Source organism: Mya arenaria, chromosome 17 (assembly GCF_026914265.1).
Source record: "Mya arenaria isolate MELC-2E11 chromosome 17, ASM2691426v1".
Lineage (NCBI taxonomy): Eukaryota > Metazoa > Mollusca > Bivalvia > Myida > Myidae > Mya > Mya arenaria.
The window spans coordinates 9,475,474-9,547,562 of record NC_069138.1 but is presented as its reverse complement, the minus strand read 5'-3'; the positions used below and the strand labels follow the sequence as shown (position 1 = coordinate 9,547,562).

Here is a 72,089-nt window from a genome sequence, read left to right as displayed (position 1 = left end):
AATAAAGTTAAGTCAGCAACCGTCTATCGGACTGCAAGATTCATCTCTTCCAAAGGATGTCATACCTTTCCAGGTGGGGCAGGTGGGTGTGTATTGATTGATTAATTGACTGATTGATTGATTGATTGAGGTTGTGTAAGTGAAGTGTGAGACCATAACTCAATGACTGTTAGGCTGTAAAGGTGTGTGAGTGTGTGCATGCTTCACATATTCTCCGTCCTGGTTGTCATACAGGACCGTTATCAGACATTCTGCCATGAATGTGAGAGAGTTTAAAGCCAGTTTTTATTTCCCTGTGTTACTTTATTGATGTTTGATTAAATTTACGCTGCCGTTATACTGAGTAACACTTTGAAATTGGGCCTAAATCATCAAGCTAGAGCTTGGCATAATCTTTTACAAACTTCTGCGAGATTTCTGCCCTTGAAAATATTTGTCGCAGCCCGCCTCAAAGTTATGCTTTGTTCAGTATTTGAAAGCTTTCTGATACACTTTTTGTTAATTTAAGATCTTAATGAGGCTACTTCTAAGTAACGAGATACTCTGGGTGTTCACTGGGTGACAGAGGCTACCCAGTAATAGTTGTTTCTTTTTTCTGAAAAGATATTTCTAGTTAATTGGCCAGTTGCAGTGGTTTTGACGTCACAGAACCAGCACAGCCCCATGACAGATATACATGTTTCCTCATCGATGTCAGTACTGCTGTATTAGAGGCATCACAATTGCCCAGTTACAGTGGTTTTGACGTCACAGAACCAGCACAGCTCCATGACAGATAAACATGTTTCCTCATTGATGTCAGTACTGCTGTATTAGAGGCCTCACAATTTCTGTGTGAAAATGACATCTGATACACTCATGACTGCCTGTGTACCAAGGCGTATTTCTAGAATAGCTTTCATAAGTGCATGGCCATTCTCTGTCATTTTCAGATAAGCTGTGTTGTGTGTGAATAAGAAATGCAGAGTGGTACCACCAGTTACCTAAGCCACCATTCACCTAACAGACAAAAGGCTCATTGGGACTGTCCCTGCAGTTTACAGCAAAGCTCTCAATTGTTGCCCTACGAACTTCAGGTAAGCGATAAATCTGGTCTTCAAGATATCTATGTACTCGATTTAAGTTCATACTTGATTTGAACAAAACTCACAATTTCAGCATCAACATCCAGGTTTAGATCCCAGACCGAACCTTGTCTCTTTCAAAAAACTTAAGTTCAGATGTTCTATAAGCCACATACATGTTCACTACTTATGATTGATAAGAATTTTCTCAAATTGAGTATAAATGCGTTTTTCCAGATTTACACCCTCCTCTTGCAGATACTGCCGAGGGCGTAGCTTGGGTGCACTGGGCCGGTTTTCAGCCATGTGGAATCAACATATCCAGCTGAATTGGGGCCGGGAATTATATAAGACTCCTCAGCAGTACGGTGAGCTTTTGTGTATTTTTTCAGGTTGGTATACCCGGCCAGACTTCCTGCGTTTAAGCTTTCCTTTCGTCATTTTTTTCAAAAAAGTACCTCAAGTCTTTCAATAAAATCACAATTGTGACACCTTTGGAGACTAGATACAAATTAAGGAACCATTATGTGTAGAAAGCCTTTTGGGTGATTTAAAATCAGATAAGTAAACAGGATTCTCATAGTTTATAAGAGGCCTTGTGGACCTTTCATTCTTTACTTGGGTAAGAGCATATTAAGTATGTAAGAAAGGGGGATACAAATGAGAGAGTAGACAGTGTTTTATTAGGTATATTTGTTTTTATTTTGAAGCTTATTATTATATATCTACAATAAGGTAAAAATAGTTCAATTTTCATAACTTTTGCATTTTTTTCATGATTCAAATTTGGAAATGCATGATTTTTTAGTGAAAGTTTTTTCTATCATAAAGCTCTCAAAATCACATTTTAAATGGTGTGAAGGAACAAAATCAGGGATAAGTAACAAGTTTAGCACAAACATTGTAACATGCTCTTTATTTCAAGAAAATCTTTAAATTATCTCTGGAGAATTTAGTCTGATCTCCATTTCTCAGAAAATGTAGCTGTCTGAGGGCCTATTCCATCAATGAGTATCACTATCTTTAAATTTTTGTTGCGGTACAGTTTTAAATAGCAAAAGTTTTATAGCCCTGCTTGTTTGCAACTCCTCATTCATTTTTGTACAGCGATAAAAAGTAAGGGAATTCTAGAGATTTACTAGAATTATGGATTGTTTTTCATGAGTTACACAGTATATAAGTACACAACTCCTCATTTTTTCGTATGTTGTTTGCAGACTTTATGAACAGAAAATTCCTGTTTATTATTTATACATGTAACATAGAGGTGTACAATACTAACATTAGAAACATTACATAAAAGAGACCACTATGATTTATTTTCTCAAAAAAAGATATTTTTACCGTTAAAGTTAGAACTTTTACTGCATAGTAAGTAATGTTTTCTGCTCATCTTTATGACATCATTACATGGAATGATGTTAATTTCCCAAGACACATTTTCACATGGCGCAGCTCATTTATTTATTTTGTTGATGGATTGTTTAGAATGGGTCAGTTTTAATTGGACAGAATGTTTTAATCGCCATTTTACAGAGTGCCAGCCAGTCGTTGCCATTCTTTACATTGCTGAGGAGGACAGTCCTGCCACCATAACAGTTCATTCAATAACAGGTACAAGAAAGACCATTGATGCAAAGCATCAAAGGGCGCCGTTTAATAGTTTATGCACTTGTTATATGTTGAAAAACAAGGAATGTCAAGGCCAACAAGCATATTATGGTGCATTGAACCGCATCTATGAAATTCTCAAAATGTTTGTAGTTTTCTGCATGACAACATAGGCAAAAGCATTGAAATTGAAGATGTTCAAGTTGAACATTTCATTAGGGGTGGGGTACATTAATGAACACGACAGAATTAGGGTGCTTGTGCACTGTACTTTTTGTCATTGCCACATACCCACATACCAAGTTTTATTTCAATACCATAAGTAGTTTTAAAGTAATGCTCTGGTCAAGAAAAAGCGGCAAAGGGCAATAATTATGTAATTAGCTTAAAAACAGCTATAGTCATTGTGCACTGCACTTCCTCTCGTTGTGCTAAATACCATTGAATGATGTTTAATGAAATTCCAAAAAAAGTAGTTTTCTAGTTATGCTCCGGACAGGAAAAGATACAAAGGGAATAACTCTTGCAATACGCTGAAATAGAGTTATTGTTCATGTACACTGCAGTTCTAATCATATAGGGGGAGGGAGCAACGTCACCATGCTGGAATGACAACTTGTAGGGAAGAATAAGTTACCTCATTCATCATGAAGAAGTGATATGAAATAACAATTTAACAATTTGTGTAGTACTTTAATAAACATTATCATTTCGTCCGAAAGTTGCAAACATAAATAGAACATAATTATTGAACTGTAAAGTTGCAAACATAAATAGAACATAATCATTGAACTGTTATTTAAAAAGTGAACATTGTTTACTAGATGAAATGCATTTATAACATAACATGCCTTGTTTTTAGCTGTTTAATAATACTAATGTTAACTTCTTCATTTAAATAGTAAAGAAGAGTAGAAAATGGATGTTTTAGTTGATATTAACACAAAAACAGCATGTGTCTTATTGGACAATGGCATTTTTTTCAAATATGATAAAAATAACGCATTCAAACTGAATATGTATCAGACTATGTATGAAAGAAATAATACTGTTTCTATTTTTCACAAAGGTTTTGAAAAACAACAATGCACATATAAGCATAAGTAGGCCAAATATGCAAAAAAATAATATTAAACAATGTGTGAAAGTGATACTGAACACTTAAAATAATTTCTTTGTGCATTAAATGAATATATACCATAAAAGCAATACTAAATCAAGTCCAAAATGTTTAATAACATGAAGAACACCCCTTTATGAATATCTTCAAAACAAATCAGAGTACATGTAAACAATAATCATTTATATCATTAGTATCAAATGTGTCCAGTTTAAAGTGTGTTTTCATTTGCATTAAATTACATTGTAATATATACCAGAAAAGCAATTATAAAAATCCTTAAATGTATAAGAAACTGAAGACAATAAAGAATAACACCCATTTATGAATATCTCCAAAACAAATCGGTGGTCACCTATATATAAAACAACAATCATTCGTATAATTAGTATCAAATGTGTCTAGTTTTTGTGTGTCTGTTCATTATCTTTAAATGAGCATCTTTAAAGTGAAACTCTTATTTGAAATCAATACATATAATTGTATATATAACACACATCAAATTGAATGAAAAAGCAATAACTACTTACTAAATAATGCATTTACTGAAATATCGTTTACTGATAACAAGCTTGTCACCCTGTTTATAATAGCAGAATGCATGACAAATATTAAATGATCAATTTGTGATTGCTAAAAGATTTACTGTGGTCTACTATAGTATCACAAGGCAGAAATACCATGTTTTAAGTTCATTCTTATTAGCAAATTGAACTCAAGATCCTTCATTAGAAACATTGTTGTTGACATCTATCAACCCATTTTGAAAAATGAAAACAATAATATTAATTATCATAAGTCTTATTGGGGAGTAAGAGTGCATCTTTAAAAATAGTGTGTGTGTTTTTTTCACTTAAATATGTAACAATTCAATTTGACAAATGAGACAAAAGTTAGGAAATAGAAGTAGTAATTGTACATAAAACAAAACATCAACACAAATTGACAAAGCTCAATATAACAGGAAATCTATATTATGAAAACACAAATCCTTAAAGGCCATAATTATTTGAACTGAATTAAGGTATAAGTAATACACACTTTTATAACGCTTTTACGGACAACATAGTTATTATCATGGTACACTATGGGACTTTTATCCAAATATTGAAGATTTTTTACTGTTAATTAAAAATATTTTGTCTTTATTTGATTTTTTTTCACATTATCAGAGATTATGAAATAAACACAACAGTTTCTGGTAAAATAAACTTCAGTTAACAGAAAAATTACGTTCAACCGAACATATTATTGATACACATGGAAAAAAATCATTTTGATTGATCTTGTGAGTCTTCGAAACGGAGCAGTATTTCGATGTTTGAAAATATATAGCAGTTTTATAAATTCATAAAAAATAGTTAATAATAAGACAACCTGCTGAAATCATTTAAATATTTTCTATGATGTCTAATGAACAATTCAAAAGACAATTTATGATTGTTTACCGTTCTGAGTGTTCAGTTTTGAAGAAAATATACATAATGTCATGTAACTATACATTTTTATAACTAATAAAATGCTTAAAAATCAACCTTTTTCTTGTAGAAAACTCAATTGGACTTATTCATAAAATGTAATCATTCAAATAAATGTATTGTACTTATGATACTAACTCAGAATTCAGATTTAAAAACAATGAATGTACTTTTAAATTAAAATATGTAAAGAAACAAGAACACTAAGTAGGCGGTAATGCCCCTCCAAAAATGTCAGAGTGAAAGTTCTCAACTAATGTCTTTTTAATATTATAACATGTAAACAGTCTCTGTTGGTAATCGATGTCTATTTGTTTTATTTAGTCAATGGCATTCTAACATTTAGAACTTTTCACAATAATTCTTCACTCTTCAACATTTGAAGTTTGGTTTGTTCCCATGCGTTTGTACTTGTAGTGTCTGCACAGATGAAAATTACTCAATGCTGAGTCAATGCTGATTTAACAGGTCTTTACCCATCTAGAATGTTTAGTGCTGTAAAAGAAAAAAAAGTACTTTCTAACTAATTTGTATAGATAATAATACTGCCATACATATACAATATAAAATATAAACAGTTTAATATTTCTCAACATTATTTAAAAACAACAACAATAAGCTGATACATACATGTATATAATATAAAGAAAATTACTAAACTTATCAATAAAATTCATCATCACCACCACCATCACCACCACCACAACCACTGGATTATTGAAAACAGTGAGTTTATAAAACAACAAACACCAACTCAAATATGTTTTATATGAAATACTCACATCATCTCTATCAGATGTGGATAGACATGGATGTCAAATCTGTCTCAATGATCCAACAAAGTATTTAATGCAGGCTGGAATTCTTCATATAATAGTAATATTCAGTCCTTTTCCTGCCTGAAAGAAATTAGACTTCTGATTATCAACCAACAGAAACTACAACCGTAAAATACAAATGCACATGTATTAATTATACATTCTGCACTAATATCCGTTTTAGCCAAGAGTAAGGGTTGGTAGGCACAAATGTGTAGATGTTGTGCATATGGTTGATAATGATTCACAACAGTATGGCGTTCAACGAGACCTACACCAAGCAAATGAATGTCGCTTGTGTCCAAGCTGTTGTGGCTTCCAGCCCGAAACCATGTACATCTTTTAATACAGGTTTATTTTGAAAATATGCAGTTTGTAAACAAATAATGGGTATTTTTAAGTCTAATATTTTGCTAAGATAAAACAATCAAATAAAAGATTACATACTCATATCGTATACATAAATGATGTACATAAGTACATTTAAAAATATGTAACATGTACATAATGCACCAGTCAATTGTAACCACGGCCCTCCAGGTCTGGGGATATGCCGGGGAAATGGGCTGTGTTTTTAACTTTCAGGTGGCCTCGCAGTGCCGGGTGAATACGGTGGTTTTGTCTTTGAGCCAGATATAGCAGGGAATATGCCTTACCTAGGCTCCCTGGGGTAAGGGGCATATGGCGAGGATTTGACCATCAGTTCGTCCCCGCAGGACGAGGATTTTACCCGGGGTTGGCTGGACAGAAAGTCAAAGTCCCAGCTATTCCTCGGACCTGGTGGGGCTTTGGTTACAATTGACTGGTGCATTATAAGTAGATGTAAAGTATGTAACATGTATATTTATAGTACATGTAGAAATATTAAAACGCTGTCTTAACGTTTAGCAAATAAAAATGATTTAAGAATTCCAAAGAAATTAAAAAACAAACATTTTTGAACACATAAACTTACACAACTACTCAAGGATACTTACATGAATAGCCCTTTGATACGGGGGCAGGATTTTTCAACCCCAAGACTTTTCAACCCCTTCTCAAAACGAAGATTTTTCAACCCTTAGACTTTTCAACCCCTATTTTAAAGACTTTTCAACCCCTACCTGTTTGGACTTTTCAACCCCTAAATCAAAGACTTTTCAACCCCTAGTTGAAATATTTTGATAGCCATATTGAAGACTTTTCAACCCCTATATCAAAGACTTTTCAACCCCTATTATTTTTGTCAGCCAGGTGTTGTCTTTTTCATTGTTTTTGCAACAAACTTAACCAATTGTTATTGAAATACAATTAAAGATTTGTTTGGCTTATTTGTTACACTTTTCTCCAAAGTATTGGATGAAATTTACAAAGGCTTTGCCTTGATTTATTAAGCACTTGATGGTTAGTGTTTTTCAAAATAATATTTCGAACATTAACAATGGTACGGTAAAGTAAGATTTTGATGCCTGGTTACCCCGAACATGCAATTGTTGTATTATTCTAAAGGATATAAAATATTTCAGCAAATGCACATATATTATATACAAAGTTATTACCATAATTTTGTTCTTTAAATAACAAATTTGAATAATTGCAAAAGAAAATGAATGCAAAGAAGAATTTATAGAACATTCTCCTTTTTGTGCCTGTAGAATGCCAATAAAAACCTGAACTTGAACATTTATAAAACTTTCATTGCTTTTAAAAAAGGTCAACAGTGGAAACTTTTTTTGTAGTACCATATTGCTATTTCAGTACAGTTTGATTATAGTTCTTGATAATGTATTATCTAAAAATTCAGAGTTTGTGGGTATAATTAAATAAAATATAATTTTTGTTTGGTTTTAAATCCTGAAAATCATACACAAAATGTATAAAGCTGCCCATAGTTCAGAATGATGGCCATGATATTAGAACCTTAATTAACTGTCACTTTCAAGTTACTATAACCTCAATTAAAGGTGTTATGAAGCCCCTTAATCCCTTAGGAATTTATGACCATGTCACGCGTGTTGCCCATTAATGAATGTGCGACCTTCATTCCATTCTTTAATTGCATATATATAAAGACAATACAATACAAGATCAACTCATTTTATTGTCTTTTTTATTGATGACAAAATGTTTTTAAAAAAAATAGTTTAAAAAAACTAAAAGAAAAACAAACGCTGTTTCAATTAATTTATGGAGCAGTACCATGCACATAATATATTGTGTGAGGATTTCCTCAGGGAGATGGGAAGATTTATGGCTAAGTGACTAAATAACTAAATGGACAGTCGAGCATTTTTTTTTTTATTTCAATGTAAATATTTAATGAATTATAGTATTATTATGTGTTTCAAGTATGTATATGTATGTATTACATATGTTTTGTCTGTTATATTTTCAGTCTTAATATATTCTTGATTTTTAAAATAAATTTCAAAATAAATTGTTTACTGTTGTAGTTATTTTCTTAAAAAGGTGATAAATTAAGGGGTTGAAAAGTCTTCGTTTATTAGGGGTTGAAAAGTCTTTGTTTAAGGTGGGGTTGAAAAGTCTTAGCACTTTTAGGGGTTGAAATGACAAAAGGGTTGAAAAGTCTTTGATTTCACAAATGTCAAAGGGGTTGAAAAGTCTTGGAGTTGAAAAGTCTGACAGCCTTTGATACGAATATCCCAATTCCATGCTGATTGTTGACATTAGTTTTTTCGACAGAAAATCTTCTCTTACGCGTATAATTCACTTATAATCCATGTTTTACTGTAATGACTCAAATTGTTAGATGTATCGTAATCAACTGTCAGTGTGCACTTTTAGTGTTTACTTATTTTAATCGTATATTCATGACGAAACCGAGTTTCCAACTATTAATCGACGATGTAGAAATTCCATTATTGACCTATGAATAGCGGGGAAATACCTTCTGGTTCTAAAATTAGCAACATCCGGATATGTGTAGTGTTTTAAAAATAAAACAACTCGGGGGCAATCGTAATACAATTTTACTAATGTCACCTTCAACACATTAAAAAATAAAGTTAGGTGAACATTTAATCCAATATCGATTAAATTAAAGAAAACAGCTTACCTCATTGTTTATTAATGCAGTAAACATAACAAAACAACATAAAACATAATTACCGGTCCACACATTTTACATTTTATTCGGAACTCCTCCGAATATTTACATTTCCGGCACATGATATTACAGTTAAACAGTCGGAAAACGTAAACGAAACGGGAACAGTTATTAAACTTATTTGTCGTTCTTCAAATATAATGTTTTGAAGATAAATTGAAGACAATCTATTCAACCACAAATAGCATTTTTAACACCCATGCAATCGCCATCCATTTGCATTTTTTAATCATAATAAAATAACAGTAAAACCCAACTGTCAATCAACTTAAAAACCGCTCCTACCACTAACTAAAATAAATTCCCATTCCATAATAGGCGCGCTCTCCAGAGCGGCGCCAAAAAAAACTTGTCTTGTTTGCATTTTTGATTGCTAACAGAATTATGTGTGCACAGTTTGAGATTATTAAACTTATTATACTTGACATCTATTCAACATATAGTAAAAACTCCTGGACAATATTTTCAACTATCACTTAACATTATCACCCACTGTCAGATTATATAATCTTAAATAATGATAACTCCTTTCTTCACAATTGTTGTTAAACAATGTATATAATGTTTAAACTAACAATAAAATGGAAATTATGCTCTTTAAACTCTGACAGAACAATTATTAACTGTCAGATGCTACTGGTAAATGAACTGGTCTTGATGTACTTTTTGTGAGATCATAACTATTTGCATATTACTACTATTGTACATTCAATAGAACATCGTCTTGTTTGTATGGTTAAATGGCTTTATTATGTTCCCCCAGTGTTAAGACTACCAGTGATATATCGAGATATCAGTGTAATAAAATGATAGTTGACTGTTTCATATCCATGAAATATTTTTGGGTTTTTGGTTGAGAAGAAGTATGATAATCCTGTTAGTAGTATAACAGGATTCTTGATCATTAGCCATTCACATATAATCATATAATAGGTTAGAACAAATATAGTCAAATTATGACATTAGTGATGCCTTTCTTGTTCAAATTTATTTTTGTATTTTAAGGTAAAGAACGGATCGATGATTTTCTGGATATGGACAAGACCCACTCCCTGCAGGGATTAAGCAGAATAGAGCAGTATTGAAAACAAGAACAATACTTTTTAATGAAAACAAAACACATTCATTAGAAAGCACAGAAGAAAAAATCAGCCATGACGATACACTGAAGTGATTGGAGTTTCACCACGATATGATACCATAAAGAAAGTCATCAAGTCGGTCGGTTTAGCAGGTGGTCTGTGCAAAAGTGCAAAAAAATTGTGACGCAAACCAAAATACTTAGACTTAGTTTTCAAGATACTGTCTTTGAACTTTAAACATATGTTCGCATGAAGTGAAGATGTATTTGAAATATTTATGATATGGATCAGTCCAATATTTGTTAGAGGGGGGTGGGGGAGGATTCGTAAAAAATTCAAGATGCAAACAATTAATCATTTTCAAGACAATAATGAATTATAAATATTTAGAAGATAACATACTGTGGAAGAACTTTTTATACATACTTAATCACATTAGTTCAGAAAAATCTGGACTCAGTTTGATCTGTATCAAGCAAGCTATAATATGCAAATAAAGTAACTTTATTATTCATATAAATTTAGTATGATGCCTTGATTAACAGGTGTGAAATAAATAGCACAAAAGCTACCTATTTTAGTTTGACTGACCACTGTGCACACACTGTGATATATAGCCATGGATATTAAAGTGACCTTTGCTGCACTCTCACAAATTGACAGTTTTTACCCTTCTTTTTTTGTCTCAGAATCTATATAATCATATAATGATAACACAACTTAGGTCTTTCCAGGATTAGTGTGTCACTTTGTAGGTAAATACACATGCAAGTATAAAATAACTGGAAATTTTGGATATTTGCTCAGTAACCACAACATTATGTCATACTTGTATTCATCAAAAGCTAATGTAGCTTAAATTTGTGTACAATTTTCTACCATTCTGTCAACTGCATGCTGCATTGTTGCTACAGTTATACTTATAGTGAATTTTCTATAAAAATTGAGATTGAGTTTCAAAGAGACAATTCATAAATCAGTCAACAATTCATTAAATGGAGATTTTTTGCATTGATGAGATATTGTTGCACCCAGATCTAGAATATTGGAGCCTTAGGCCATAATAATACAAAAACCTTGTCATATATACACAACAATCATTCAATATAATTATTTTTAAGAGATTAACATGAGTGCTTAATTATAACATTGGTCAAAGTTTGTTCTTTGGATGTTCAGTAAATATTTCTAAATAAATATTTATTCTTATTCTTTTCTCAAACCAAAATAGGTTTTTGACTGGCATGGACAGGCATTAGTCTGGTTCCCTGCTTACTGATATTCCATACAGTACGTCAGGCAAAGGCCAATAATGGCGGCGCCCAGTTATTGAGCAGAAACCAGTTTTCAGCATTAGGTCACCGCCAACATATCGATGACCACCTGAAGGTCCACCCGACCTTGATCTTTGACCTACTGATCTCAAAACCAATAGGTCATGTACTGGTCATGACCAACTTGCAAACCGAAGTAAGTATGAAGTTCCTGGACCCAAAGGGTCTTCAGTTATTAAGCGAGTTTTTTTCACCTCAACGTCACCTTGACCTATGACCTTCTGATCTCAACATCAATACTGGTCATGATGAACCTGCATACCAAGTTTGAAGTTTCTCAAGTTATTAAGCGGAGACGAAGTGTGACGTACGGAATGACGGTCTTACTGACGGACATGGCAAAAACAATATCCCCCATTAATTGGGGGGGTGTGGACATAACACACAACACACATTATTCTCTTGCTATCACCAAGACGGTAATGGTAGTCGTTGTCTTGCGAGGTCAAAGGTGACAGAAACCTATTACTTTCTATAAGAGTTCTATGTGGTCAGTACATAAAATACTTTCCTAAAAAATATTTTTCATAAAATGAAAGATTAGAATTTTTGTATATTAGTTATATATAACATATACATTCACATGACCAGATATTTATGATCAACATTGGCTGAACTGTTCTTTAGCCATGCCAGGAACCTTAAAGAACTTGCGAGATGAGACGGGACGGGAAGAGAACAACACTGGAGCTCCATGGAAGTATTTTACTTTCATTAGTTACAAAGCTGTGCCGTACATGATATAAATGTATGACCAATATGGAATCACATATAAATGCTTGTCTATATACATGTGTCTGTACAAATCAATAGGTGAAATCCGTCCCTCTTGTAACAGACACGAGAGGATGATAGTTGTGTGAAATATACTAATACTCAAACATCTGTTTATAAATATGGGTTAAATGAAATTCAAGTTACTTATTTCAGACAGGAACAGAAAACCACATAAAAAATGAAGCATGTTCTGTTTCGCAATGTACTAAATGACATTTAAAACTCAATTAAATATCCAGCATTATTATCTGCGACAACTCTTAGGGCACCAACAATATTTGATGAATAAAAATCTAATCAAAATTTGGCTTTTTGACAGGAAACAGTTTTGAAAGGTACACATACACAATTTGGAATGCGAATGGCATTCTTAAATTCGAATGTATCTAAAAGCACTATGTACCCTCCAGGTTACAACCTTTTAACTCCATAACATAGCATGCATTTCATAAAACATCCATTATGCAGACAACCTCGTCATAATTTGGTTAAATACAAATATTCTGTCTACAGACATACATTAACAAAAATATATTCTAGTGTTCGATTTAGGTTTCACTTGATGTGTTTAACACAATGAAAGACAGGTCCATTACTATATGAGTATATTCCTTCCAATCTAAAACAGTAGCAAATACATAAACATAAATACATGTACACACACTCACTACCCAAGTATGATGAACTATTTGAAGCACAATTTAGTGTAAGATATCACAAGAGAGAGAAGTGCATTCCAGGTTCATAATTGTACATGCCTGGTCCATAACGTTACATGCCTGGTCCATAATGTTTCATGCCCGGTCAATATTGTTAAATACCAGGTCTATAATGTTACATGTCCATAATATTACATGCCTGGTTCATTATGTTACATGCCTGGGGGCCGTTTCAATAAATAATTTTAGTCTTAACTTTAACCAAAATCGTTAATGAAACAGGCCCCAGGTCCATAATGTTACACATATTGCACAGTAAACATTTGCCATAAAATATCAGAATATTCTTCAATGGAAATAATAGTATTGTGAAATATGTTCACAACCACAGAAAATATAAACAAATTGGTTGATGTATTTAGAGAGAGACAATGATAAAACAGCACAAGAACGTGTTTGTTGGTGTTGAATTCCAATAAACAAATCAGAAATATAACATATTCTTAATATTATTATCAATTTAAAATTGGGAAAACCACAACTATAAATTCTTGCTACAAAGAAGAATGGGGGCTTAGATAGATAATAATATATTGCAATATAACACTCAAACAAACTTTTTTCTTCTAACTCCATGCTTTTAAATTAACAAAAATAATAAGTAATTAGAAATGGCACCAAATCTTAGCCAAATGACGTCATATTGAAAATGACAACATCGATTTCTTTCCCAAACTGTGTGTGTTCACAGTAATTTTCTTGCAGTAAAACATGCTAAAATGATAGAAACAGTGAGATTATATTTATAAACTAAATGTTTCAAACGCTGAGTTTATCAGTCTATAATTGATCATTACTTTTCAAATAACCATCAAGCATGAAATTAAAAGAGAATGAAACAAATTTAACAAATGACATCTTAAAATGAGACAAGTCTGTAAAAGAATGCCAAATTGTTTTAAAGTAATTAAAATTCACAACTATTGCAAATATACAAAATCAAACTTTTATCTGTAGTGCTTGATTTTTCAGAGAAAACGCAGCAATCTATTCATTTCCCTGACTGGGCTTTTAAAATAACTGACCCGAGAGCGAAGTTGATCATGACACAAAATAAGTCTGTACACTTTTAGAGGTAAAGAAACATGTTTCACTAATGAAGTTAGATTTGTTTCCAAACAACCTAAATGAGAGCAATTGGTACGAGTACTTTACATATAGTAAGTCAACACAACATCGCTTGACTCAAGACATCAGTACCTGGAAGCATTTTCAGATCATTATCAACTATAAAAACAAAAAGCTGACTAGAATTGAAATAATGAATTGGCAGAACTAAAGGAGAGCAGATTCTGCAGAAAACTATTCTTATGTAAATTCTTAAGTAATAATTTTTTATGTTAAAGAAATAAGGTCAGGCTGAACATACCTGTAAAAGATTGAAACAATGGATCAACATGATCAACCTTATTGAATTATAACATGATTTGGTTAAAATTCCAAACAGGAAATTTAAAAGATATACAAAATAATAAGCTGACTCCTGGTTAGCACATATGTTGAACATAAATTGTCAATGTGTATAAAACCAGCCTTAAGAGGTGCAATAATGTCTTATGATCAAGGGCTCAGGTTAATCAATAGATATTCACCCAACTTGATCCACAACTGTCTCTTATGTGTCATGAGTTTATTAGATTTTCGTAAAGCTAGAATGAATTTCAACCAAATATATTATTACAAAATCTCACTACTCCTTTCAGTTTACTGAAAAGGCAATAAATAAAAGTTAATCACTCAGGATAGCAAACATATCCATGTTCATTTCTTAAAAACATACATTTAGTGATATAATAACTTATAATAGTCAAAGTCTTTGAAAAAAGACACCCATATTTTCATCTCATATCTGATGGCTAGAAGTCTCGACATAATTTCAAAATGCAAATTGCTTAAATGAAAACATGAATAATACTGGAAAAAAATGAATTTCTATCATATTTATTGAGTCAAGGTTAATAATGAATTATATATATAAATAAGAATTAATATTAAAAAAATGAACGATTTTGTCTTTTAACTATGATTCTATGAAATGCATCAACTGTTCTGATATTTGTAAAACTATTGGAGTATTTATATACAATTATTATATCATAAATAAGTACATTTATTTCAACTCGTAAAATAACTATTAAATATTAAAACTAGTGACCATACAAGCAAAAACAGTCCGGGCTAAACTTCCTGAATTGGACATTAACCGGACAAGGAATCACTCATATAACAGATGCAGTTCTTTTTAGCAGCTAAAATAGAAAAGATCTAACCTCACAATCAAAATGTGGATTTTAATTTACAGTCACATTCAAAGTTAGTGTTGGTTTATATTGTAACCTAAATATGTGGACTAATCAAATTCGGGGATGATTTTTGGTTATTAATGCCTGTGTTTGCATGTATGGTCACATGTCGGTGCGCTAAGGGAAGGTGTGGCCTCATCTCTGTATGACATCCATGATCTCACGGTTAACGGCATGTATGTCTGCAAGGAGGGAGGCCCCGGTGCTTGGGTTGGCGCTTGTGTATGTGCGCACAGTCTGCTGGAGGGCTTGGAGCCGGGAGAGCAACTCACGAGTGTGGAACTTGGCGTGGGGTGGAAGGCCCTCAACATATGCCTGGCATGCCCTGCAAAACGCCTCAATTTCCTCCACCAGCTCTAGGAAGTTAACGCTTGACTTGTTCCCGGCAGTGGACAGCCCACTCACGCACATCTTCAACCGCTCGGAGGCACTCACTACCATGTCCTTCGTCACTGGAGCATCACACTCCTCATCCCGGTGTTCACCATTGTTAAAACAATCAGGTCTATTTGATATTGGGGTACCAGCCCCTTTTGGTTTTATTCCAGTAATTATGTGTTTGTCCTCTTTACTGACTGGTTTACTGGGCACCTCTGGAAGAACTTTATTCAGTTTTTCATCCTTAAACGACTCTCTGCCAGGCTCAGATCTCTGGAAGGGCCGGAAGGAACTGAACTCTGAGCCTACAGGCTGAAATTTTGCAACTTTGGATAACACTGAGGCATTCACATTTGTGTCTGTGTTGGACACCTGGTTTAAGTCTCTCTGCATGTCGTCAGAGGCAGACCCTGACCTTGGTTTGGGGGTAAAAGGGGGGCGGAGGGGGACCTTGCTGTCCTGGCTGTGTCTCCGGGGGTCAAAGGACGAGTCTGGGCTGCTAACCACAGTCGAGTCCGTACTGGAGGGGCTGAACGAGTCCTTCAGGCCAGTCTTCTGTGTAGTGGCCAACTTTGGGGATTGGGTAGGCCGATCTGAGGGACTCTGAGCGTGACTCTCAGAATCCTCTAATTTTAACACATTTTCTGTTTGATCTAGAAAAAGTCTTGAGAATCTAGGACTAGGCTTAGGTCTTGAATCCCCATGGAAGGGGGACTCCCTCCCTAGACTCGGGTCAGTGGGGGAGGATTTAGAGCCAGGGATAAGGTCCGATTTCTGCCTCTGTAAACCACTATATTGAGCCTTCGGATTGTCAACAATCACATGAGAGGACTGGGATTTCACTACCGCAGAGGGACGCACGTTTGACTCCTGCTGTATCCCAGTATCAGAGTCATTTCTAGCACCTAGAGAGGCCGCGGCTCCTTGAAGGGTTGAGGCGAGGTCAGCGGGCCCGGGGCCATGCAGGAGCCCATTTGGCTGGGAAACGGGGCAGGAGGCAACACTGGCGGTGTCTGTGCCTGAGTCATGGTCCTCCACAGCAGGCAGCTCCCTGCCCCCAACTACCCCGACCTCACTCTGCATGGAGGCCAGGTACTCCCCTATACGAACACCCTTCGGAATTGTCCCGTACTTATTTATAGTCTGAGCCACATTATTCACATCCAATTTTCCCACTGTGATACTGTCATCCCCCTCAGCCTCCATGCTGTGACTTGTGTTCAGTTTAGGCCGAGGCACTCGACGTTTTTGTCTCAAGCTCGCTGAATGGGGCAGTGGTAAAGGCACTTTTGGATACTGCTTCCCTCTAAAACTGGTGGACATTAATTGCAATCCCTCCTCAGAGGTGCTTGTCCCAATGTCCACACTTTTAGTTCCTACACTCACATCACTGGCATGCTTATACTCCTGTTTGATCATGGGATATGAGAACTTCCTCCCACTACTGCGAGGGTCTGGCTGACCCTGCCGTGGAGACTGTGTGTCTGTCGAACGTGTGGCAGTGTCAGCATTGATCAGGTACTTCGACTTGTCAATGGCGAGGTTGCGGAGGCTGTCACTACTGCCCGTCCCACGGGAGATTCCCGAGTCCTCCATGCTTGGTCGGCCGTCCTTACCAGGATTGTCTGCCCGCTGGAAAGATTTTTGATTTGGAGGCAGCTGGGGTATGCGAGGGGCTTTGATGAATTCACTCAGATCTTTAGTGTTGGCAAAATTGTTGCTGTCAAAGGGGTATTCGGGGATGGTGTTGCTCTCTATCTTGGCTTTCTGCAGCTTCATCTTGGACTTGAGCTCAGAGTCCACTGCTTCGTCCTGCTCCTTGATGGCGGAGACTGTGCGGCGCGGTGGGGTTGGGGCAGACCCTCGCTTCCGAGCAGCAGCCGCTGCAGCAGACTTACGCCCCAGGATGTCACTAGCTTGCTGCACGCTGAAGTCCGAGTCAGGTGGCAGGACTCTCCGCCCTGCTGGTGGAGTGGGACCTAAAGACAGAAAAAAATAGTTAGATTTTGCCAGTGAATATCGCGGTTGGGCCCAGAGAATTTTAATTTCACTAGTCCGCCCGGGCGAGTAAAGTTCTCCAGATTCAATCCTTATCCTATTTATTTCCAAAACAAAATGATTGTGATAAACATAATAATTAAAATACCGGATGGTACCAGTAAAATTGATTCCAGAAATGTGACCTCATAAAGGGCAAGTAATTTAGTACATATTTTTATGAACTGCACATTGTCGAATGTGGAGACTGTTTAATCGATTTTATGTTGTATGCTGTAGATATTTCTTAAGGGAATCAAGGAAAACAAATGAATAATTATTAATTGTTAAATTATTTAATTACTTTTCATTAATTATTAAAAATGTTTTTAGTAAGATTATTGCCTTTGATAGTAAATTTGAGTGGCTGCAAATCTAGCTAATTAGTAATCAGTGTTACCTGATTCGGTTTGAAAATTTCATTGAAAAGGTAGGACAAGTAATTTTTGCGCAGGGCGAGTAGAAGTTCGGATTCACTGAGCCTGCAGGGCAAGTGACCCAAAACAAATTGTTTGAGGTCTGAAGAATAAGTTATTTCTAGCATATAATTCAATGAAGTGAAATGGTCATGAGAAACAAATTGATCCCAAAACCACAATTCCAATGTTATTTACTTGGTGTTATTCCCAAGTGTGTATACCAGACCAAGTGTGTATACTAGACCAAGTGTGTATTCCAGACTGTTAGCTATACCTGCGCTGTGTCGGCCATCACTGCTCTCAGAGCTAGGTGCTCGAACTTTCTTCCCACCGCCACCTGGAGAGTCCGACATCTCCAACTCACGCTCAACCTCTGGAATACAACACACGGTCAGTCACTGACATGATTAAGAAACAGTACAAGAAACGCTACCACTTCTTTTTAATCCTTACTACCTACAGTAACTGGAAATAATATCTACTTTAAATAATGACAAAAATACACATTTATAGTTTTCTCTCTCTTTTTGATGGTTAATACCAAAGTTTCAAAGATTATTGGCATTTTGCCTATGGCAATTAAATTAGCAAACATATTATCATGATGGCCAAGACATTCATTCTCATGATTAATATATATGAATATCCAGGGTTCTAAATAATCACCGGATTGGGGCCAAAATGGAAGGTTGAAATTGGTTTGTAGCTGGTTAAAATTTACCGGTTTTTTGTAAATATTATCAGAACATAAGAAACTAGTTGGTTCCATTTCTTTACGGGACGGTTCAGCATTGATTTGTAGCTGGTTAAAATTTACAGTTTTTTGCAAATATTATCAGAACATAAGAAACTGATTGGTAACATTTCTTTTAGGGATGCTTCAGCCCAAAGTTATTGATAACCCTAATACCACACTTACACAGACATATATTCTTGAGAACACAGCATACAGCTTCTATAATATAGTGTGAATGAATTTCTTAATTACCATACAACACCAAGCCACAATAGGACAAATAGTGTTATGGTATGTTCTGTTATTAGCCCCATATTTCCCACCAGATTGTTTCCCCTAGTGTGTACACCTTATATCTCACCTTCGTTGACAGTGGAATCTGGGAACATTGTCTCCAGGTCTTGTACAATCTCTACAAACGTTGGCCGGTCATTCGGGTCCCAGCACCAACCTGCACAGCACACAGAAGCAGACATTACCATTTGTTACTATAAAAAGAACACCTGCACAACACACAGGAGGCAGACATTACCATTTGTTACTACAGTAAAACTGCAAACTGCAGTCGCCGGGGACCGAGCCTAAACCTCGAGGGAACCGAAGTTTTGAACAACCCGATTTTCAATTCTCCAGTCTGTTATGAAATATATTTCAGTGTATTTCAAGTATGAATTAGTCTGTTTACTAAGACACCGATTATGTATTGCGTTGTGGAAATTGCTCATATGTTCAAAGGCTGTCGTTTACTATATGTATACTAAATATAAAATGTAAAAGAAGATATCAATAAATCGACTATTTTTTTTTTACAAAATGGCCATATTGCAAAGCGAAGTGACAAAAAGAATTTCTTTTCAGAGATTCCGATATTGGATCGATATGGTAGTGTTTATTCATATTTTTATTACTCATTTACATTTCTCAGAATTAAGTTCTCGTCATTAACTTCTCATAATTATCTTCTAAAGTGCCCATATCAACTAATATCCGTCATGCATTACAGTGTTAAACAATTTTTCACACCTTATCAATTGCCTTTCAACTGTCATTGCAATTTTTACAACTTGCGAAAATTTTAATACCTAGCAATTGTTTGTTTACTTTGGAACAAGCGTTCGGGAAGAAGTGTGAAATTATGACCTCGAGGGAGCCATAAGGATTTGTGTACTTGGGACCGAGAATATTGCTTGACTCCTCGACATAATTAGATTTCGATGCAGCGTAGGTATATTTTATATGAAAATAGAAGGAAAAAAGTTAGGGACCAAGCTCCAACTTCGAGGGAACGCCGGTTCTCGAACGACCGCTTGTTTGAACGACCGCAGTTTTACTGTATAGACAGTACACCTGCACTGCACACAGGAGGCAGATATTACCATTAGTTACTATAGATAGTACACCTGCACTGCACACAGGAGGCAGTCATTACCATTTGTTACTATAGACAGTACACCTGCACAGCACACAGGAGGCAGACATTACCAATTGTTACTATAGACAGTACACCTGCACTGCACACAGGAGGCAGAGATTACCATTTGTTACTATAGACAGTACACCTGCACTGCACACAGGAGGCAGAGATTACCATTTGTTACTATAGATTGTACACCTGCACGGCACAAAGGAGGCAGATGTTACCATATTTAACTTTAGATAGTACACATTTTATTAAACAGGGATGGTACACACGAAACATCTTGCCTTCCAAAACAGTATAACTCTCAGAAATCAGACAGAGCTGGTTCTCACAAACATATTAAGTAATTTCATAACTTGAGTCAATTTCATAGTGAAATAAGTGTTTAATCATAAAAGTAGTTGTTGTTTTTTAAAGTCAATTGAAAATAAATTAATTCCGAAATTATTTAGTTATTAAATGGCCAGTGAAATACATTAGGGAAATGTTTTAAGTTGGGAAAATACATTTGAAGTTTTATGATACCTGGTCCTCACACATGCTACTTGTAACAAACTGTCTCCTATATGCAAGTGTAATAGTGTGTTTCTTACATCTCATCATGAGCTGGTATGACTTGGCGGGGCATCCCTGTGGTCGCTCCATGCGATATCCTCGCTCCAGCAGGTGATATACTTCTGTCAGGTCCACACCTGGGTATGGTGACATCCCATACGTAGCCAGCTCCCACAGCAGCACACCAAATGCTGAAATACACAGTAATAGTTCAACACCAGTGCTACATCATGGGTGTAGAGAGACATCACTTATATCGCCAGCTAACAATGTAACAAACTAAACTCTGAAACATACAGTAAAACACCGCATTATTTAAACCTCTCTTAGTAACCTTTGAAATACTTTGAGCTGGTGCTTAGGGGTGTTAGCATGCAAAAATGCAGCTTCACCATGTCCTCGGCAATAAGCCCTAAATTGGGCAAAACAGAGTAATAATTATGGAAATAAGGAAAACACTCACTAATAAAGAAGAACAAAACCTTGCAAAGGTTACAGAATATATGTGTTATGACTATACAATGCTCCAACTTAACAGGCATAAATAGCAGGGTGGAGCACCCTGATGCTCTTTTTTAGCACCCTGCTGCCTTTTTACTTCACCCTGCTGTGCCCTTTTGTTTTGAGAGTCAATTTTCAGAAATAAGTATAAAAATAATAAATATAGATAATTTTGACACTAAAGTAAAGATAACAGCTAAGGTATTCATAACATACTCTAAGTATTGAAAGTAGTTACAACACACACAATAAGAATTAAGGCTCATTCAATGTGCATCAAAAGTGACGTTTCTGACCTTGTACCTGACCCTTTTCAAATCCTAGCTGGTTCACTGACTATATGATACAAGTTAAATAAATATTTATGGAAAGTTTGAGACTGAATCCTTATTTTCACCCTCCATTTAGCCAACCCTGCAAGAAATCCGGCAGGTACCTACCCCAGACATCAGACCGCGTAGAGAACCTGTTGAAGGCGAGTCCCTCAGGAGCGGTCCACTTGATGGGGAACTTGGCACCGGCATGTGCGGTGTATGTGTCATCCTTCATGAGACGTGCCAGCCCAAAGTCTGCCACTTTCACCAGATGCTGCTCCCCCACCAGGCAGTTCCGCGCTGCCAAATCTCTGTAACCCATACATTTATATATGTTAACTAAAATATGGAGCTTAAATTTCAATAGTGGTCCATACATATTTGCTGAGAATCTGAACAGTAAGAGCAGAATATACTGAGAGTATATACCTGTGTATTGGTACCAGTGAGTGTGTATACCTGTGTATAGGTACCAGTGAGTGTGTATACCTGTGTATAGGTACCAGTGAGTGTGTATACCTGTGTATAGGTACCAGTGAGTGTGTATACCTGTGTATAGGTAGCAGTGAGTGTATACCTGTGTATAGGTACCAGTGAGTGTGTATACCTGTGTATAGGTACCAGTGAGTGTATACCTGTGTGTAGGTACCAGTGAGTGTGTATACCTGTGTATAGGTACCAGTGAGTGTATACCTGTGTATAGGTACCAGTGAGTGTGTATACCTGTGTATAGGTACCAGTGAGTGTATACCTGTGTGTAGGTACCAGTGAGTGTGTATACCTGTGTATAGGTACCAGTGAGTGTATACCTGTGTATTGGTACCAGTGAGTGTGTATACCTGTGTATAGGTACCAGTGAGTGTATACCTGTGTATAGGTACCAGTGAGTGTGTATACCTGTGTATAGGTACCAGTGAGTGTATACCTGTGTGTAGGTACCAGTGAGTGTGTATACCTGTGTATAGGTACCAGTGAGTGTGTATACCTGTGTGTAGGTACCAGTGAGTGTGTATACCTGTGTATTGGTACCAGTGAGTGTGTATACCTGTGTATAGGTACCAGTGAGCGTGTGTTCATGTGTATAGGTACCAGTGAGTGTATACCTGTGTATAGGTACCAGTGAGTGTATACCTGTGTATAGGTACCAGTGAGTGTGTATACCTGTGTATAGGTACCAGTGAGTGTGTATACCTGTGTATAGGTACCAGTGAGTGTGTATACCTGTGTATAGTTACCAGTGAGTGTATACCTGTGTATAGGTACCAGTGAGTATATACCTGTGTATAGGCACCAGTGAGTGTGTATACCTGTGTATTGGTACCAGTGAGTGTGTATACCTGTGTATTGGTACCAGTGAGTGTGTATACCTGTGTGTAGTTACCAGTGAGTGTGTACCTGTGTATAGGTACCAGTGAGTGTGTATACCTGTTTATAGGTACCAGTGAGCGTGTATACCTGTGTACAGGTACCAGTGAGTGTATACCTGTGTATAGGTACCAGTGAGTGTGTACCTGTGTATAGGTACCAGTGAGTGTGCATACCTGTTTATAGGTACCAGTGAGCGTGTATACCTGTGTACAGGTACCAGTGAATGTATACCTGTGTACAGGTACCAGTGAGTGTATACCTGTGTATAGGTACCAGTGAGTGTGTATACCTGTGTATTGGTACCAGTGAGTGTGTATACCTGTGTATAGGTACCAGTGAGCGTGTATACCTGTGTATAGGTACCAGTGAGTGTGTATACCTGTGTATAGGTACCAGTGAGTGTGTATACCTGTGTATAGTTACCAGTGAGTGTGTATACCTGTTTATAGGTACCAGTGAGTGTATACCTGTGTATAGGTACCAGTGAGTGTGTATACCTGTTTATAGGTACCAGTGAGTGTATACCTGTGTATTGGTACCAGTGAGTGTGCATACCTGTTTATAGGTACCAGTGAGCGTGTATACCTGTGTACAGGTACCAGTGAGTGTATACCTGTGTACAGGTACCAGTGAGTGTATACCTGTGTATAGGTACCAGTGAGTGTGTATACCTGTGTATTGGTACCAGTGAGTGTGTATACCTGTGTATAGGTACCAGTGAGCGTGTATACCTGTGTATAGGTACCAGTGAGTGTGTATACCTGTGTATAGGTACCAGTGAGTGTGTATACCTGTGTATAGTTACCAGTGTGTGTGTATACCTGTTTATAGGTACCAGTGAGTGTATACCTGTGTATAGTTACCAGTGAGTGTGTATACCTGTTTATAGGTACCAGTGAGTGTGTATACCTGTGTATTGGTACCAGTGAGTGTGCATACCTGTTTATAGGTACCAGTGAGCGTGTATACCTGTGTGTAGGTACCAGTGAGTGTGTATACCTGTGTATTGGTACCAGTGAGTGTGTATACCTGTGTATAGGTACCAGTGAGTGTGTATACCTGTGTATTGGTACCAGTGAGTGTGTATACCTGTGTATAGGTACCAGTGAGTGTGTATACCTGTGTATAGGTACCAGTGAGTGTGTATACCTGTGTATTGGTACCAGTGAGAGTGTGTACCTGTGTATAGGTACCAGTGAGTGTGTATACCTGTGTATAGGTACCAGTGAGTGTATACCTGTGTATTGGTACCAGTGAGTGTATACCTGTGTATTGGTACCAGTGAGTGTGTATACCTGTGTTTTGGTACCAGTGAGTGTGTTTACCTGTGTATTGGTACCAGTGAGTGTGTATACCTGTGTATTGGTACCAGTGAGTGTGTATACCTGTGTATAGGTACCAGTGAGTGTGTGTACCTGTGTATAGGTACCAGTGAGTGTGTATACCTGTGTATTGGTACCAGTGAGTGTGTATACCTGTGTATTGGTACCAGTGAGTGTGTATACCTGTGTATTGGTACCAGTGAGTGTGTATACCTGTGTATTGGTACCAGTGAGTGTGTATACCTGTGTATAGGTACCAGTGAGTGTGTGTACCTGTGTATAGGTACCAGTGAGTGTGTGTACCTGTGTATAGGTACCAGTGAGTGTGTATACCTGTGTATAGGTACCAGTGAGCGTGTGTACCTGTGTATAGGTACCAGTGAGTGTGTATACCTGTGTATAGGTACCAGTGAGTGTATACCTGTGTATTGGTACCAGTGAGTGTATACCTGTGTATTGGTACCAGTGAGTGTGTGTACCTGTGTATAGGTACCAGTGAGTGTGTATACCTGTGTATAGGTACCAGTGAGTGTATACCTGTGTATAGGTACCAGTGAGTGTTTACCTGTGTACAGTTACCAGTGAGTGTGTGTACCTGTGTATAGGTACCAGTGAGTGTGTATACCTGTGTATAGGTACCAGTGAGTGTATACCTGTGTATAGGTACCAGTGAGTGTTTACCTGTGTATAGGTACCAGTGAGCGTGTGTTCATGTGTATTGGTACCAGTGAGTGTGTATACCTGTGTATTGGTACCAGTGAGTGTGTGTACCTGTGTACAGTTACCAGTGAGTGTGTATACCTGTGTATAGGTACCAGTGAGTGTGTGTACCTGTGTATAGGTACCAGTGAGCGTGTATACCTGTGTATAGGTACCAGTGAGTGTGTATACCTGTGTATAGGTACCAGTGAGTGTGTATACCTGTGTATAGTTACCAGTGAGTGTGTATACCTGTTTATAGGTACCAGTGAGTGTATACCTGTGTATTGGTACCAGTGAGTGTGCATACCTGTTTATAGGTACCAGTGAGCGTGTATACCTGTGTACAGGTACCAGTGAGTGTATACCTGTGTACAGGTACCAGTGAGTGTATACCTGTGTATAGGTACCAGTGAGTGTGTATACCTGTGTATTGGTACCAGTGAGTGTGTATACCTGTGTATAGGTACCAGTGAGCGTGTATACCTGTGTATAGGTACCAGTGAGTGTGTATACCTGTGTATAGGTACCAGTGAGTGTGTATACCTGTGTATAGTTACCAGTGTGTGTGTATACCTGTTTATAGGTACCAGTGAGTGTATACCTGTGTATAGTTACCAGTGAGTGTGTATACCTGTTTATAGGTACCAGTGAGTGTGTATACCTGTGTATTGGTACCAGTGAGTGTGCATACCTGTTTATAGGTACCAGTGAGCGTGTATACCTGTGTATAGGTACCAGTGAGTGTGTATACCTGTGTATTGGTACCAGTGAGTGTGTATACCTGTGTATAGGTACCAGTGAGTGTGTATACCTGTGTATTGGTACCAGTGAGTGTGTATACCTGTGTATAGGTACCAGTGAGCGTGTATACCTGTGTATAGGTACCAGTGAGTGTGTATACCTGTGTATTGGTACCAGTGAGTGTGTATACCTGTGTATAGGTACCAGTGAGTGTGTATACCTGTGTATAGGTACCAGTGAGTGTATACCTGTGTATTGGTACCAGTGAGTGTATACCTGTGTATTGGTACCAGTGAGTGTGTATACCTGTGTATTGGTACCAGTGAGTGTGTATACCTGTGTATTGGTACCAGTGAGTGTGTATACCTGTGTATTGGTACCAGTGAGTGTGTATACCTGTGTATAGGTACCAGTGAGTGTGTGTACCTGTGTATAGGTACCAGTGAGTGTGTATACCTGTGTATTGGTACCAGTGAGTGTGTATACCTGTGTATTGGTACCAGTGAGTGTGTATACCTGTGTATTGGTACCAGTGAGTGTGTATACCTGTGTATTGGTACCAGTGAGTGTGTATACCTGTGTATAGGTACCAGTGAGTGTGTATACCTGTGTATAGGTACCAGTGAGTGTGTGTACCTGTGTATAGGTACCAGTGAGTGTGTATACCTGTGTATAGGTACCAGTGAGCGTGTGTACCTGTGTATAGGTACCAGTGAGTGTGTATACCTGTGTATTGGTACCAGTGAGTGTATACCTGTGTATTGGTACCAGTGAGTGTGTGTACCTGTGTATAGGTACCAGTGAGTGTGTATACCTGTGTATAGGTACCAGTGAGTGTATACCTGTGTATAGGTACCAGTGAGTGTTTACCTGTGTACAGTTACCAGTGAGTGTGTGTACCTGTGTATAGGTACCAGTGAGTGTGTATACCTGTGTATAGGTACCAGTGAGTGTATACCTGTGTATAGGTACCAGTGAGTGTTTACCTGTGTATAGGTACCAGTGAGCGTGTGTTCATGTGTATTGGTACCAGTGAGTGTGTATACCTGTGTATTGGTACCAGTGAGTGTGTGTACCTGTGTACAGTTACCAGTGAGTGTGTATACCTGTGTATAGGTACCAGTGAGTGTGTGTACCTGTGTATAGGTACCAGTGAGTGTGTATACCTGTGTATAGGTACCAGTGAGTGTATACCTGTGTATTGGTACCAGTGAGTGTGTATACCTGTGTATTGGTACCAGTGAGTGTGTGTACCTGTGTATAGGTACCAGTGAGTGTGTATACCTGTGTATAGGTACCAGTGAGTGTTTACCTGTGTACAGTTACCAGTGAGTGTGTGTACCTGTGTATAGGTACCAGTGAGTGTGTATACCTGTGTATAGGTACCAGTGAGTGTGTACCTGTGTATTGGTACCAGTGAGCATGTGTACCTGTGTACAGTTACCAGTGAGTGTGTATACCTGTGTATAGGTACCAGTGAGTGTGTATACCTGTGTACAGTTACCAGTGAGTGTATACCTGTGTATTGGTACCAGTGAGTGTATACCTGTGTATTGGTACCAGTGAGTGTATACCTGTGTATTGGTACCAGTGAGTGTATACCTGTGTATTGGTACCAGTGAGTGTGTATACCTGTGTATAGGTACCAGTGAGTGTGTGTACCTGTGTATAGGTACCAGTGAGTGTGTATACCTGTGTATAGGTCCCGTGAGTGTGTATACCTGTGTGTTGGTACCAGTGAGTGTGTATACCTGTGTATAGTTACCAGTGAGTGTATACCTGTGTATAGGTACCAGTGAGTGTATACCTGTGTATAGGTACCAGTGAGTGTATACCTGTGTATAGGTACCAGTGAGTGTGTATACCTGTGTATAGGTACCAGTGAGTGTATACCTGTGTATAGGTACCAGTGAGTGTATACCTGTGTATAGGTACCAGTGAGTGTATACCTGTGTATAGGTACCAGTGAGTGTGTATACCTGTGTATTGGTACCAGTGAGTGTGTATACCTGTGTACAGTTACCAGTGAGTGTATACCTGTGTATAGGTACCAGTGAGTGTATACCTGTGTATAGTTACCAGTGAGTGTATACCTGTGTATAGGTACCAGTGAGCGTGTGTATACCTGTGTATAGTTACCAGTGAGTGTATACCTGTGTATAGGTACCAGTGAGTGTATACCTGTGTATAGGTACCAGTGAGTGTATACCTGTGTATAGGTACCAGTGAGTGTGTATACCTGTGTATTGGTACCAGTGAGTGTGTATACCTGTGTATAGTTACCAGTGAGTGTATACCTGTGTATAGGTACCAGTGAGTGTGTATACCTGTGTATTGGTACCAGTGAGTGTATACCTGTGTATAGGTACCAGTGAGTGTGTATACCTGTGTATTGGTACCAGTGAGTGTGTATACCTGTGTATTGGTACCAGTGAGTGTGTATACCTGTGTATTGGTACCAGTGAGTGTATATACCTGTGTATTGGTACCAGTGAGTGTGTATACCTGTGTATTGGTACCAGTGAGTGTATACCTGGGTATAGGTACCAGTGAGTGTGTATACCTGTGTATAGTTACCAGTGAGTGTATACCTGGGTATAGGTACCAGTGAGTGTGTATACCTGGGTATAGTTACCAGTGAGTGTATACCTGGGTATAGGTACCAGTGAGTGTGTATACCTGTGTATTGGTACCAGTGAGTGTATACCTGGGTATAGGTACCAGTGAGTGTGTATACCTGTGTATAGTTACCAGTGAGTGTATACCTGGGTATAGGTACCAGTGAGTGTGTATACCTGTGTATTGGTACCAGTGAGTGTATACCTGGGTATAGGTACCAGTGAGTGTGTATACCTGTGTATAGGTACCAGTGAGTGTGTATACCTGTGTATAGGTACCAGTGAGTGTTTACCTGTGTATAGGTACCAGTGAGCGTGTGTTCATGTGTATAGGTACCAGTGAGCGTGTGTACCTGTGTATAGGTACCAGTGAGCGTGTGTACCTGTGTATAGGTAGCAGTGAGTGTGTATATCTGTGTATTGGTACCAGTGAGCGTGTGTACCTGTGTATAGGTACCAGTGAGCATGTGTACCTGTGTATTGGTACCAGTGAGCGTGTGTTCCTGTGTATAGGTACCAGTGTGTTCCTGTGTATTGGTACCAGTGAGCGTGTGTACCTGTGTATTGGTACCAGTGAGCGTGTGTACCTGTGTATTGGTACCAGTGAGCGTGTGTACCTGTGTATTGGTACCAGTGAGCGTGTGTACCTGTGTATAGGTACCAGTGAGCGTGTGTACCTGTGTATTGGTACCAGTGAGCGTGTGTACCTGTGTATTGGTACCAGTGAACATGTGTATCTGTGTATAGGTACCAGTGAGTGTATCTACCTGTGTATAGGTACTTGTGAGTGTGCATACCTGTGTATGAAGAGTTTCTCCTCCAGGTAGGCCATGGCTGCCGCGATCTGTGAGGCCATGTACATTAGGATGGTGGGACCCAGAACCTCCTTGTTAGAGCCACGCAGGAAATCAAGCAGGTTACCGTGGGTCATGAACTCGGTCACAATGTAGAATGGCGGCTCTCGTGTACACACACCTGTATTTAAACATATACATGGTTCATTGTTGGCTTCCTCAATGAAAACAGCAACACTATCCTAAAATTGCATCGATCAAACTGACTACTGCATGAAAGATTTACTTAAAATACTGAAAATATACAGTAAAACTGCGATTGCTTGAGGACACCAGGAACTGATGTTTCGAACTACCAAAGTTTCAAATTCACAGTCTGTTATGAATTGTTCATCAGTTAATATTAAGTTTAAAGTATTTAAACCGAATATTTACATTCCACATTGATTATGTATTGCGTTGCGGAAATCTGTCATATGTTCAAAGGCTGACATATATCGTAAATGTAAAAGAAAAACCAAAATATGAATAAAGAACAGTAGAGTTTATTTTTACAAAAAGCACATTTTCTACACAAGTAAAATTGAAATATGACAGTGCATATTATGATCATAATTATCTTCTCAAATGCCCTTTATCAAGTAAAAGTGGTCATGCGTTAATATTTTTCACACTTTATCAAAGTTTCTTGGAAAGTCATTGCAATTTTTGCAACTTGCAAAAATTTTAACAATAGCTATAGTTCGATATTTTTGGAACACAAGTGTGAAATTATGACCTCTAGGGAGTCATAAGGTTTTGTGCATAATTTGTGTATTTGGATCTGGCAATTGTGCTTGACTCCTCGACTTATTTAGGTTTAGATGCAGCATCAGTATATATTATTTGCAAATACTAAGAAAAATTTCCGGGACAAAGCTTTGACCTCGAGGGACTGCCGGTTCTCAAAGGACCTAACCCTGCTCGAACAACCGCAGTTTAACTGTATGACCAATAGTTCACATTTTGATGACTTTTACATTAAATCCGAATTGTGAAATAATGGGGATATAGACTGAGTGAAGTGTGATGGGTATTCATTTCAAGGCCTAATACTGAGTATGGAAGGGAAGTTGTTTGAAATGAGGTGTCCTCATCACGTAGTTGCCCTGAGCTAGCATACAAGTAAGAAGGTTGAGCTAGAGATTTGCACATTCCCACCAGCAGTACCAAGTAAGTTTTGGGTTAGCATAGCAAGGGAGTGGGTTGAGCTAGAAATTAGTCATATTCAGAGCTGTAGCAACAGGAAGGGTACATACCCACCAGCAGTACCAGGTAGGGTAAGGGTTAGCATAACAAGGGAGTAGGGTGAGCTAGATATTGGTCATATTCAGAGCTGTAGCAACAGGAAGGGTACATACCCACCAGCAGTACCAGTTAGGGTAAGGGTTAGCATAACAAGGGAGTGGGTTGAGCTAGATATTGGGTCACATACAGAGATGTTGTAACAGGTAGGGTAAGGGTTAGCATAACAAGGGAGTGGGTTGAGCTAGATATTGGGTCACATACAGAGATGTTGTAACAGGTAAGGTAAGGGTTAGCATAACAAGGGAGTGGGTAAAGATAGATATTAGTCATATTCAGAGCTGTAGCAACAGGAAGGGTACATACCCACCAGCAGTATCAGCTGTTGTACCAGGTTGGGCTAGGATAAGCATAAAAGGGGAGTGGGTTGAGCTGGAGATTGGTTACATACCGAGCAGTTGTACCAGGTTGGGATGTTTCATGGCCTTCATGATGCCAGCCTCCTCCAGGAAATCCTTCAAGGCCATTGTGTCCTCCTGTATTACACACACATATAAAGAGTTGGAAACATTTTCTTTATCTACTATTGTTAACATTGAAGATTAGTCAACAAGAAGTTTTTTATAAATGCCATGATTCTGTTAAACATTTATCAATACATGGTACTTCAATCTAACGTTCCAGTGTAATAAAAGTATTTGATTGGTTAACAGTGTTTGTGGTTTGTTTGTGGGTAATTTTGAGCAAAGCAGGGAGTTGTTTGTATCACAGCTCGACATTAATGGTCGTCCGATTGTCCCCAGCAAGTCCAAGTTGGGCATTCAACCTTATTCTATTCTACTGGTCTGATCAAGCAAGAACAAGAATCTTTATTGAATTGAAGCAAATAAACAACTTTATATCAAGGCTAGTACTATTTTGAAACTTGTCCAACAGAACAAACAAATTTGTAAGTTTATATCAAGCCCTGTTGATTGAAACGGAGTGGTTCTTCTGAGAGTAATAATGAGCAGAAAAGAGTAGTTTACATCGGAGTAATAATGAGTAAAACAGAGTGGTCTGAATAGGAGTAATAATGAGTAAAACAGAGTGGTCTGAATAGGAGTAATAATGAGTAAAACAGAGTGGTCTGAATAGGAGTAATAATGAGTAGAACAGAGTGGTCTGAATAGGAGTAATAATGAGTAAAACAGAGTGGTCTGAATAGGAGTAATAATGAGTAAAACAGAGTGGTCTGAATAGGAGTAATAATGAGTAAAACAGAGTGGTCTGAATAGGAGTAATAATGAGTAAAACAGGGTGGTCTGAATAGGAGTAATAATGAGTAAAACAGAGTGGTCTGAATAGGAGTAATAATGAGTAAAACAGAGTGGTCTGAATAGGAGTAATAATGAGTAAAACAGAGTGGTCTGAATAGGAGTAATAATGAGTAAAACAGAGAGTGGCACGTATAGGAGTTAAAATGTGTAAAATAGAGAGTGGCACATATAGGAGTTAAAATGTGTAAAATAGAGAGTGGCACGTATAGGAGTTAAAATGAGTAAAATAGAGAGTGGCACGTATAGGAGTTAAAATGTGTTAAATAGAGAGTGGCACGTATAGGAGTTAAAATGAGTAAAATAGAGAGTGGCACGTATAGGAGTTAAAATGTGTAAAATAGAGAGTGGCACGTATAGGAGTTAAAATGTGTAAAATAGAGAGTGGCACGTATAGGAGTTAAAATGTGTAAAATAGAGAGTGGCACGTATAGGAGTTAAAATGAGTAAAATAGAGAGTGGCACGTATAGGAGTTAAAATGTGTAAAATAGAGAGTGGCACGTATAGGAGTTAAAATGTGTAAAATAGAGAGTGGCACGTATAGGAGTTAAAATGTGTAAAATAGAGAGTGGCACGTATAGGAGTTAAAATGTGTAAAATAGAGAGTGGCACGTATAGGAGTTAAAATGTGTAAAATAGAGAGTGGCACGTATAGGAGTTAAAATGTGTAAAATAGAGAGTGGCACGTATAGGAGTTAAAATGTGTAAAATAGAGAGTGGCACGTATAGGAGTTAAAATGTGTAAAATAGAGAGTGGCACGTATAGGAGTTAAAATGTGTAAAAATAGAGAGTGGCACGTATAGGAGTTAAAATGTGTAAAATAGAGAGTGGCACGTATAGGAGTTAAAATGTGTAAAATAGAGAGTGGCACGTATAGGAGTTAAAATGTGTAAAATAGAGAGTGGCACGTATAGGAGTTAAAATGTGTAAAATAGAGAGTGGCACGTATAGGAGTTAAAATGTGTAAAAATAGAGAGTGGCACATATAGGAGTTAAAATGTGTAAAATAGCGAGTGGCACGTATAGGAGTTAAAATGTGTAAAATAGAGAGTGGCACGTATAGGAGTTAAAATGTGTAAAATGGAGAGTGGCACATATAGGAGTTAAAATGTGCAAAAATAGCGAGTGGCATGTATAGGAGTTAAAATGTGTAAAATAGAGAGTGGCACGTGTAGGAGTTAAAATGTGTAAAAATAGAGAGTGGCACGTATAGGAGTTAAAATGTGTAAAAATAGAGAGTGGCACGTATAGGAGTTAAAATGTGTAAAATAGAGAGTGGCACGTATAGGAGTTAAAATGTGTAAAAATAGAGAGTGGCACGTATAGGAGTTAAAATGTGTAAAATAGAGAGTGGCACGTATAGGAGTTAAAATGTGTAAAGCATAGTGTTTAATAAGTAAAACAGAGAGTGGCTTCTATGGAACTAATAATGTTTAAAACGAGTGTGGTTTGTATGCGAGGAATAATATTAAGTAAAACAGAGGGTGGTGTGCATGGGAGTAATAATAATTTAAAAAAATAAGAGGCTTGTAGACAAGTAATGTTGAGTAAAACAACAAAGTTGTTTGTTACCTTTAGTGTTTTGACAGCTACTGTTTTGTTGTAACGTTTCCAAACAGCTTCGTAGACATCACCATACTGACCCCCACCTGAAGCAAACAACATGCATATACAGGATACATTAAGGTGTAAGGAGAACCTTTCACATTAACATTAACAAGGTATTTTTACCAAAGTATTGAACTTATACAATGAGTTATTAAAAATATCCATATGAGCCAAGCCCTTAACTCCACTCCGTGCTAATCATCAGTTGCCTACAATCTGCACCCAGTCCTCCCCCCCCCAATTAAATCAGGTGCCCAGAGTCTGTACCCAGAATTCTGCCACACATTTTTACTACTTGAATTATGTCATTAATTTTTCTCGATGAGGCATTTCGTAAGCAGTGCTTCATAGCCATTCCCCCCGTTTCCGTAGTCTGTACCCAGGCTTTTCCCCTCGGTACAACCAATTTCTCACAGTCTGTACCAACGTCTTCACTTCTACATAATTCCTTAATTATTCAGATACTCGAACCCCTCAGCCTGTGATTTTGAAGCTCTACAACACTATTTCCCTATTGACAATGGCTGTCAAAGCACTCACCAAGGCGATGTTTCATAGCGATCTCTGTACGCTCTATCTCCCACTTGTCGGGCTCGGGGCTGAGGCCGAATACCGTTGGTTTCTGCCGTTTGGGAGCTGGGTAGAGCAGGGTGGTCACAAGGCCATCTGAGTGGATCGAGTGGTGATGGACCAGCTCTGCCAGTGTGTTGAACCGATGGTCCATCGTCACATACACCTGAATGCAGGCATATACATTTTTACACTGTCACAAACTTTAATGCAACTTCTTTATTGTGAAACAAGGATGTATTGTATTATTATTGTAAACTATGAATATTGTAACATGACTATATTTTATTTTTGTCATGAATATTTCATTCTAACAAAGACTAAAAGACCATTCCAATGAGACCTGTACACCTTAAATCAGCCCCCACCTTGGTGTCAGAATCCTCAGATATTCGGTAGTGGTAGACACGGCCCTCATAGCGGACGGAGATGGAGCGCTGGCCGGGGCTACTCTCACTCTCTCGGACCAGGAAACTTCCATTAATCCCGCTGCTCAACAGGTACTCAGACGCATTCCTGCAAACAACAAGTTATTATTAATCTTTTTTTCTTCAAACATAAATCATAATAAAAACATGGTTGTCAAAACATTTGATGAGGATCCGATGAAATCTTCAGCACTTACCAAACAATGAACAATGTCAAAATTATTACTGATTTCTGCAATCGCAGCTAAACTTATGATGAACTCATCAAGTTTGAAAACCACGAAAATGACCTTTAAAAACGTTGTACAGTCATTATCATATCCCATTGGAATCTAGTCAACTACAAGTATTCCCATCCATTTCCATTAAGACCATGTTAGTCCCACATACCTGGAAATCTGTCCATGGTACCAGGAGAACTTGTCAAGGCTGTTGACGGGGGCAATGTAGTTGCTAGGAACCCAGCCAATGGTCCCAGCCTTGTTCTTCACTTCACACCATTCACCCCCTTTGTTGTAGCCCAGGATTGTCATCTGCTCTCCTGGAAACAGAAGCACACAAAACATTATTTCAATGGATGTCATACACACTGTTGTGTATACGTAATAACATAGACAAGCAAAACTTGTTGTCACACCAAAACCATGCCAATTTTATCATAAACAAGGATCATTACCTTTCAATTTTGACTTTATGTTCCATAATGTAGAGTACATTTAATATTAGAGTAATGATAATAATGTTGGTGTCTGTAGAACAATGCCAAATCAAAGATGACAACACAACAGCTAAATAACAAACAGTACTATTACTCTATATTTCAACTTGAATTTGAAGAACTGAATGTATCACCTGTTGGGAGCGGACATCATTGTCACACCAAATATAATACCAATTTAAATGCAAAACTGTGTTAAAAGTTTAATTATTTTGTACCAAAACAAGAAATAAACCAACAGTTACTGTATTTCAATGTTTTAAGCGGGTATACAGTAACGCTGGTGTTTCTTAGATGATTCATCTCATGATCTTACTTGATATGGAAATTGTGACCATAAACCAAGTTTCATCATTATTGGGCAATAATTAATTATGTTATTTCCTGCACAATATATAAACAAACTTTATTTTAATATAAAGGGGACATAACTCTGGTGTATGTGGAGTAATTCATCTGCCAATCAACTTTTACCAACTAACCCTACATCAACACCAAGTTTCATCATGACTGGGTTATCAAATCAATAAATTAACGATAATGTCTGCACAAGAAACAAACCAACCATTTTTCAAAGTAAAAAAGAAAGGGGGATAACCCTAGAAATACTCAGGCAATTGATCCAATATCCAAACTTGACTTGATCAAACTGCCTACAAACACTGCAACCAAGTTTCAACATGACTGGATGATAAATAATAAAGTTGTTGTTTTCATAGGGTTAAGCTGATGCCAATGATGCCATAAGTAATACATATTACCTTTTCAGGCAAGATAAAAACAGGAGACTCAGAGAGTTATAATCTTACACATTAAGACATAAGGGTTTTTGTTTCTTTACAAAATTTAATCATATAAAGGTTGGTTTTAATCATTACAGAATTGTCCTAAAAGTACTTCAGCCTATTGGTAATTGTAAGATCATAAGAGTACAATTTATTTCAGTGATTGGGGGTTAGACATGTGAAACCAGCTTGACCTAGTTTGTCTATGACTCCATACAATACCCACCACAAACAATGGGGGTGAATACAGTACATACATGTTCTTTACCCAGGGGGCCTTCGATATATGTTAATACTGAATTGACATAAATTGTAATAGCTTTAAACATAAATATTGTCTGATAAGCAAAACGGGTTAAGATACACACACATTATACTATATGAGACATGCTGGAGTTGAAATTTGATTCTTAAACAATGAATCATCATTATATGACCGCAACCCAAGATCTGTGATAATTACATTTCAAAATCAAACAAAACCCCAAACAGTTTATCTGAAGGACCAGGTGATTGTTTTTCTATAGGAACCTATCCTTGTATACAATCTTAAAGTAAATAGTATTAATATTATTATCATATCTGTTAAACAGTGTACAATAACTTATTAAACACAACTTTAATCTGTGTTGGCACGCGTGTTACTTTGTAATTTTCTCGTCTGAAGTAATCAGCTCATGACAGCTTTATGAATAACTACCAAAGTCACTCCACTGAGAATCCATTGCTTTTAAACAAACATCTAATATTAACATTCAAATAAACTATGACTTTGTCTGTAATGATCATGTATAAACTTACTCAAATTTGTTGTTACATCCTTTAAGCTCTTGATTTTCCTCATTAACTTTCCCAGTTTGGGTTTTGATGTCTTACAGACCATGGAGTCTAATTTAACTTTTTTGTCCACCATTTTGACAGAAGGGGCTTCCTAGGGGGCCCGGGGTCGGCAACCCAGCCCAGGACCTGACCCAGGGGTCACATGTCACCCACCCATCCAGCTACTGCCTAATCCTTCATGTTGTATGCACCTTGATTCACTATTCCAGCTGGTCGTTTCCTCGCTGGTTATTGTTTAAATAATGAACTTTTAAACCAAACACAATGTTTAAATCCTAAACTTCATTACACAACACAATCTTGTTTCAGCAGTAAGGATTTAATCCCTCTTGCAAGTCCAGTGTTTAACCCTGTTGTGATTGAGCAATCCCACCGCCCCCATGTTTGGCAGATTTCCACCTGACCTCGGGCCTGTATTTACTCTGTGTCACACAGTTTATAGCTTATTTGCCTTTTAACCAAACAACTGATACCTTACACCCCATTCCCACACTGCTACTATTCATTCATCATACAATTGTATTACTCATAAAAGGTAATTATGCTATTTAAAAACAACTTCCTCATCAATATTTAAATCATAATTTTACAGGACACTATAAAAAGGTTTTATATGTCCGAGTCATAAATCCAGCTCTCAAAAGTAGATCAGCAGAGTTTATATTTGCTGTTTTTTAAGGCATGTGACAAAAGCTGACATCAGCTTATTGTGCCACCGATACAAAGCCGTAAGCCCAGGCTGAAAGGTTACAAAGCCCGGGTGTTTGAAAGCAGTGATCCGCACCCTGTACACAGCCAGGCACCCACACTTATCTTCTTACTAATCATCTCATTATAGCCCCATTTCCACAACCATAAACTGCCCACATTGTTCATACACTCATATAGCTTCCACCAATAAAGAAAACTGCCATTTAAACTGCAGTGCTCAGCTTTAACCATATCTTCACCAATCTGCTGTTTAATTGTGTGACATTGAGATTTTCCCACTTAATAATGTAAGAGATTTGACCACAAGAAAACCATGAGCAACATTCATACTATGTATACTAATATTTTAACAGTACAATTTTATTTTTATGAAATTCCTTGACAAACAAGCAGATCTATTATGGGTGGACAATCTAGACTGAGCTAATTACAAAATTAAATCATTTGTTTCACCATCTAGACAATTCAGACAATAGACTTAACATACATACATAAATAATTGGAATCAATAGGTAATGGGTTTGAGCTCCAGTACAGACATGAATAGCCAAAGTTTCATTTTATCTGTCTTCAAAATTGAGCTCAAATTAATATGCATTAAGGCATGCATGCCAGTAGTGAGCTGTTACCTTTACCAATGGTGAGCTATTACCTTTAACATTGTTGAGCTGTTACCTTTACCAATGGTGAGCTATTACCTTTACCAATGGTGAGCTATTACCTTTACCAATGGTGAGCTATTACCTTTACCAATGGTGAGCTATTACCTTTTAACATTGTTGAGCTGTTACCTTCAACATTGTTGAGCTATTACCTTTACCAATGGTGAGCTATTACCTTTACCAGTGGTGAGCTATTACCTTAACCAAATGGTAAAGCTATTACCTTTAACATTGGTGAGCTATTACCTTTAACAATCGTGAGCTATTACTTTAACAATAGTGAGCTATTACCTTTAACAATGGTGAGCTGGTTATCCCCCCCTGACTGGAATTCATACAGCGCCACAAAAAGGTTAGGGTCGTCCTCCCCGGGGTTCACCAGCAGGTTCTCCTTAGACATCCACTTTGAGCCAAGCGAGTCAAGCCCGCCACTCGGGGCATCCGGCAGGGGACGCCCGCCAAACACTGCCTCTGGAATTGTAAATAAATGACTTAAGTCTGTGCATGACTTGACTTCACTTCATCACAATCTCATAGTTATGATAATGCAGTAACTAAACACGCAGTAACTAAACACATCACAGATTATACAGAAACTGACAGGATTAAACACTACAATAGATCTACCTAATGTGACCATCTTCTACGAAGCTCCTGCTCTGACCGGAGTTCCACACACATGGTCATGTCAACATAAACACTTTCCAATGTTCAGCATTATTCATTCTACATAACGTTTACATACATAATATCATATATACACAATTTTCAGCTGCCATTTATATAATCACCCTTCCAAGTATTTCCGTGTCTATTGTAATAGAAAGCAAGACATGGTTAACCTTAACTGCCTGGTGAAATGGCATTGTTTCATTCAGAATTAAAAATGTCCACTGGTTTGTGTTATCAAAGTCCATTTAAAAAATGTCCATTTTGCTAAACTTACATTGCAAGACAGCAAGTCTGGAATCACAATATATGAAACAAACAAATCACTGTATTTAAGTGATTTTTTTCCTGTTTAACTTTTGAACAATTCATTTCTCCATGCTCTAAACTCACATTGAGCCCTCAATCTTTTACAAATGATCTTTCCCTGTACTGAAAGCCCCTTACGTTTTGAGCCCGGACACAATACAGCAGTAGTGGAGTGTATTTAAGGTGTAGCTGGTTGTCATTTCAGACAGCTCAACTTTATCAATTGAAAACCCTCCTAAATAAACAGTCATCTAACACTTCAACTTTCAAAACAAGCAATTGAACAGAAATAAGTGTTTTATCTCAAGTTCTTTTATCACTTTTCTACCAAAATGACCAGACAGAAAAATAGCAGTGCCTATTCATACAGTGCAAAATACATGTAGATATTTAATGGGAACTCCAAATGTTAAGGTCAAAAGTTTGTAAAATCTATGATCAAATTAAATTGTTTTCAAAAAAAAAAATATTTTGTCAAGAGACAAGCCTTTCATTACTGATGCGAATGTATACCTGGTCAAATAATACCTTGTCAAATTATACCTAGTCAAATTATGCCTGGTTAAATTATAGTAAAGTTATATCTGTTCAAATAATATGTGGTCAAATAATATGTGGTCAAATAATATGTGGTCAATTATTATGTGGTCAAATAATATGTGGTCAAATTATACCTGGTTAATTTACACCTTGTCAATTTATACCAAATCAATTGAAAAAATATCAAAACAGTTGCAGGCAATACTGACATAGAAGAACAGAACAGAACAGTAATATAAATAAATATGTTACTGTTTAGAGAAACTTCTTTCAATAGATAGAGTATATGTTTTGACTTAAATGCAAGATACATGGTACAATGCAGGTACATCAGTATTGTAAAATGTAGGTATATCAGTATTAGATGGATGCTCCCAAGTGAACAACTGCAATTCCCATTAAGCCCGGGTGAGTAATTCCTGATAGACAGTTGCACAATCCCAGCCTGGTCCCCCCCCCCCCCGACTCTGGTACCTGGGTCTGCCAGCTGTGAAGTGCTGCCTCACACAAACACACTCAACATCATAGGATTGTTTATACCACATATGTTTATACCAATTATACACAGATACAATATTATAATGTAGAGTTCATATTTATGTGTTAAATTTGTTTTCAAAACCATCTACATCTCATTGACTGGTCAAGTTTGGAGAATAAAGACTACATACAAATTTAAGATGCATATCACATATAAGTTGCTCTTTCTTTAATTTGTGCTTTCATTTTGATATTATCAAAAAATGCATACATTATGTAGATCTATTTTTTGTATTTAAAATATCAAAATTCAAAAAATGCTTTTACAAGATATATTTGTTTTATTTTATGAAACATTTAAAATATAACAGATACATTTCAAAAATATAATCTAGGAATGAAACCTATCTACTGTATAAGCCTTGTTAAGGTATATTGAAATAACAAACGCACTAAGTAAAGTTCTTTGTTCCAAATACTATGCCCATAAACATTACCAAGTTTCGTAAAAATTGATCAAAACAAATTAATCAAGTACTAAACAGTATAGGTGATTTTGATTAAAATTAGATCATTCAAGGCCGATAAAAAGTGGTGGTGAACAGGATCTGGCTTTTTATTAAAGTTGAGATATTCAGCAGGTAGGAAGCTGTCCAAATGAACTCGCCCGAAGTCAATCTCACTTGCTCCATCAAATTGTTAACGTAACCTAGAACTATTTTGCAATTTTGCAGCTCACTGCTAGATATTATTTCATGTTGTGCGATTAGCATTTTCATACATGCAGCTTTCCCCGAGATGTTCTCAGTTCAAACACTACTTTTTGCAGATATCTTATATTGTATAATTTAAGTTATGATTCTCGGCATAATGTGAATTGTCCAACAGCACACTGTAATAACGGTTATTGGGTGTGATAGGAGCCGGAGAGATACATTGGGACATTTAGTTCTACACACATTATGTTGGCTTGTTATCCTCTCGGTTGTTTTCCTTGAACTATTCATTATGGAATAGGGCTTCTAAAAGTTGACAATTTACTGGTCTGGACCATTTGTTACCAATCCAGTATCAGAAATGGCTTAAAAAATCCGTCTAATTTGTTATTTTTTTCAATTTCAGTTCAAAACAGCTGAATCAGTAAAAAATGTAGAAATTGTAATACACAAAACAGTGTATTTTATTTGATCAAAGAGCTGTTGAATTCGCCGTCTTATTCACATGTAAACAAATGTCACACGATTGCTATAAAGATTAGCATTAAAGGATGTCATTGTTAATCCGCGAGAGCCATAAAATTCCTATCTAAAGGATTTCATAAGCGACATGCTTAAATAACTGCAGGGACTGACCGCTAATGCACTGCTAACATCATTTTTAGAAATGATGACGAAAAAAATTGTTGTCGCAAATAATGACAATCCCTAGCAGGAAACCTTACTCGTGTTCAGAAAACTCATAGAGTAGGACACACTTTTCTTGACCAAAACATTGAATTTATTGTCTGACCACTTTCTGCCGGGTATAAGTCGGCCGAGCCCTTAAGATGGCAGCATTCCTCATAAAAAACGTCTCAGAAAAATGATAAGAATCTGATTTAAACTTAATTTTGTATAAATAACAATCTAAATAGACTAAGGCGGCTGTTAATAATCGCTTACGAATTGCCGCACCGTGAATAATTATTGCGAAAATGGGGGGGGAGGAATACATATATTTATGACAATTATGATGCAAGACATGGTCATAGTGTTCTCGCTTACCACATGCAAGACATGGTCATAGTGTTCCCGCTTACCACATAACATTATCCACTTTGACCACTCTGACATATTGATACTGGTGAAGTACCCAGTGAAATGTGTATAATACGGCTTCCCTGGAGTCTGCTGTCCTTGTACATAAAAAGTGGGGATCACAGTATCGTATTCAAATAATAATTCAATGCTATAAAGTAATATATCGAACACTCATTCGTTCAGATAAAAGACTATCAAATAGGAAAAAATACATCATATTTTATTATATTATGACAACATTGCGATCTTCATTCACCTTTACATCGGCTGACGTCAACTGTGTATACGCTGAATGATGAGATTGCCGGACTCATAGGAGGAATGAGGAGTTTGCGTTTTGAATTTTTTAGACAGAATGATTTGTTTTTATGTAAACTTACAATCCAAACTTCAACTTAAATTGGCGTTCTTGATTTCTGATTTTCAATTGCTATGTCAGGGTGAGGAATCACATGCCTTTTTCACAGAAAAGATAATATGAAAATATTTCTCAGTCTATAAATGACTGTGCTAATTGTCTTCGTCTACACGTGTGTTATATTTAAGATTTGATTGTATTTTAAAGATGCAATCAGTGGTCAAAATTTTAACTTGACGAGTTTTTTAGAATGATGCAACGCTGTGAATTGTTCACATTAAATTACAAATGGAATACACGCATCAATAACAACATCATTGTTTAATTTGAAATCAAAGGCCAATAATCAGGGCTTCTAAAACTTTGGAACCTCAATCAGTCCAGACCCGGCGACGACCATCCCCCCTAAAAAAAAATCCCCCCCCCCTCAAAAAAAAAGACCTGTTCAAAATTCCGATTTTATAGAGATGTCATACATTTTCGCGACGTCTTTTCTGTCAATATTTTTTGCATTGTGGCAATTTGTAAGAGGGCTCTAGAGCCAACATAGCCGATTCCGAAAGTCATTGATACAAGTTTAATTCAAATGAGATTCTCATCGAGTTCTGCGGCGTTTCTAACAAGAATATATATGACGTAAGTGGCGGACTCAGCTGTCAGACTATTTAGTTAATCAAGCGTATCGCTGTTGATATCCTATATATTATTAAGTTAATTAATTCGGTATTTTTATGCTTTCACGGATTTACAATGACATGCATTTATCTTTAAAGCCGTTTTTAACCAGCAATGGTTCTTTATAACAATTTAAATTTAACCGTTTTGTAATCAACAAACGGATATCATGTAATGATCGACGACGACATATAGCCTATTGCCATGTGAAAATATGGACCGATTTTAACACATAATCAGGAAAGCTGCAAGCAGATAATTAACACATAGTTTGTTTAATTGTGTTTTCTGCTTATACCAAAACACGTGATTGGACCGATTACAAGCGTCTGCTAATTAACAGATAGGCTATAGAGTGATCAGCGTAGCGGAAAAAGCAGCTGGTCGCATCGGTCTCATGGTAACCAAGACACTTTTATGACCTATTGGATGTAGTTTTGAATGTGTGAATGACCCATGAATGTTTATGTATTACAATTTCTATATCTTTTACTGGCTTAATCGTTTTGGACCGAAATTACAAAAAAAAATTTAGAAATTTTCGACCGATTTTTTTTACACTTTTTGAAACTGAAATCGGTCTGGCTTGGTCAAAATCGGTCCAGACCGGCAAATTGCCAGTTTTTAGAAGCCCTGGCAATAATGTTATTGATTGGAAGATGAAGATCCACTGTTTTTCACACCTAATGCCAATTTATTATGGGAGGGGTTGGGGAGAGCCACGAATGTGGTTAGATGATATGTCAAGCAAATTATTCCCGATACGCCTTCTGTCGATCAGCCCACCAATTGGATAGCAGATCAGTATGCGATTTAACACCCAACACGCCTTCTTGCTATCGATCAACTATTATGAAAGCATAAGCTGTGTATTGTCAATATTGATTGCTATTTTGATAGAACTTGTCATTGCTGGGTATAAGGCATGTCGGTGCCATTAACGTGTCGTTAATTGGCTTTGCCCCATGAAGGTATGTCGATCCTGCACGCTATTAAGGCCTGGCGGAAACCCTGATAAGAACTGTTACAGTATGCAACATGTAATGTATAGATAAATTTCAATATATGCAAGGCTCATAGTGGTGTAATAACTGGAACTTCACCCAACCCTCGTGATTTGGATTATAAAATACTCCAGCTTGTTCTGTATCATTTCAATAATGCACCAGTCAAGTGTAACCACTGCCCCACCAGGTCCAGGGAATAGCAGGGACTTTGACTTTCGGTCCAGCCAAGCCTGGGTAAAGTCCCCACCCTGCAGAGACGGCCTGCTGGTAAAATCCCCGCCAAATGCCCCAGCACCCAAGGGACCATAGGTAAGGCCCATTCCCTACTATTTTTGGTACGAATACAAAACCACCGCATTCACTCGGCACTGCAGGGCCACCTGGATGGTTAAAACACGGCCCATTTCCCTGGCTTTGCCAGATATACCCCCGGACCTGGAGGGGGGGCGTGGTTACAATTAACTGATACATAACTAGAATGTTAGAGATGGAGTTCCAACTATACAAAGTGGTAGGGCGTCCGGTTTGGGAGAAGAGATTCATAGGTCCAAACCCCAGCCAAGCCATACCATTGAGGTTACAAATGATACCCATAGCTCCCTTGCTGAGTGCCCCGCAGTTAAGGGTAGAACTGAGAAATTGATTTTAAATTTCAGACTGTAGTGACGGTGCTTTTGTTGCTAGTGATGCTGAGAACGGGAAATCATGATTGTGTCTGCTTTGAAAATTTAAAAGATACAAATTAATAACTTAAAACTGATTTGGTCAATGTGTTTTTAACTTCTCTAACTTGTCACAATCTCGTTTGCACATAAACTCAAAGACACATGACTAGAAGAGGGATCACAACACTGGCACTGGAATGACTCATAGCTATAATACATGTATCACTGATTCATTCAATCTTCAGTTAAACCTCCATCCAAGTATAAACAATATAGAGTAAACCTACCATTGTCTTGAGCAAAGTTCTGTATAACTTGCCGATTATCCTTCGACTTTCTTTCTCGTTTTCCTGTTTTTGCTTCTTTTCCTTGTTGAGCCCCCATTCTATCGGGGCTTAACGTGCCTTTGTGCCCTTCACACCACGTATACACATTGCCTAACTCTGCATTGCTTGTGTAAGTTATGAAAACAACTGATAAATGTCACCAACAACAATGGAAAAGGGGAATTTTCAAGCTGTCTTGAAAACAAAGGTCTACTGCCTTCGCTTACAGGCGGCCGCCATATTGGTTTAGATCATCGTTTCAAAACGAGGCTGTCAAGTCACACTAAATGAACTCGGTTATGGGCCGTTGTCGTCTGGTGCGAAAGGAAAGTAAACATTATTATATATGGGACATAATCAAATGATAATAAATTCGGTGAAGAAACCCTTGCATATTTATGATGGTAAGAGATGAAATTTTGTTTCCTTTATAATTTTGACGATTTCAAACGATATTGCCCATTTTACACGTGCATCTCACGCGCGCCAAATTTGATTTACTTACCAATTTGAAGGGATTTTGACATTAACGATGCAGAATAGTAAATTATAATTGACAATAACGTTACACTGCTTAGATAAAATGACAAAACCCGTTTCTCTGACGAAACATTACCGCGTAAACAATCGCAAAGGAAAACAACCCAAGTTCACAGAGTGTAGTTCTTTATAGCATTACTCTCCCTTTGACCATAATAATTAAAAAAATAAAACCCTTAATAATAGTCGGCAAGCAAGATACAGTTGACATAACGCTTGATAAACTCACAGGGCGCTTAAATCAAGCAAAACAACTTTACCATTTATACTAGCATGTTTTACCATTGTTTAAACAATTAGGTGCAGCTTATCCAAAGACGGCATTACAGGTGAGCTTGGCCACTTAAGTTTCAGGAGGGATTGGCGCGGTGCGCCGGGGGTTCCCCGTTTTATCTGATGTGCACGTAGTTAATATACAATTTATTCAATTCGGTGTATAATATTTTGCACAAAACGTTGAAAAAAAATATATATAAATAGTTCAAGTCAGTTGTAAAAAGCCGTTGGTGATGGAAACAGAAACGAGTCCGCGCTTCCATGTGTGCTTCAGCGGAAAAAGAGTGTGAGGGGACCATTGATTGTGCCGTCGTAAGAGTCGTGGCGGTCGCGCACGTATATGTCGATCCTCGAAAATTTCTTGCCCTGGAAGGCGCCGCCCGTGTCACGCACCTGCAAAGAATAATGTAACTGTTGTTTTTGTTATAAAGAAAGTACGTTTTATACTCAACAGTTCACCGCATAATTATGATTGTAATAGCGATGATGAATGATATGTAATGCACCAGTCAATTGTAACCAACCCCCCCCCCCCCCCAGGTCCAGGGGTATACCGGGGATAACCGGGGAAATGGGCCGTGTTTTTACCTTCCAGGTGGCCCCGTAGTGCCGGGTGAATGCGGTGGTTTTGTCTTCGCAAAAATATATCGGGGATTGAGCCTAACATAGGGTCCCTGGGGTGCGGGGGCATTTGGCGGGGATTTTACAATATGTTCGTCCCCGCAGGGCGGTGATTTTACCCGTGGTTGGCTATACCGAAAGTCAAAGTCCCCGCGATTCCCCTGACCTGGGGGGACGTGGTTACAATTGACTGGTGCATAAGCAAGATGCTAAAACTGACCCGGAAGTCGATGAACTTTCTGTATTTCCGGTTGAGTTCCGGAATACAGACGGGTGTGTCGTACGCGATGCCGGGGTGGCTGTCCATGGCGACCGTCACAAACGGTGCCATACCCTTCATGTATGCCTGTAATATACGGATATATGGTATGCAGATTGAGGCGTTAAAATAGAATACACTGCATAAGAAAACCAATATACATTGTACTAAAGACATTAATAATAAATCCAACTATTGGCTGAGGTTATTCCATATATGTAATGTGACGCATCTCGTAGTTGGTATTGTTCTACTCAGTATACTTGTGCAGTAATTTAGTGCAGTCTGACCTGAAGCGTCTGCAGGGGGAAACCGCGCATGTCGAAGTAGCCACCCTCTTCCGGTGAGGGGTCGGGGTAGTAGGCGGTTCCCCGGGCGTGATGACGATGGTTCCCCGTACATTCTATTGTGTCGTAAGTACTGCTGGCCACACAACACTGCCTACTCGACAGACACGAAATAGTCAGTATTAAATTCATGTAAAAATCAATTTAATATGCACACATGTCCTTCTGCAAATGCAAATTATTCAAAATAATCGCCTGGTGTTACCTGTTGACGTGGCCGGCGCACAATGACGGCTTATATAGGCCCTCGCACGTGCTGGATGTCTCTTTACACGTGCCGTTCAGCACCGTGCACTTAGAGTCGTCCGTGGCATGGAGAACGGTCATATTTGACGGATACTCGAATTCGAAGACTGCGCTTTTACCTATGATCCAAGTGATATCAATGATTAAATTTATAAATGGCATCCATTGGTTGAAAAGTATGATGGCATCCATAGATCGAAACTAATGCACCTATAATAACAATGAATCGGTACTACTTGAACAGACATGATGATAGTACGCATGGCTGTAGATTGTACTTGAACAGACATGATGATAGTACGCATGACTGTAGATTGTTCTTGAACAGACATGATGATAGTACGCATGGCTGTAGATTGTTCTTGAACAGACATGATGATAGTACGCATGGCTGTAGATTGTTCTTGAACAGACATGATGATAGTACGCATGGCTGTAGATTGTTTTTGAACAGACATGATGATAGTACGCATGGCTGTAGATTGTTCTTGAACAGACATGATGATAGTACGCATAGCTGTAGATTGTTCTTGAACAGACATGATGATAGTACGCATGGCTGGAGATTGTTCTTGAACAGACATGATGATAGTACGCATGGCTGTAGATTGTTCTTGAGCAGACATGATGATAGTACGCATGGCTGTAGATTGTTCTTGAACAGACATGATGATAGTACGCATAGCTGTAGATTGTTCTTGAACAGACATGATGATAGTACGCATGGCTGTAGATTGTACTTGAACAGACATGATGATAGTACGCATGGCTGTAGATTGTTTTTGAACAGACATGATGATAGTACGCATGGCTGTAGATTGTTCTTGAACAGACATGATGATAGTACGCATATCTGTAGATTGTTCTTGAACAGACATGATGATAGTACGCATGGCTGTAGATTGTTTTTGAACAGACATGATGATAGTACGCATGGCTGTAGATTGTTCTTGAACAGACATGATGATAGTACGCATGGCTGTAGATTGTTCTTGAACAGACATGATGATAGTACGCATGGCTGTAGATTGTTCTTGAGCAGACATGATGATAGTACGCATGGCTGTAGATTGTTCTTGAACAGACATGATGATAGTACGCATGGCTGTAGATTGTTCTTGAACAGACATGATGATAGTACGCATAGCTGTAGATTGTTCTTGAACAGACATGATGATAGTACGCATGGCTGTAGATTGTTCTTGAACAGACATGATGATAGTACGCATGGCTGGAGATTGTTCTTGAACAGACATGATGATAGTACGCATAGCTGTAGATTGTTCTTGAACAGACATGATGATAGTACGCATGGCTGGAGATTGTTCTTGAGCAGACATGATGATAGTACGCATAGCTGTAGATTGAACATTACGGGCTGCACTGCTTTTAACTTGCATTCTTATAATTTAAAATTGGTTTTATAACAAAAAATAGATACACGTCGCATAAACTTACCTAAGATCACCTGAGGTAAAATCCAAGCTTTTAAAACATTCATTTTACCAAATTTAATGAAACTTCATTTACTAAATTATCAGTGCCAACTCATTATTATGGTCAACTTTAGTGACTCCAGAATAAAAAACTAACAATGGTATTGTCCGTTTAAGGAACCACATTCAATTAAAGTACAAGTAATCTCGTGTTTTTCTCATGTGCTGATCGGGCATTTGTGAATTCAAGTGAATCACATGAACTTACACAAGGAAGTAGCATTGTATCAATATTTTATTAAAAGTATCATACTGATGTTTTGGTTAATTCCCCAAAACTAAATATGGACATTCTCTATTCTGGCAAATTAAATGACAATATCTAAGAAAGAAATCTTGCCCTTGTTGTTGTTTTGATTTGTTGTTTGTTTTTGTTTGGGTGGAGAAGGTTGACCTCCCCCGAAAAACTCGGCAAGGTGTAAAAAGTCCTTTACACTCTAAAATTTCAACTAATTCAGCTTTTTTTTCTCTCACTATGAGAATAACTCCAGCTTTACACTTTATTATATTAATATGCACAGAGCTTTACTTCATTGCGACCTAAGATTATTTTTGCATTTATACAAAAGGAAAATTGAGTGAAATATGTCAACAAAATATTGAAAATAAAATAAACAGTTTGGTATATTATCAATGCAAGGAGATGACGTCTACGGGCATGTCCACTCGTGCATGCGTTAATGGAAGACGAGTGTTAGGCCTCCGTTAATCGTGCTGTCGTACGAGTCGTGGATGGTGCGCACGCATATGTCGATCCGGGAGTACCCCTTGTTCGTGAACGCGCTGCCCGTGTCACGTACCTGCACAGACCAACAACATTATTGTTTTAAAGTGAACCACTACTTTGTAATATAGAGAAAATTTGATTGATCGGCAATTGTTTACAATACGCACTAATGAAATGAATTGTATTAGAGAGTACAACGTATATTTTAAATGCATGTACAATGGTCGTGCAATGTCAATACTGACCCGGAAGTCGATGAAACGCCCGTACTTCCGATTGAGTTCTGGGATACAAAGTCGTGAATCGAACGCGATGCCGGCGTGGTTGTCCATGGCAACCGTCACGAACGGTGCCGTTCCCTCCAGGTATGCCTATATATAAAGACACGGTATTTATACATCCACGGAGATTATAGGTATAATATACAATATGAAATAACCATATTAAAGTGAACGTCTGTGCACGTTGCTTAACAAATAGTGTGGCAATATGGAATTGTTCTGATTAAAAACATGATACATGGACTACAATAACTGCATATACGCTGGGCAAGCCTACAATAAGTATCATGCATGAGAACCATAACATGACTTTCACTTAATTTTAGTGATAAATTATTATGTTACCTGAAGTGTCTGTAGTGGGTAATCCCGCATGTCGACGTATCCACCCTCTAGCGGGGAGGGGTCGGGGTAGTAGGCGGTCCCCGTGGCGTGATGGCGATGGGTCCCCGTACATTCTATTGTGTCATGAGTGCTGCTCGGCACACAGCACTGCCTGCACGGTGAATAGGGAACAGAGACAACACCGACTTTATGTATACACGTATCGCTACAAAAGCTTTTGTGCCAAAACACCTTTTAACAGTAGCGATCATAACCCTTTATCAACGTGGAAAATGTTACTGGTAATGGTACAAACCCAGTCTGTATTCATTTTTGCTTAAGGACAGGAAATGTTTACCTGCTGGCATGGCCGGCGCACAACAATGACTGGTAGTGGCCCGCGCATGCGGTCGACGTCTCATGACAAGTGCCGTGTAGTGCTGCGCACTTGGCGTCGCCCGCGGCCCTCACAACGACCACTAGGAACGGATAATTGGACATCGATATGAACAATTGTCATGTGCGTAATTCTAAACGAGTATATGGACCGAATGACAACAATATATTCCACATTAAGACGGCGATGTTCACAATATACATGTATGAACATACGATGACACCTTGAGATTAAATATAACATTGCTACAGGTTTAATGTTATTAAAGTGACATATAGATGGTCCATTATGATGACACGTTTACGTTAAGATTTAATAATATAAAGGTGACCTCTAGATTGACCTATGTTGAAATCTATATGCTGTGTGTTAAATATAGTTAAGGTGACTTGTATAATGCTATTGACCATTATTATGTTACTTGCACATAAATAGTTGATATATATTTATATTATTCATTTTACATGTATAGGTTGTAGGTAGGCTATACCAAATGGAATCTCTGTCTAAAGCGTTAGCTTCATATTTCCAATCCTACTTAACGGGCAGAAAATAAAACAAACAAATATTATGTTAATTTTTAATCAGTTTTTTTTTCGGGCTTAAATATAAAACCTTCTGGCCAGATGACGTCAAACATACTACGCACAATTTGACATATATAAATTATCATGGACTGAACTCAGTTCAGTAAAAGTGGTAAATGAATACACACAAAAAGATATGAGGTGTACCTTATTGGAAAACAAGCATTTTGAGCTCTTTCCATTCCATTTCGACTCGATTAAGATGATTCAAAATTCAAGCCTTTTTGTTGTGATAAGCATTCTGATAATGACCGATATATATATATGTTGTAATTACGAGAGGTGAACGAGAAATTTGTATCTGCTTCTTTAATTTACGGGAATATCGCCACTTACGACTTCGTTTTATCATGTCATTATTAGTATTTGAATTTATATACTATTTAATACTTATTATTATATTGTATAATAATATTATTTGTTTTGTTTAGAAGCCGTAACGCGTAAACTTACCGACAATTTGAGCTAAAGTCCAAGCAATTACAACCTTCATGTTTTGTTTGTAAATGAACTTTATTTGCTACAGGGTTTCGCATGTCTTGTTATCAGAGTTAGGTTCCTTTTATAGCCAGTTCACTTGGTGACCTTATTTACTGTCCGTAATAAAGAACAGTCCGTTTAAGAGTAGCCTTGCATGTATCCAGTGGTTAACACACTCAGTGAAATTTCAAGTGAATAGTATTGGGAACCTGACTTTTTAATATTAAGTAGCTAAATAAGAAACACACAGCTGTGTGGCATGATTTATTGTTTAATGACATACATTTTACAATCATTGCTTAACCAAATGTGACAAAAAATACAATAAGTGATAACAACGTGATATATAATTATACGATATATAATAATTATTTAAAAAACAGCGATAATCAACACAAACTGCTGATCGTCATGTCATGAAGTCCAGATATTCTGTAACACTGACGCATTTATAATGTTGTCTATCATGCAGCATGATGACCGGCGCCTCTCTGCTGCATAGTACCAGGATGTATGATGTGTAATGACAATATCACGTCAGTCACTGGCGGTCTCACCCCCGTCACCGGTATCAACAGAACCCCCCGCGGCCCCCGGGACCAAGTACTCCAGCTCCTCTGAAAAAAATAATCAGTTTGTGAAATTCAAACATGTGTGCTACGTACCTTACAACCGCTGTCTATATGGAAAGATGTTAACAAATTAATCCACTAGAACGTTACAAAATTTTGTATAATGCTTGATCAATTAACAATTATATAAAGATTTCCAAGTCCGCAATTACAATATTAAATGCTGTCTTGATCTTTTAATTGCAAGACATTCACCAATTGAGCAAATGCGCGGCGAAAAATTAAGCACACTTCCATAAAACCGTGGTTTAACTAAATTATAAGTCCTTCATCGTGGAATGTACTTTTAAACTTGCTACACGGAATTCATGTTGCGTGCATGCACCTACTACGATTCGTGAACCAGTTGCGAGTCATGCGAATCATGAACCAATTGCGAGCCATGTGCCTCTTGTGAGTTATGAACCAATCCACCTATTACGAGTTTTTCGCCTATTGCGAGTCATGTACTTATTGCAGTCATGCGCCTGCTAGCCATCCACTTGTTGTTGTAAATGAACCAATTATGAGTCATGCAAATATTGCGAGTCATGAACCAATTGCGAGTCAAGCACCCATTGCGAGTCTTGAACCAATTGCAAGTCAAGTATCTATTGCGAGTCATGCGTCTTTAGCGAGTGATGAACCTGGTCATGCAACTATTGCCATGCACCGCGGAAAAATATTGCAAATTATTCACCACAGGATTGTTTTGCGAGTTATTCACTACAGGATACCCTTGTGGCCCATGCACCACATGCTTCTATTTCGAGTCATGCAAAACGGGATACGTGTGCGAGTCATTGACCACGGGATAGTATTGGAAGTCATGTAGAGGGAGACCAATTGCAAGTCATGCAACACTAGATAAAGAGTCAGTGTGCACCGCGGTAAACCTATTGAGAGTAATCAACCGTGGAATACGTACTGCGAGTCATGCACCGCAGGAAACATTATGCAAGTCATCCAACGTGGTATACCTACGGCGAGTCATGTATCGGATGGGTGGGATATTTATTTCGAATAATGCATCGCGGGATACCTATGGCAAGTCATGTACCGCGGGATACCTATGACAAGTCATGTACCGCGGGATACCTATGGCAAGTCATGTACCGCGGGATACCTATGGCAAGTCATGTACCGCGGGATACCAATTGCAAGTCATGCGCCGCACGGTACCTTTTGCGAGCCATGCACTTATTGGGAATATGCATGCGCAATGGATACCTATTGCGAGTCATAGTAAAACTGGTCGTCTGTCAGAAGGAAGGCCTTCTCGATCTCGTCCAATTCTCTTTCACTCTCGTCCTTCTGAGTCTCGTCCACCTCCGGATCCAAGCCGTCATACAGATCATCTAGGAAATGAGTGCCACGTTCTTAGTCGATTTAGTAGTATTCAGTTTACAACACCCATTCCGTTGTTTTAATACGAATCTGTTGCTTTGTGACAGTCTCTTACGTTTTACCCTGTGTTTGAATATTCAAGCTGGTGCTTTTATCGCTGACCGGCGATGTTAACCTTGAATGTTTTGATTCTGGTTGAAGAAATTTGCCAAGTGTTATTTTTTGTAAATGACAATTCTGGTTACAAACTTATTGGCGACTAATATACTTACGTTCAGAGACGTAGCTCTCCAGATCTGGAAGGCAACTCCCTGTTGGAAACAGAACATGTGCAGCTATTTAGACAGGACGATGTTTTGGCAATAAACATACATTGCATATTTAACACAGGTGCAAATAAAATGTTATGATAGTTCGCATAGTTTTTCCTCCATGTTTTAAGGGACTCGCTCATTTTTTGACATTTTTCCGGAAATGCATCTGAAAACTCTTATGTTATAATTTAAGTTTTCTCTTTAATACCGAAATTGCAGAAAAAGATACTATGAAAGTATAAAAAATACAACAATCGGGTGTTGGTGGGTAGCGAACCCACTCCGGTACAGCTTATCCACTCGCCAAAAGGGACTGATATTCAAAAGATGGAAATTAAAACCTATATCGGGAGCATCACGTGATAATGTCAATCAAACAATTGCGCCTTAGTCTTTTGTTGAATCCTGTTAGTAACCCTTTTTCAAAATTATGGACTTCAAAGACAATACTTGAGTATATGTCAACACCATTGTTGAAGGGTTCTGGCCGTCGGTATCGTAGTTGTTACATCAATTATGATTTGCCACACTTTATTGCGTAATACAACCACCCGCATTTTTCAAACCATGAACGAGTCCCTTTAAAAGGTTGACATGATATTGATAAGTGTAAACCAGTAACACATGTTCGGGGGAATAAAATGAACTTCATTGAGGTCTCAAGAATTTAAAAGAGTAATTCCCTGAAACCGACACGTAATTTATTGGAGCTATTTAATTCAGAAAAATAATATCACAATTTGTACGATTTTCTTCAAATGGCTACTACTAATCCGCCATTGAGGTTCCTCTTTCGTACGCATTCGCCAAAGTATATATACATGTACATACTAAAACTCGATATAGAAAATAATAAACAAAATGAGCGTACCGGCGATATACTCGACTGATTCGATGCCGCCCTCCCGGTAGGGGTCCAGACACGCCCAGAAGATCATCTCGTACGCGAAATCAAGCGTATCTTCGTCAAGCGTCGTGTTTCTGAAGCAATAACACAATGTGTACGTGGTTGCTCGACGTACCGGTTTATCTGATACGACATACCGAATCTGATCATGTTTAAACTCAATCGCACAAGGAAGATGATATAGTGGTTGATGCCCGTCTCTAACCCAACGGTCATCCTTGGACAATCCCCAAACCGGACTCTTTATAGTGGGAACAATTCCTTGTTTCAAGCTGACACTCGTATCGAACAATGGCTATTGTGTATTGAGTTGAAATTCATTATAAAATGAACAATATTAAAAAGTGATGATTATACAAAAAAGTATCGTTCAAATACATAATACTTATTGATATAAATAATACTTTTGTATAATGGTTAAAGTAATTATTTTGTTTCAGCCTTTGTGAGCAGCATTCTGTTTGCTATTGACGACCGTACCTTGCCCAGACTTTGACGTTGGCGTCTCCCCAGCGACACTGACCGCCAGGCATCGTCATCTCACAGGCGTACGTCACCAGTACAGAACTGAAGTCCGTGTACAACACCTTGAGCGGAACTGAAACATGCGACAAGCACGTCAAGTCAGTTCACATGTAAGAGAAACATGAATTACATACTAGATTGGGTAACTTTAAATATAATAAATATAAGTGTCCTCTTTTATGAAAATACGTCAGACTTCAAGGGTTAATATTATAAGTCAATTTGATTTCTAAGAAAATGATAATCAAGGCTACCCACTGTATGATATGAAGTTTTCTGTGTCTTCAAACCGTGTGAGATAGTCCCCGTTAGACTCCGATCGACACCGCGCCAACAGCAACTGGTGCTGCACGTTCGAACATTGTATTGCGTCATCATCTAAACTGACGTCATCATTGTTGTCATTTTCATCAGCGTCGCGTCTTTTCCTGTCTTCAGTGTCGCCGCTATCATCATCATCGTCATTGCTGAGAAAGAAAACAAACCCGACTGAATCCATCACCCAACATAGTCTCATACTTCTAACTTCCTGTGGAATTTGAGAATCAGGTTTTTGATGTGACACATTTCAATATGTGCATTTTTAGCAAAAATGTGCTTATTTACATCTAAATGGCTATTTGCACATACGGCTTGGTTAGGAACTCTAGCATGTAATATTGTAGGTCGTAGGCTGTTATGTTCCTTTCCATAGAAACGGAACTATAAACCCACCCAATATATCTATTTACATCCGAAACCGTTAAGTTGTTTCGGTAGCGCAGGTGGTAGCGTGGTCACATACGTTGATGCTAGGCGCTGTCTCCGTTCGATCACGGCTAGTGCCCAAATAAATTATTATGATTAAATAATAATGTTCGCTATGGTATGGTACACATCTGTGTGTGAGAAGTTCGTGTCCGCGCTATTACTTTGTAAGGAAATAAGGAATTAAAAGCAACAACACTTAGGAAAAACAGGTGCAGGACGCGTTCATGAACTTTTAGGAATTTATTCTTCACAAGACTGTGTGTGAAAAATGTTATGTGGGAAAGTTGGTCATACGAGCTTTGGAATATACAAACAACACGTGTTATAGATTCTCAAGTGTGATCGTTTGAAAAGGCAACAGTGCCTTTGACATATCGTATGTTGCACCAAAGCACCGGCAATGATGTATGAGGTTAGTATACGAAGGTTTAAGGTATCTGAATTTTAACTCTACTCACACAAGGCATAATGTGTGAAATGTTTGAATACCTACCTGGCATCATAAAAGCCAGTATAGTAGATACTGAGTGTGTCGTTACTGGAGGATGTAAAGTAAGCCACGGCACCACTCACGTCTGAGAAGAGTTTACCGCTCACGGAGCTGGCCACCTCGAACCAATAGCCGTACAACTGCAACCAATAAACAGTTAAACAATATTGGACTGGTTACCAATAGCTGTACATCTGCAAACAGTAAACAGTTCAATAATACTAGCCTGATTACCAATATCCGTACAACTGCAACCAATAAACATTTAAACAATACTGGACTGGTTACCAATATCCGTACAACTGCAACCAATAAACATTTAAACAATACTGGACTGGTTGCCAAAATCCGTACAACTGCAACCAATAAAACTTCAAAAATACTGGACTGATTACCAATAGCCGAACAACTTCAACCATAAACAGTTAAAACAATACTTGACTGGTAACCACTAACTGTACAACTGCAGCCAATAAACAGTTCAACAATATTGGACTGGTTACCATTGCAACCATTACACATTTCAACAAAACTGGACTGGGTAACACTAGTCGTACAACTGCAGCAAATAAACAGTTCTACAAACTGGAATGGTTCAAATATATTATTTGTAAAAATAATGACTTTAGCACCTATCTTGATTTATATTATGTTTATGAGGGGACCGTTTTTTACGTGCCTGAGTTTGGTCGTAGTCTGCCATGTCGCTGTATATGGACAGCTGGTCCACGTCACACTGTGGCTCATCCGCATCCTCTTCGTCCGAATCCTCCTCGTCCCCCTCAGCCTCTCCACCAGCCGCTGCTGCCTGTCCGTCCTCCGACACCGGCTCACACCAGCCTGCAAACACATACAAACAAAGCAGGTGTTAATTTTCATGCAAACGTGCCCAGCAACGAAAGTTAAACCCCTATTACATGGTGGAACGTAATTTTATTCGCTTTTACATGTTTAGAAAACATAAAATTGAGCATAAAGGTTCCAGCTACTCACTGCTTTCTATCTGCAGGTCTTCCGGGTCCAGACATACGCTCTCGGCGAGTTCTGAGATGACCGCAATATCGGGACCAAAGTCTTCCGCGGTCGTGTTGTCCCGCTTAACGTACACGTGGAACTGGATCCCCTCCCGCTCACAGTTGCCCGCATCCGTCCTGCGCGCGCACACGTACTCAACCAGCATGAAATCGTCTATGTGCAAAATCTTCTGGAACACTGGAATTTATTCAGATCGTCATATCACAATTCAAGTCATATCTAAATTAGGTCCAAGGGAATATAAACAAATAAATAAAGAACAACCTACCATCTAAATAAATAAACAAATGGCTCTATGAATTTATAAGCATAAAATTGCAAGGTAGTACGTGCACAATAAAAATACTAGTAGCAGTTGCTACTTATGCAGCATAAAACAAAGTTCACGTATCTTTTGATAAACCCCGCTTACCAAAGTTGCCGTCGCCCGCTACCGGAAGTGTTGTTATAAAGTCGGCCGTGTTGATGCACATGTCACGTGACCGGGACTTGTAGGAGACGCATGGGCTGAAATAGGAAATAGAATCATTGCAATTAAAATCGGAATAATTAATGTTGCACCGGCATGTGGATTGAAACGCAAAATACAGAAGAGTTATCAAAAATACAGAAGAGTTATTAATGCATCTAACCAACTTGAGACACGGATCTTACCCGCGCGAGTCGGCGGGATCAGGCCGGAAGACCGAGATGTTTGAGTAAATTAATTCCCCCACGCCCTCCAAATGCCTGTCCATCACCGCCCCTTGAAGTGACGTCACGTTGTTATAATGAATAGACCCGTAAAGGAACCAGCGCCCGACCACCTGCAATGTCAAGTGAACATCTGATATGCTTTTCTTACGGTGGGCACCGTAATGTATGACTCTGATGCTCTTGACATTAACAAACAAAAGGGCCAATTTATGTAATGTATTAAGCGCTTACGTTTTACTGTCAAATATTGCGGGGAAAGATACATCGAAAAGTGCTTACGACTGAACATATCACATATCTGAGCCAGGTCATAAGACAGTAGATAGTCTTTCCTCTTTTTGGTAAAATTTAACCAAATGTGTATTTATTGGCCAAGATTCATTCAATAACTACTATTAACCAACCAAATTACTTAAACGTGCTAACTAGCAAGAAGTTTTCCTATCGGAATAAAAAGGTTTTATACAATTGGCTGCATTATGGACTATTTTTATTTCTACTGCTCCGTACCAGGTCGTTATCGAACTCTGGGAAGACTTGTATCTCGTCCAGCCGGCAGCTCTCGGGCGTCGTCTCTGCAAGTGGGAATTAATTAATATAGTTGATCATGTTTCATCCCCGTCATAATTATATAACGTTTAGTTTTATTGATATTGTAAATGGTAGAGTAAGAAGCTACACACGGTAACCATGCAAGTACAAAAATCAAATGCAAGTTTTCACCAATATATATATATATATTATGAATATTGTGTTTTGACACTAAATATAGTAAGTTTTAGTATAATAAGTAAACGTTTCTCCTGCGAGCCACATAATCGCCTCTTTCTCCCGGTGCTGAATATAAATAAAATATAGTTAAATCTCATTCTCAATCTTAACTCATTCTACCACATGCCTCGCGTGAAAATATCATTCAAAATATTGTATGCTTGTTATCTTTTGAAAACAATTTCTCGAATAGAATGAGTCGATAAAAACTTTTTTTTCACAATATAAAAAAAAAACTGATTCTAGAGCAAAACAAATACTTGAGTAATTGTTAACAAACAATGAGCTGTGAGTTGTGGAATATATTTTCTTTGGAATCTTGAAGAACTCTTTTGATAAACATATTATATGAAAAAATATGTTGCATTTTTAAAGGTGTGAATTAATATACGAAATTTGGTATTTTGTGATGCTATGAGGTAAAATGAGTTGATATTGAGATTTTACTTTAGTATTTTCGTGATATTGGGGCCACTTCATTCAACACTATCCCATGACCAACAAACCAGCCCTCTACCTTATAGCACCTTGTCATATAACTCGGATCCAAACCCGACGTTCCCGCCTTCTGCCTGCGAGTACGTTGTCATATAATTCAAGAAATCACAGACCCGCAGTCAACCCCCGAGCATCTATTCCAAGTACCTGCGTACCCGCACCATACACCGAGCACCTTGTCATTTAGACCACGTACCCACTCCTTACCCTGAGCACTCTGTCAAATAACACTTTCCGGGGTCTGACGTACCTGTCGACTCGGCCGTGTACTCCACCCAGCCCGTGCAGTCAGCTGAAACACGTGACACGAGCATTGATATACCCGAATATTCGGTTTATTCGCATAAAGATTAACACTGGCCATTTGCTAAACTATATATAATGTACATCTTGTAAAATAATCTGATAGTGATAACGATAATAAAAAAGTAATATTAAATACATATACTAATAGTAATATATAAAAATTCCAGCCACAGCTCAGCGTTCCGTTCTGGCTTACCTAGGAACTCAGTCTCCTTCATGTCCTCGGGCTGGAGACAGAGGTTCGGCAGCAGGCTGTAGATCTGCGCGCGTCGGTCGGCCGGGATGTTGCGGTCCTTGCCTACCAATGTCACCTCCATGTACTCCTGAGGGCACGGCTGGTTTGACGGTCCGGAGTAGCAGGCGTAAAACAGCGTGTACTCGCCGTCACCATACACAACCTTCGTTGGCGCTGCAACGGACGTCACGTTAGGTACAGAATAACGGATTTAACTTAATAATGTGAACAACTCTATGGTTACGTTATAGAAATGTATATGAATATCTGCCACATACATTTAACACGAAAAATAGTTATTGAGTTACATCCAAGTATTGTCTTTACTTAACATGAAGCCAACTGCTTAAAACAATTGAACTTCTTTAATTCATTCGCATCCCTCTTCTCCATACAGGGAGCATTCTTCACGGGCTGTTATATGAAATCGCTTACACCAGGGGTACGTGGAATCATCCCAGCCTATCCGGCCCAGCCTGTCCGCCGCAGTGTCGGAGCTTTCCTGTGTCTTGGACATGCCCTGGATCGCCGTCATACACGATGGATTCCTGGATACACACGGGTGACAAAGGATACAAGGTCAGATATATCTTCGTGTGGTAAAATGTACTCAAATATGAATGTTTTTTTCCTTATAATGAACATTTCAACACGCAAAGATTGGTTTTAGTACACATATGCTACTGAGATTCATATGTAACCATGTGCATCCTGATTTATTTCTATACTGTTACGCGATAATCTCGGTATACCGTATACCGAGATTATCGCGTAACAGTATAGAACTGATTTTTTCTTGCACAATATTGGCCCCTTATTCAGTCGCTGTCCCATTCGAGGACCCATTCTTACTGTTCGCCCTATCACAATCCTATTTGTTAAACTTTTACATTCTTCCACAGTAAATAATAGTTTATTATTCTCTATCCCTACTCGTCCCTACACATTATAGTCCCATTCAAACTCGACCCATCCCTATTCGCCCCCATCCCTATTCGCCCCCTACTTACTCGTCCTGCTGTTCGTTGCTGTTGACGAGTGTGCCTGTGTAGTAGCTGTACATGTTCTGGCTGGCAGTGTCGATGTTGTGGTAGCTCACCACGGACTCCATCTTGTTGAAGGTAAACCTCGTCCTCGCTATCTCGTACCACAGTCCGGACATCTGACACATACATGCATACATGTACACACTGGACTTCATAGGAGCATAACATGGGTACAAACAATATCATAATATTTTTGTCACCTCTGCCTTTTTAGCATTTAAGTCATTTGTTAACGTAATGCTCGTTTAATCTGTTTGGCAATGATTTTTAAAGCATTGCTGTAGATTTATGCATCTACTTGTATGTGTATGTATATGAAGCACGTGTTACCTGTGAAAGGTCAAAGTCTGGTTCCAACGGAATACTGTTCACCCCACACTTCACAGCCATCTCCTGAGGCGAGTCGTCTAAACGGAGATTAAATGCTAATAGAATCAGTTAATCTGGTGAAGTAATAAAAATAACAATAGTTAACGCCAGCACAACCAACATTTCAACAAATGAACACAACTCAAAACGTAAATCACTGGCACAATTTATTTTGAGCATTTAGTTAATTATGATCAGTGATTTTGTCAGATTCTATTGATTTTAAACGCATTTTGCTAAAAAAGAAACCTCTGAGAAAAAAATCTTTGCTGTGAATACGATCCCTAGAAAGAAATAGGTCCAGCTCTAACCCAAAAGATTTGGTGACATTGAAAACAGCTGTTAAAATGGATATTAGTAACCAGGAACCTCGAGTGTGATTCATATCAGCTGTCATCAAGATCGAAGTAAAAGGTATACAACAGAAAAACGAAAAAGAACGTAGATACGTTAACATGGAAATTAGTAAAAGAAATATCGAATGTGAAAGTACTGCTACAAACATGTTGTTCTGCATGTAATTACCATTCTCTAGTTCCCCTTTTCCTATTCTGGCTTGCTCGAGAATGTCCGGAATTTTGCAGAAACCTGGAATGCATTAAATTAATAAATGAATCTTCTACACGTGTACAGTTGCAACTGAATAAATGTGTACAATGTAGTTGAACCATATTTTGTATGAGGTATGCCCTCTTTCCTTTATTAAAATTGTTCAAAAGCTTGTATTTAATGATTAAACAAACAGTTCTATATTTTTCCAAAACCACAATCAACGTCTCTCAGAAGTAACACATGTCCTTTTTATTAACACCTGGGTTTAACCTCCACCGGCTAACGTCATGTGTATGCATGTTACCTGGGGACGTTGACTCGAAGTCCTTGACGCCCCCACACAAGCGCTTGGTGGCCCGCTTGATGTAACTATTCACTGTCTTTGTGTTCGGTTGGCTTGAGCGAGCCAGGATCTCAACCTGGTGGCCGTCTTGTAAGCACTGCACGTGCTTCCCCCGTGCGTGCTTGAAACAGTAGAGCACCATGGCCATCGTCTTGTAGTCCGTGAATGAGATGATAAACGTACCTGAGGAAACATAACAAGGTCGAAGGATGAACAGCATTGAGTACCTCATTGCTTCTTTTCATAGTAGTCGTTTTATTTATTTTATTGATTTCACACTTGTGGTACAAGATATATTTATTAATTGTAATCCTGTTTAATTGTTCGATGTATAATAAATCTGTTTCTGTCATCGCAGTCGTAGTAATCAGTGGTTGTTTTTTATGAAAAAGATGAAGAAGATAGTTTATTTATATCCAAAAAGCCGTACGGCCCGTGAGGACAAACACAATATTTACAAATATTTACAATATAATATACACATACATGCTTTGGAGAAGGCACATAATAATTATTTAAACAATCCTCGAAAGAAGGATCCTCTAAAGAAAACAATGTTACTTTATAATAGTAAGTTGTCTAACATCGCCAATACAATCTTATTATCATAGTACTATATGCGTCAGACTTGAAATTATAACAAAATCGTTTAAAAGAGATTTCATTATGGCATGAGATTTTATGATGATTGCATGCTTAGAACTATCTTTTTTATGACCGGTGAACAATGTGTGACCAGGTAAACCAATTTGACCCCCACCCACCCTGCCTTAATTTTAAGTCTCAACTTACCCTCTATCTTCTTCTTGTTTCTTAGTAGGTAGTGGCCGTCCCGGTCTGTGGGTACCAGAACTGTCTCCGTCACCGGCTCGCATTTATGCGCCCTTAGAAATACAAACAGTACCCAAGTCAAACAGGTGTAGAAAAAGCTCGGGGAAATAATTTTAATAATAAGTCACTGGAGTTTTTGTGCAAAGCATGTATATAGCCTGGTATTCGAAATTTATATAAAGCCATGTATTTGGTTGCTTTTGAGCAAGCTTTTACAGCGACGCGTACACGAGTGTCCGCCTGCAGTGCGAGAGGTCTTAGATTCGATCCCCGACTGAAGCACATATCAGTCCGTTACATTATAAACATGTTAACTATTAATTATTATGAATAAAAAGTGTTCCGTTGTGATGCGCACCTGCTGCCGGAGTACCGGAATCGCCACGTGCCGTCCTCCGCCTGCAATATTTCAATCGTCATTGACTCGAGGGTGTTGGTGCCCCAGGCCCATGTGGTGCGCGTCGCCGTGAACCACTCGCCCGCGAACTGAAACATCAATATACACTATACAGTATTGTGGTAACAGGTCGTGTTATACGTCATCTTTCCAACTCAACTCTAACATACCCTAAAATGATCCTTTTATGGTTATTAGCAACGGGTACATTAAAAGATAATAATATCCGTATCCAACCATCAACCCCTGTAACCCCTGTACTGTAACCCCTGTAACCCCTGTAACCAGTCGAATGGGTCTATCCATCGATCCGTCCCGGAATAAATATGCTGGTATAGTCGATTAATGTTTTGGAGCAAAACCGCACGAGCGCTTGCCACCACTGTACGCCCGTCCAGGTCTCTAGTTAATATCCTATTGTATGCGTTTATGGGTACTTCTGGGGTTTTTTTAAAAATTGAATGAAATAAGCTACTTCTTTTTATGACTTCAAACTGAAATACGTAATTCACATAGTTCACTTTGGCGCTGTAGTTTAAAATTGTTCTGATTCAAGATAAGAGCGAAACTAACAAATCATTTAATGAGCATATTATCATAAATTATCATGTAAAATAAAGATATGAACAACATTTCGAATTAAGGCTGTATGTCACTAAGCCTGCAGACTTTTAATCCGTACTTCGGGATCGACATAACATTTTTAACATTTAAGTATTAAAGCAGGCACGGGCGTATCAACCCCAGCTCTGTTATAACAGCGGTTGTGAACAACCTAATTAAAAATATTATTCTGCTCTAGTAGCTACGAAGCTGCTTTATGCATGAGTAGCTGCTAAAGAAGCGCTGTAATAAATATCATAAAATAGTTTGTGTGGTTAAAAATAGTGCATATAAGCAGCGTATTTGCGTACTTACGCAAATTAAATCAAAGAAAAGGCAATAATTTAAATATCGACGGGTGACATAAAGGCGTTGTGAAAAGCAGGATTAACGTTTAAATGAACGCGTACTGAATCAAAATAAATATCGCATGCTCAATTCCGCGTACATGTACATTGTATGAATAAGTGTACATGCATTTTGGAATACTCGCGGGGATCTATTGACTATCGGTTGAAAATAAAATCCAGTGTGTGTATACCACGTGATAAATTACGTCATATATGCTACGTCAGAATGCAACATTTTGCTTAAAATGAAGACTTAAATCAAAGATAACTTTTCTTTTACAACTCCATTTTAAATGAAACAAAGGGCAGTCTAAATAGCTTAAACAGCCCCGCATTTGTTTCATTACCGAAATTTGATAAGTCATTAGTTTCATCAAACACTTCGACAAACCTTGATCCAAAATAATGTTTTGACAGTGCTCCGTCAGACCGCCGTATTGTGAAAAGGTTTGTCGAAGTGTTTTAAGAAACTAAACTCTCAATCAAACTCTGGTAAAAGACCGAAGGCAGGGCTCCGTAAGCGGCGTAGAATGCGCTATGTTTCATTCAAAATGGTGAAGTTATCTTTGTTTAAAGTCTTTTTTCAAATCAAAATATTGCCTTCCGACGTAGCATTTATGACGCAATTTATCACGTGGTATACACATACTGGAATCTACATAATCAGTTTCCGTGATTTGCCGATCGTTTTGTCGGAACCAAACAGAAAATAAACGGAGACCTCGGCGAATGACTCAAGAAGCTTACCGTCCATGGCCGAGTAATTACGATTGGAACGGATACCGGCGGAAAATCACATGTTTATTTTATGCAAGCGCTTAAATGTCATGTATTAATACTAAAAAGTGGAACCAAAAATTATGAATTAAAATGCTTAAGGCATTGAATGACTTTCGGACTGCTACGTTTTGTGAGTATAGACATGTGATTTGTAAAACAATAAAACATTAAAATTTAAAGATAGTATAATATGCATGCCCATGAATTCCTTCATAAATACGTATAGCTTTTTATGCTGATACTCAAAAAAAATCAATACCATGGAGTAACGGTCCCCTAAAATACTCATTTAAAATATGGAATATCCAAATAATTATAGAACTATGGAGTAATACTCATTTGAATATTAAACCTTATAGATCTGTAAGTTTTGTTTTGTAAACAATGTTATTCACTGCCACGGATAAAGCAGCAATCTTAGGTAGACTGCACTCTGCACTTTAAAACTTGAGTCGTATTTTTTTATTATACCCGCTCAACCAAATGCATCAAACTAAATGCATTGGGATGTTAATTAAGTTAATTATTTATGTTTAATGTCTCTTTCTACAATAAAAGGATCCTCCGGCAAAATTTCCCAGCACGTACTATTGATTCCCTGTATGTATAAATGTATGTATCTTAACATTGCCCTCAACCTTTATGTCACTCGTAGACTAAATGCACAGACGTATAGCAGTGGTTTATAAATATGCATATACAACATGCTCAAGATTCTGGGCTGAAATTACTGATACAAACTGAGATTTCTTCACAAATCTTCCTTTTAGCATTTCATGTCTATACTCACAAAATGTAGCAGACCGAAAGCCTGTCAAAACTTTAAGCGCTTTGATTCACAGTTCGCAAATATATATCAAAATGTTTCAGACATACTGATAAGCCATTAGGCATTGAGACATGGAATAGACACGCTGTATCTTATCATTTACCGGGAACTGTATTTTTTTTTCAAGAACTAGATTCTGGTTCAGACCGGTTTATCTGTCTCATGCATAAGTAGGTTATCACGTACTCGAAATGTTTCAAGATATTTCATTTTCATCTTTAGAATGTCTTGAGAAATGAAATGGATACACGTGTTTAGGTTATCTGCCACTAAAAGTCCAAACATTTCTACTTTGGATAGGGTTTACGTGCACATGAACTATATATTTTACTGTTTAAAATTGTTCACAACCTTGAAAACTATAAATGATGGCAAAAACTGCTCGACCGTGTGTATTTGGTAGGACGATTAATCTTTTTAGGATCTCGTGTAAAAAGAATAAAATAGAAAAGAAAATAACTGACTACTCCATTTAACCGTGAAAAATATGCCCTCGTGATATTCCAGCGACTGCGGCGAGGCGGCTGGGTGGGTGAGGGTGCGCTGACCGAACGGACACTCAACCCTGACAAATACCAGCAGCTCGCGAAACCATATTTCACATATAATTGTAGAAATGACTGAGTCATTCTGGAGCCTCATTTCAACATTTTCTCGGTCATGTCTGCGATGTACTCTTGTATTTATGATGCCTTACATATTGGCCCAAACTGGCGAATTTCTCTGTGTTTGTGCGCGTGCGCGTGCGTCTGCGTGTGCGTGTGTGTGTGTGTGTGTGTGTGCCAAATTGCTAACAACCCATCAATTCCTTAATATGAAGTAGAACTTCAGTACGCATTTGAGGACTATGATGTGTCGGTGGTTATCACGTTTATAAAGTACGTCTCCCCATGACGGTGCATGTTTGCCATGTATGGTATCGGTCAATGCATTATTCACCCGACATTATCACCACGGCCTTGTCTGACCAAGGACTACGCGGCCACCAGGTACCATACACAATACTCCGATAACCAGCTAGGTTTGGTATTACGAGTTATCAATATAAAATTAAACACCAATTTTCAGAAAATATAATTGGTGTCACAACGGTGAATATGTAACAAATGAAAATGCCGATGTAACCCCAATGCCCTCTGCGAGGCACGCCTACCTGTTACATACGCGCATACAATAATTGATAATCTTGTCATTTCATTCCATAAACCATGTGTATGTTATTTAAGAATAATGTTTTATTTGACCTGAACATGTTTTACTTTCCGAACAATCCGTAAAGAAATGATCTCTTTGTCCCTGTTGCTGCTTTTCTAAATGGAAGTCCAAATGCGTAAAAGTCAAAATGAGCCTGGCAGCTATATGGAAGACAAAATGAGGCTGGCAGCTATTTGGAAGACAAAATGAGCCCGGCAGCTTTATGGCAGTCAAAATGAGCCTGGCAGCTATATGGAAGTCAAAATGAGTCTGGCAGCTATACGGAAGACAAAATGAGCCCGGCAACTATATGGAAGACAAAATGAGCCCGGCAGCTATATGGAAGACAAAATGAACCCGGGAGCTACTTCGAATTTGAAATAAGCCTGGCAGCTATATGGAAGTCAAAATGAGAGTGGCAGCTATACGGAAGACAAAATGAGCCCGGCAGCTTTATGGAAGACAAAATGAGCCCAGCAGCTTTATGGAAGTCAAAATGAGCCCGGTAGCTATATGGAAGTCAAAGTGTGCCCGGCAGCTATATGGAAGACAAAATGAGCCCGGCAGCTATAGTGAAGACAAAATGAGCCTGGCAGCTATATTGAAGACAAAATGAGCCCGGCAGCTATATGGAAGACAAAATGAGCCTGGCAGCTATATGAAAGTCAAATTGAGCCCTGCAGCTATAGCGAATTTAAAATGAGCCTGGCAGCTGTATGGAAGAAAAAATGAGCCTGGCAGCTATATGAAAGATAAAATTAGCCCGGCAGCTATATGGAAAACAAAATGAGCCTGGCAGCTACATGGAAGTCAAATTGAGCCCTGCAGCTATAGCGAATTTAATATGAGCCTGGCAGCTATATGAAAGAAAAAATTAGCCCGGCAGCTATATGGAAAACAAAATGAGCCTGGCAGCTATATGTAAGTCAAATTGAGCCCTGCAGCTATAGCGAATTTAAATTGAAGCTGGTAGCTATATGGAAGACGAAATGAGCCCGGCAGCTTTTTGGAAGGCAAAATGAATCCGGCAGATATGGTGGCACCAATGCGGTAGTCAACCATTTTAGTTTAATGATCACTAACATATATTTTAGCACAATCTGACCTTTATTTTTGATAACATCGGAAAAATGTACGTTTATAAAAAAAAAATGTTGGTGCAGAATGGTCGGAATGTCGTCTGTTGTGCCCACTGTAAATAAAATATCTTCCTTACGTAAATTAGTATTAATTTCAATTTAAATGCTGTCAGTGAGAGTAACGTGTATTTTTTTTAATTAAAGAAATCTGGTCTGAAGACAGAAATTAAATTTCATTTCGTCCGCAGATATAAAAACACGATTTTAGAAAAGTTATATTAAGAAAAAAACACAACTACTTGTTTTAAATGTTCAGCCCTCTTAGACACCCTTTTGACTATTAAAATGTTTATTATAAAGTCGATACACGTTATTCTTTATGTTGGATAAGCTGAAAAATAATGAAATATCCCTACCTTTTGTAAATCGAAGTTTTTATGGACTGGAACTCTATTAAGTGTTTTTGAGCACTGTTTGGACACAGTTGAGTGAACACACAGCACCATCAGCAGGAATGTAAGCGCCCCATTTCTCCCACGTGTCACAGCAGTTCTCGCCATTCTTATGGCAATAAAATATATATTTGATCACAGAATCACTTCTAGTTCATGAAATAGACCAATAAACCAATGCGCTGTAAATTGCCAGAGTTAAATAAAAAATAAACATAAACAAAAACGAAATGAAATTATCTCGTACTTAGAGCAACACCATTCGTTACACAACAACACGCGATATGACGCAGTTTGCCTGTTTAACTTCAGCGATGTAACATTTATATAAAATTTGGAAGATGTTCTCACTATCTCTGTTATCACGGCCTATCTGGCGAGCTCCTCGTACTCAACGAAACACTCTGGTCACGTGTTTGTGACTTGTTTTTCTTCTTCAAGAATTCAGTTTAATGTTTGAACGTTACAACAATTGTAAGACAAGTTATTAGACATAATTTTAATAACCCGTGAGTGTGGTCTTATTCAGTATACTCTTGTAATAGGACTGTTTCGGTTTGGTGACCACCAACAGCAGCGAGTGCACTAACCAGATCTATGTTTACGGTTGCGCTATAGTTAACATTTTAACCTGAATTGCAAACCAAAAGTTAAACATAATAAAAAAAAGTGCCGGAAGATCATTTTTTTTAATTAAATCAGATAACATACTGCTATAAAACCCAAAATCATAAATAATCAAAACTCATCAAAAAGGTGATAACTAGATATTCTAAAAGCATATTGTATATCAACTTGTTGATTAGAATTCTATCAAACCAGGCATGTTTAAAACATCTAAAAGGCCCTCTAACTAGAGAATCACCTGTTTTCCATTTCTCAAAATATCAAGCATTTATTGCAGAATATACAGACCTCTATTATCTGTGTATTATAGTGCAAACAAAATATGCGATGTTAAATAAATAAAAATAAAATAAAAAAGAACCCTTCTACCTCTTTTAATAGCTTCACTACCTTTTAACAAACTACATGTATAAAAGCCTGAACTACATGTTGAAAGGAGAATATAACATTTTTTTAAGATTGAATTATACTGTTTACTATAAAAACATTAATTATATTAAAGCCAAACTATTGTGACAAAAGTTTAAATGAAATTTTGTTCTCTGCACATATTTCTGTCAGCCTCATCTGAGCGTATCGTTTAGATGATGCGATATTGTACTTGTCCGAAGTCAGCTGAAAGTTTGTTCGAGTGTTATGGCGCAGTTGCTTGATGGCATTTCAGCCCAGATACAGAGACTGCAAAACTGTATTTTTTCACTACCAGACATTTTATTATGAACATTCCTCAATGATTTTTTGATAAGGCCTAAAAAAAAATATGTCTGTTTCGGGTAACCCGACCCTACCTATAAAAATGCGCCGACCCTACTATTTTTTCCGTTTCTGAGCAAAAAAAATATTCGTTAGCGAAAAGAGAGTTACGAAGGGCGGATAAATGCAGATTTTAATCAGAATTATTGTTTATATGATAAAACAAAGTCAGGCAATGACAGTAATGTAGGAAAGACTGCCATGTGCAAGAAAGCACTCTGAACTTACGACAGATTTAAAAAAAAATCCCTACCTACCCTAACTAGAAGTTTTGGGAAGGTTACACTAAACAAACAATTATTTTTTTTGGCCTAATACGTCTAAAAGTAAATGCACGAAAGTACAAATGTACTTTTAAACTTTACAGGGCATGGATACATTGCCAAGTTTACGCTTGGTTGTTGTGTGAATTTTCTGAGAAGTTCGTATTACAAATTCATACAGTTTAAAACGAGATTTCATAGATGATATAACATTGAAGTTACGTTCGAGCATTTGTTTTCGTCTATAATTTGTATTATTTTGTAATAATTCGACTTAAGTCCGAGAAACCGTTTTAAAAAACAACAACAAGATTACCATTATTCCAATAAACGGTAAGTTATTTTTAATTCTTTAAGTATCTTTATTTTAACATATGCACCCTTTTTAATATCAAATTATAATTATTTTTGGCAACATTTACTCTTTCAAAATTGATGTGTATAATTTGAATTAAGGGGAAGTAACTCTACTTCATTTTAAAGTTGATATTTTGACTCCTTAATTTGCAGTGAAATTACCATTTGTGATCTTCACCGTTGTTATTTCACTGATCAAACTCGATATTTCATCAAAAACATGAAAGAAAAAATAGTATTCTAATTGCTCACATTAAGTTGCTTGGATAGTAAATTTTCTTGGTGACCTTATTTACTGTCCGTAAAATACGACAGTCCGTTATGAGAAATATAACTTGTTTCCAGCACACTCAGCATGACGTCTTAATTCTAAAACTAAATAGCTGGATTGCATACTTTATTGTTTGATGACATACATTGTACAATCATTGCATAACCAAATGTAACAAAAAGGTAACAACCTAGAGTAAGCAACCTTGACATAACAACGTGATGTTGAATATAAAATTCAAATATAGCGATACTCTATATATTACACAAAACACAACCTATTGGTCGTCATGCCATGAAGTTGATTTATTCTGCAACATTGACGCATTTATAATACGTCCATCTACAGGAGCATGATGTCCGACGCCTCTCTGCTGCATTGTATTAGGATGTATGGTGTGTAATGTCAAGATCACGTCAGCCACTGGCGGTCCCTCCCCCGTGACCCTCGGGACCTAGTTCTCCAGCTCCCCTGAAAGAAATATAATTATATGAATCCCAACATGTTTGCGCTACGTACTTTACAGCCGCTGGATATGTATATGTAAAAAAGCAACAAATGGAATGAGCTAACACGCGGGTATATATCAAAATATGATATTGATCAATCATTATAATGAGAATGATGATTTCCACCGTTGCTATCTAAAATGCATGTACTCTCTTGATCTTAAAACTTCGAGTCATTCACGAATTGTGCAAATGTATCGCGGAAAGAATAGAAAAATTCTAAAAACCAACAGTTAATTAAATTGAATGTCCCGTGGAATGCTTTTGCGAGGCTTCACCTATTGCGAGTCATGAACCAGTGGATAGTTATGTGACTCTTGCGAGTCATGCGCTAAGTGCGATTCATGCG

At 37.8% G+C, this 72,089-nt stretch overlaps 4 protein-coding genes across 4 annotated transcripts; all 4 read right to left on the bottom strand.

Annotated features, from left to right (window-relative positions):
* Positions 1–12,303: 12,303 nt before the first annotated feature.
* LOC128223952 (tyrosine-protein kinase Abl-like) lies at positions 12,304–45,314 on the bottom strand. Its single transcript, XM_052933472.1, has 13 exons — positions 45,031–45,314; positions 38,533–38,712; positions 34,916–35,066; positions 34,466–34,613; positions 34,068–34,263; positions 33,492–33,568; positions 31,053–31,137; positions 29,321–29,498; positions 21,899–22,083; positions 20,996–21,148; positions 19,344–19,433; positions 18,521–18,619; positions 12,304–17,769 (listed from the first exon to the last, which is right to left on the bottom strand). The coding sequence occupies exons 1-13, from the start codon at positions 45,125–45,127 to the stop codon at positions 15,548–15,550; spliced, it is 3,861 nt and encodes a 1,286-aa protein (XP_052789432.1). The 5' UTR covers positions 45,128–45,314; the 3' UTR covers positions 12,304–15,547.
* Positions 45,315–46,016: 702 nt separating this feature from the next.
* Positions 46,017–49,047, bottom strand: LOC128224732 (uncharacterized). Its single transcript, XM_052934717.1, has 5 exons — positions 48,817–49,047; positions 47,318–47,477; positions 47,056–47,206; positions 46,727–46,852; positions 46,017–46,278 (listed from the first exon to the last, which is right to left on the bottom strand). The coding sequence occupies exons 1-5, from the start codon at positions 48,857–48,859 to the stop codon at positions 46,156–46,158; spliced, it is 603 nt and encodes a 200-aa protein (XP_052790677.1). The 5' UTR covers positions 48,860–49,047; the 3' UTR covers positions 46,017–46,155.
* A 293-nt stretch (positions 49,048–49,340) lies between these two features.
* On the bottom strand, positions 49,341–51,709 carry LOC128224733 (uncharacterized). Its single transcript, XM_052934718.1, has 5 exons — positions 51,624–51,709; positions 50,545–50,665; positions 50,208–50,358; positions 49,827–49,952; positions 49,341–49,654 (listed from the first exon to the last, which is right to left on the bottom strand). Exons 1-5 carry the CDS (start codon positions 51,661–51,663, stop codon positions 49,532–49,534), a joined length of 561 nt encoding a protein of 186 aa, XP_052790678.1. The 5' UTR covers positions 51,664–51,709; the 3' UTR covers positions 49,341–49,531.
* A 191-nt stretch (positions 51,710–51,900) lies between these two features.
* LOC128224730 (uncharacterized) lies at positions 51,901–69,316 on the bottom strand. Its single transcript, XM_052934716.1, has 22 exons — positions 68,925–69,316; positions 63,635–63,762; positions 63,238–63,329; positions 62,407–62,628; positions 62,076–62,138; positions 61,512–61,588; positions 61,146–61,297; positions 60,571–60,683; positions 60,097–60,309; positions 59,845–59,886; positions 58,836–58,900; positions 58,284–58,435; positions 58,042–58,136; positions 57,588–57,806; positions 57,274–57,434; positions 56,598–56,734; positions 55,613–55,821; positions 55,310–55,427; positions 54,794–54,903; positions 53,881–53,919; positions 53,492–53,619; positions 51,901–52,267 (listed from the first exon to the last, which is right to left on the bottom strand). The coding sequence occupies exons 1-21, from the start codon at positions 69,066–69,068 to the stop codon at positions 53,492–53,494; spliced, it is 2,679 nt and encodes an 892-aa protein (XP_052790676.1). The 5' UTR covers positions 69,069–69,316; the 3' UTR covers positions 51,901–52,267.
* Positions 69,317–72,089: the final 2,773 nt, after the last annotated feature.

Coding starts and splice junctions, on each gene's coding strand:
- LOC128223952 (XM_052933472.1), bottom strand. CDS start 45,127: ATGGGGGCTCAACAAGGAAAAGAAGCAAAAACAGGAAAACGAGAAAGA. Junction 19,434..20,995: donor ATACCAGCTCATGATGAGAT/GTAAGAAACACA, acceptor TGTGCTGTGCAG/GTTGGTGCTGGGACCCGAAT. Junction 18,620..19,343: donor AGATTCCACTGTCAACGAAG/GTGAGATATAAG, acceptor GTTGTATTCCAG/AGGTTGAGCGTGAGTTGGAG.
- LOC128224732 (XM_052934717.1), bottom strand. CDS start 48,859: ATGAATGTTTTAAAAGCTTGGATTTTACCTCAGGTGATCTTAG. Junction 47,207..47,317: donor TGCGCCGGCCACGTCAACAG/GTAACACCAGGC, acceptor TCTGTCGAGTAG/GCAGTGTTGTGTGGCCAGCA. Junction 46,279..46,726: donor GAAAGTTCATCGACTTCCGG/GTCAGTTTTAGC, acceptor TATTCTTTGCAG/GTGCGTGACACGGGCGGCGC.
- LOC128224733 (XM_052934718.1), bottom strand. CDS start 51,663: ATGAAGGTTGTAATTGCTTGGACTTTAGCTCAAATTGTCG. Junction 50,359..50,544: donor TGCGCCGGCCATGCCAGCAG/GTAAACATTTCC, acceptor TTCACCGTGCAG/GCAGTGCTGTGTGCCGAGCA. Junction 49,655..49,826: donor GGCGTTTCATCGACTTCCGG/GTCAGTATTGAC, acceptor TGGTCTGTGCAG/GTACGTGACACGGGCAGCGC.
- LOC128224730 (XM_052934716.1), bottom strand. CDS start 69,068: ATGGCGAGAACTGCTGTGACACGTGGGAGAAATGGGGCGCTTACATTC. Junction 61,589..62,075: donor AAAAGGGGAACTAGAGAATG/GTAATTACATGC, acceptor ATCTCCGTTTAG/ACGACTCGCCTCAGGAGATG. Junction 58,901..59,844: donor GTACACGGCCGAGTCGACAG/GTACGTCAGACC, acceptor TCCCACTTGCAG/AGACGACGCCCGAGAGCTGC.